The following is a 72089-nucleotide window of genomic DNA, read 5'->3' on the forward strand; positions in this document are numbered from 1 at the left end:
GTATAGCAGGATCTTCTGGAAGTGAGGTGCCCAGTTTGCAGAGGAACTGCCAGACTGTTTTCCAGAGTGGTTGTACTAATTTGCAACCCCACCAGCAGAGGAGGAGTGTTCCTCTTTCTCCACACCCTCTCCAAACTTGCTGTCTCCTGAATTTTTAATCTTAGCCATTCTGACTAGTGTAAGATGAAGTCTTAGGGTTGTTTTGATTTGCATTTCCCTAATGACTAATGAAGTTGAGCATTTTTTAAAATGCTTCTCCGCCATCCGAAGTTCTTCAGGTGAGAATTCTTTGTTTAACTCTGTACCCCATTTTTTAATAGGGTTGTTCGGTTTTCTAGAGTCTAACTTCTTGAGTTCTTTATATATATTGGATATTAGCCCTCTATCTGATGTAGGATTGGTGAAGAACTTTTCCCAATTTGTTGGTTGCTGATTTGTCCTCCTGATGGTGTCCTTTGCCTTACAGAAACTTTGTAATTTTATGAGGTCCCATTTGTCAATTCTTGCTCTTAGAGCATACACTATTGGTGTTTTGTTCAGAAACTTTCTCCCTGTACCGATGTCCTCAAGGGTCTTCCCCAGTTTCTTTTCCATTAGCTTCAGAGTGTCTGGCTTTATGTGGAGGTCCTTGATCCATTTGGATTTGAGCTTAGTACAAGGAGACAAGGATGGATCAATTCGCATTCTTCTGCATGCTGACTTCCAGTTGAACCAGCACCATTTGTTGAAAACGCTATCTTTTTTCCATTGGATGTTTTCAGCCTCTTTGTCGAGGATCAAGTGGCCATAGGTGTGTGGGCTCATTTCTGGATCTTCAATCCTGTTCCATTGATCCTCCTGCCTGTCACTGTACCAATACCATGCAGTTTTTAGCACTATTGCTCTGTAGTATTGCTTGGGGTCAGGTATACTGATTCCCCCAGATTTTCTTTTGTTGCTGAGAATAGTTTTAGCTATCCTGGGTTTTTTGTTGTTCAAGATGAATTTGGTAATTTCTCTTTCTAACTCTGTGAAGAATTGAGTTGGGATTTTGATGGGTATTGCATTGAATCTGTATAGTGCTTTAGGCAAAATGACCATTTTAACTATATTGATTCTACCGATCCATGAGCATGGGAGGTTTTCCCATTTTTTGAGGTCTTCTTCCATTTCCTTCTTCAGAGTCTTGAAGTTCTTGTCATACAGATCTTTCACATGTTTGGTAAGAGTCAACCCAAGATACTTTATACTGTTTGTGGCTATTGTGAAGGGGGTCATTTCCCTAATTTCTTTCTCAGCCTGCTTATCCTTTGAGTATAGGAAGGTCACTGATTTGCTTGAGTTGATTTTATAACCTCCCACTTTGCTGAAGTTGTTTCTCAGCTCTAGGAGCTCTCTAGTGGAGTTCTTTGGGTCACTTAGGTAGACGATCATGTAGTCTGCAAATAATGATAGTTTGACTTCTTCCTTTCCAATTTGTATCCCTTTGACCTCTTTATGTTGTCGAATTGCCCGAACTAGTACCTCAAATACAATATTGAAAAGATAAGGAGAAAGGGGGCAGCCTTGTCTGGTCCCTGATTTCAGTGGAATTGCTTCAAGTTTCTCTCCATTTAGTTTGATGCTGACTGCAGGTTTGCTTTATATTGCTTTTACTATGTTTAGGTATGGGCCTTGAATTCCTGTTCTCTCCAAGACTTTAAGCATGAAAGGATGCTGAATTTTGTCAAATGCTTTTTCAGCATCCAATGAAATGTCCATGTGGTATTGTTCTTTAGTTTGTTTATGTAGTGGATTATATTGATGGATTTCCGTATATTGAACCAACCCTGCATTCCCGGGATAAAGCCTACTTGATCATGGTGGATGATTGTTTTGATGTGTTCTTGGATTCGGTTGGCAAGAATTTTATTGAGTATTTTTGCATCGATGTTCATAAGGGAAATTGTTCTGAAGTTCTCTTTCTTTGTTGGATTTTTTTTGTGGCTTTGATATCAGCGTAATTGTGGCTTCGTAGAAGGAATTGGGTAGTGTTCCTTCTGTTTCTATTTTGTGGAATAGTTTGAAGAGTATTGGTATTAACTCTTCTTTGAAGGTCTGGTAGAATTCTGCACTGAAGCCATCTGGTCCTGTGCTTTTTTTGGCTGGAAGACTTTCTATGACTCCTTCTGTTTCTTTAGGCATTATGGGACTGTTTAGATGGTCTAGTTGGTCCTGATTTAATTTTGGTATTTGGTATCTGTCAAGGAAATTGTCCATTTCCTCCAGATTCTCCAGTTGTGTTGAGTACAGGCTCTTGTAGTAGGATCTGATGATTTTTTGGATTTCCTCAGTTTCCGTTGTTATATCTCCCTTTTCATTTCTAAATTTGCTAATTTGGATACTTTCTCTGTGTCCTTTGGTCGGTCTGGCTAAGGGTTTATCTATCTTGTTGATTTTCTCAAAGAACCAACTCCTGGTTTGGTTGATGTTTTGTATCGTTCTCTTTGTTTCTACTTGATTGATTTCGGCCCTGAGTTTGATGATTTCCTTCCTTCTACTCCTCCTGGGCGAAATACCTTCTTTTTTTTCTAGCGCTTTCAGGTGTATTATTAAGCTGGTAATGTATGCTCTCTCCATTTTCTTTTTGGAGGCACTCAGGGCTATGAGTTTTCCTCTTAGCACTGCTTTCATTGCGTCCCATAGATTTGGGTATGCTGTGTTTTCGTTTTCATTGTGTTCTAAAAAGTCTTTAATTTCTTTCTTTATTTTTTCCTTGACCAAGGTATCATTGAGTAGAGTATTGTTCAGTTTCCACGTGTATGTGGGTTTTCTGCTGTTTCTGTTGCTATTAGAGACCACTTTTACGCCATAGTGATCAGATAGGAGGCATGGGATTAGTTCTATCTTCTTATATTTGTTGAGGTCTGTCTTGTGACCAATTATATGGTCGATTTAAGAGAAGGAACCATGAGGTGCTGAGAAAAAGGTATATTCTTTTGTTTTAGGATAGAATGTTCTATATATATCTGTTAAATCTAATTGGTCCAAAGCTTCAATTAGTTTCATTGTGTCCCTGTTTAGTTTCTGTTTTCCTGATTGGTCCATTGAGGAAAGTGCAGTGTTGAAGTCATCCACAATTATTGTGTTAGGTGCAATGTGTGCTTTGAGTTTTAATAAAGTTTCTTTTACGAAAGAGAGTGCCCTTGCATTTGGGGCATAGATGTTCAGGATTGACAGTTCTTCTTTTTGTATTTTTCCTTTGACCAGCAAGAAGTGTCCCTCAGGGTCTCTTTTGATGACTTTGGGTTGAAAGTCAATTTTATCTGATATTAAAATGGCTACTCCAGATTTTTTCCTGAGACCATTTGCTTGTAAAATTGTCTTCCAGCCTTTTACTCTAAGGTAGTGTTTGTCTTTGACCCTGAGGTGTGTTTCCTGTAAGCAGCAGAATGTAGGGTCCTGTTTCTGTATCCATTCAGTTAGTCTGTGTCTTTTTATTGGGCCATTAAGTCCTTTGATGTTAAGAGATATTAAGGAATAGTGATTGTTACTTCCTATCATTTTTGCCGTTATTTTTTAAATTTGAATGCTTAACTTCTTTTGGGTATGATGAAAGGTTACTATCTTGCTTTTTCCAGGGTGAAGTTTCCCTCCTTGTATTGGTGTTTTCCTCCTATTATCCTTTTTAAGGCTGGGTATGTGGATAGATATTGGGTAAACTTGGTTTTGTCATGAAATATCTTAGTTTCTCCATCTATGGTGATTGAGAGTTTTGCTGGATATAGTAGTTTTGGTTGGCATTTGTGTTCTCTTAGAGTCTGCATGAGATCTGCAGAGGACCTTCTAGCCTTCATAGTCTCAGGTGAAAAGTCTGCTGTGATTCTGATGGGTTTTCCTTTATATGTTACTTGGCCTTTTTCTCTTACTGCCTTTAGTATTCTTTCTTTGTTTAGAACATTTGGTGTTTTGATTATTTATTATGTGACGGGAAGTATTTCTGTTCTGGTCCAGTCTGTTTGGAGTTCTGTAGGCTTCTTGTCTATTCATGGGCATCTCTCTCTTTAGGTTAGGGAAGTTTTCTTCCATAATTTTATTGAAGATATTTGCTGGCCCTTTAAGTTGTAAATCTTCACTCTCATCTATGGCTATAATCCTTAGGTTTGGTCTTCTCATTGTGTCCTGGATTTCCTGGATATTTTGGGTTACAAGCTTTTTGCATTTTGCATTTTCTTTAACTGTTGAGTCCATGGTTTCTATGGAATCTTCAGCATCTGAGATTCTTTCTTCTATCTCTTGTATTCTCTTGTTAATATTTGCATCTCTGTCCCCTGATTTCTTCCCAAGGCTTTCTATCTCCAAAGTTGTCTTCCTTTGAGTTTTCTTAGTTGTTTCTACTTCTGATTTTAGATCCTGGATGGTTTTGCTTAGCTCCTTCACTTGCTTTTTTGTGTTTTCCTGTATTTCTTTAAGAGATTTTTTGTGTTTCCTCTTTCATGACCTCAGCCTGTTGACCAAAGTTCTCCTGTATTTCTTTAAGTGTTTTTTGCATTTCCTCCCTGAAGGCTTTTGTATTCTCCTGGATTTCTTTCAGTGATTTTTGTGTTTCCCTTGCAATGGCTTCTAACTTTTGGTCCATTTTCTCCTGAATTTCTTTAAGTACGTCCGTCATGTGTTCCAGTACCAGCCTCATGACCAGTGATTTTAAATCCAAATCTTGTTTTACTGGTGTGATGGGGTATCCAGGACATGTTGGTAGAGGAGAATTGGGTTTAGATGTTGCCATATTGCCTTGATTTCTGTTAGTGACGTTCCTGCGTTTGCCTTTTGCCATCTAGATCTCACTGGTGTTAGTTTGTCTTGTCAGTGCTGGAATCACCATTGCAAGCTGCCCCTTCCCAGTTGGCCTCTGGTGCACAGCTTACCTCCTGCACTGCTTGTAGACAGGGTGCTGCTGCCCAGGCTGTTCAGATCCCAAAGCAGGCACCTGAAGGCTCCCGCTGGGGCCCGCTGGATTCACTGGAACACACTGACTTCTCCCAGCTGGCCGCCTGGAAGCCCAGCTAGCCTCTTGCAGGACCTGGAGATGTGGTGCGGCTGCCCAGGCTGATCTGGATCCGGAAGCAGAGAGAGTTGAGCTGAGGGCTTCCGCCTGAGGCCTTGCCCCAGATTGTGTCTGTGGACCAGATGAAGCCCGTGTGCACCCCCAGGGAGTGCTGACGGTGTATGCTGCTGTGACCTCCCCTGTGTTCCGCTCACTCCTCTGTGCAGCCGATCCTCCAACCGGGCTGGCGCACACAAGGTTAGCCTGGCTGCCCAGGCCCTGAGTCCAGGCAAATGCCTGGGAGGCCAAGGTCCAAGCAAAGTTCCTCTAGGGCTATGACTGTTAATTGGGTTTGCCAGGTCACTAGGATGGCGGGCGTGCATGCCCACGCTCCCTGAAAGTGCCGGGAGAGTCTGCTGTGCTAACCACCTCCTGGGCGGGTTGACTCACAGATGGCCCACCACGCTGCCCTGTTCTTGGGGTCAGTCCTGTGCCTTTTGGGGCCTAGATCCCCGCTTTGTTAGCCTCAGGCTATGCCTGTTACAGGTCTACCAGTCAGAGCTCTCTGTAGTCCTGCAGGCAAAATGTCGGCACGCACCCAGGCCTGGGCAAAGAACCTCCTGGCTCGGTTGGCACCCCGATGGCTCCCCGACCAGCCCAGGACCTGGGAGCAGGCCAACGCCCGCCGGGCTCAGACCACCGCGGTGTTGGCCTCGGATTATATTTGTGTACCTCAGTCTGTCCGATCCCTGGAGTCTGAAACCAAGATGTATGCACCTCTCCTGACTGGTGGGAGGCCGAGTTCTGAAGTGGCTTCCGTGCAGGAAAGGTGCTGTACAACCGCAGCTGCTTGCCACCCGGCTGGTCAGCGAAAATCAGTGGTCGTGGGCACAGGGCCTAACTGGACCCTGTGTTGCCTTGGTTCCACTGCTGATGGCCCTTCAGCTGGACAAGCCACTGCTGCACTGCCGCTGCTGCCACCGCCGCTGCCGCCGCCTGTTCTACCCAACTCATTTTATGAAGTTACATGTATGCTGTTCACAAAACCACATAAAGATCCAACAAAGAAGTAGAACACCTGGGCAATAGCCATTATGAATATCAATGCAAAAATACTCAATAAAAGTCTTGTCAACTGAATCCAAGAACACATCAAAACAATTATTCAACCTGATCAAGTAGGCTACATCCCAGGGATGCAGGGATGGTTCAATATACAGAAATCCATCAATACTGTCCATCACATAAACAAACTCAAAGAAAAATAAACATACACTATCATTTCATTAGATGCTGAAAATGATTTTGACAAAATTCAGCATCCTCTCATGCTAAAAATCTTGGAAAGAAAAGGAATTCAAGGCCCATACCTAAACATAGTCAAGGCAATATATAGCAAACTGGTTTCCAACATCAAACAAAATGGAGAGAATCTTGAAGAAATCCAACTAAAATCAGGGACTAGACAAGGCTGCCTCTCCATATCACTATTTGCAGATGATATAGTATACTTAAGCGACCCTAAATACTCAAGAGAAACTAAAGCTGATAAACAACTTAAACAAAGTGGCTGGTAATAAAATCAACTCAAGCTAATCAGTACCCTTCCTATACTCAAAGGAGAAGCAGGCTGAGAAAGAAATTAAAGAAATGACACCCATCACAATAGCCACAAACAATATAAAGTATCTTGGGTTGATTCTAACCAAAAAGGGAAAGATATGTATGAGAATAAGTTCAGGTATGGGAAGAAGGAAATGGAAGAAGACCTCAGAAAATCGAACAATCTTCCATGCTCATGGATTGGCAGGATTAATATAGTAAAAATGGCCATCTTGACAAAAGTAATATACATATTCAATGCATTCACCCTCAAAATACCAAATCAGATCTTCATAGAGATTGAAAGAGCAATTCACAAATTCATCTAGAATTAAAAAAAAAAAACAAAAGACAAACAAACAAACAAACAAACAAAAAAAACATGATAGCTAAAACTATTGTCAACAGTAAAAGACGTTTCAGGGGAATTAGTATACTGGACCTCAAGCAAGAGTACAGAGCAATAATGTAAAAAAAAAAAATGCATAGTATTTGTGCGATGACAGGCAGGTGGATCGATCGAATAAGATTGAAGAACCAGAAATGAACCCTCACACCTTTGGCCATTTGATCTTTCACAAAGGAGATTAAACCATCCAGTGGAAAGAAGATAGGCTTTTCAAAAAATGGTGCAGCCTCAACTGGAGGTCAGCTTTCAGAAGAATACAAATTGATCTATTCTTATCTCATTCTACTAAGCTCAAATCCAAGTGGATCAATAACCTCCACATAAAACCAGACACACTGAAAATAATAGAAAAGACATTGGGGAAGACCCTTGAGAGCATGGGCACAGGGGGAAAGTTCTGTGCTCTAAGCCTGTGCTCTAAGATAATAGCTTATGCTCTAAGATCAAGAATTGACAAAATGGACCTCATAAAATTACAAAGTTTCTGAAAGGCAAAGGACACTGTCAAGCAGAAAAAACAGCAACTAAGTGATTAGGAAAGGATTTGTTGAAAAGGATGTGTATTTTCAAGTGGATGTTTTCTGCTCCTTTGTCAAAGATTAGTGACTATGGGAGACCAAATTGTGGAAAATCAGACCTTCAACAGCTCTCACGTGGAGATTCCACTGACCTTTAGGTTTATGGTTGAACCACCCCCTTCTTCACACAAAGCTGATCAGCTAATTCTTATCCTGGTGGAACAACTTGGGTTGTCTAGGTCGAACCAGCATTATAGAAACACTGCTGGATGCCCCAGCTAATATCCATCCCAGATGACCTTTCTTCCTTCTGTGCTTTTAGCATCCCCCTCAGCCCCTCCCTACTTCCTCTTACATAGTGTTCAAAACTAGGCGTTTTTCTTTTCATTAAAGAGGTTTTGACAAGATACCCCTTTTTGCTTGGCCTCTCTCTGTCTTTCCAGGCCCTTTCTCTCTTTCAGGCTTGGGTTCCCCTCAGTTCCCTGAATAACTAGTTACTGTGGGTCAGAACAAGTGACCATAGGTGTGTGGGTTCATATCTGGATCTCTATACCATTAATCCACCTGCTTGTTACTCTATCGATACAATGCATTTTAATACTATTGCTCTGTAGTATTGCTTGAGATCTGGGATGCTAATTCCCCCAGAATTTCTTTGGCTGTTGAGAATAGATTTAGCTATCCTGGGTTTTTTTGTTATTCCAGATGAATTTGAGAATTGCTCTTTCTAACTCAATGAAGAACTGACTTGGGATTTTGATGGGTATTACATTCAATCTGTATATTGCTTTTGGCCAGATGGCCATTGTAACTATATTAATCCTGACAATCCACAAGCTTTGAAGACTTTTCCATTTTATGATGTCTTCTTCCAATTCCTTCTTGAGACTTGACATTATTGTCATACAGATTTTTCACTTGTATGGTCAGAGTCATACCAAAGTACTTTATATTGTTTGTGGCTACTGTGAAGGGTGTCATTTCCCTAATTTCTTTCTCAGCCTGTTTATCCTTTGACAATAGGAAGGCCACTGATTTGCTTTATTTGATTTTATAATCAGCCACTTTACTGAAGTTGTTTTTCAGCTGTAGGACTTATCTGGTGTAGTTTATTTTGGAGGGGTGTCACTTAAATATACTATCATATCATCTGCAAATAGTTATAGTTTGACTTCTTCCTTTTCAATTAATATCCCTTCGACCTCCTTATGTTGTCTAGTTGCCCTTGCTAGTACTTCAAGTACAATATGTAAAAGATATGGAGAGAGGGGACAGCCTTGTCTAGACCCAGATTTGAGTGGGATTGCTTCTAGTTTCTCTCCATTTATATTGATGGTGGTTACAAGTTTGCTGAATATTGTTTTTACTATGTTTAGATATGGGCCTTGATTTCCTCTTATTTCCAAGACTTTAGATTTCTATAAATTATTGTATGATCATTGTTATGTCATTCTTTAAATTAGGGAAGTTTATTTCTATAATTTTGTGGAAAATATTTACTTGCCCTTTAATTGGGAATCTTTACACTTTTCTATACCTGTTATCCTGAAGTTTGGTCTTCTCATTGTGTCCTGGACTTACAAGATGTTTTGGAATAGAAGCTTTTGGAGTTTTACCTTTCATTGTTTTCTATGGTATCTTCTCCACGTCAGGTTAAGCTTGCAAAATATATGGATGTATCATTGAGTCCCTCCCTGTGTACTCTTTGATTGGTAGCTTAGTCCCTGGGAGTGCTGGGGGTCCTGGATGGTACATTTTATTGCTCCTCCTATAGGGTTTCAAGCCTCTTCAGCTCCATGGGTCCTTTCTCAATATGCTACATTGTGTCCTCAGTGCTTGATCCAGAGGCTGGATTAGACCATCCCACTCTTTATTTATCAGGCATTGGCGGAACACCTCAGGTGACAGCTATATCAGGACACTGTAAGCAAGCATTTGTTGGAATCTGAAAAGGTGTCTGGGTTTGTTAAAAATTAACAATGATGTTTCCCCAAGTAGGGCAGTCTTTAGATGACATTTCCTTCAGTCTCTGTTGCAGACTTTGTCTCTCTATCTCCTCCCATGGGCATTTTGTTCCCCTTTTAATCCTATTGACTTCTGTAATTATCACATCTATTGACTTTTGTAATTATCACAATCAAGAATCAATTAGTAATCTAGAGAAATGTGCTCAGTGAATTCCATATTTGACACTTCACCCATACTGTATCTACAAATGGTTGTCAGTTTGCTGTCCCATAGCTTGACAATATCCCAGTATGTGCATATATCCGTTCAAGGTACTCTACCTCGTGGACCCAATGATTCCTTTTTCTATAGGTTTTAAGAGTTTGTTCATGAATAATGCATATTGTATATGTACAAATTACTAATTTTTAATATAAATTACCATGCTTCAAATTTTGAAAGTACTAAACAATACATGTTTTCAAGAAACTAATGCCTCTTTAATGGTAAAACTTAAAGGAAAATTACAGCAAAAACAAAAAAACCCCACAAAATCTGTATTTCAAAATTGAGAGGAGAGTATGCAATCTGAAAGATGCAATGTATGTATAAATTAGATGAAATTAAATGTTGATGAGCTATAACACTAGAATAGAAACTGCATTATTGAGGATATCTAGATTACTAACATATTTAGCAGAAATAATTCATTATCTGTTATGTTGCCTTTTCTCAATTTTATTAATTAGACACAAAATAGACTTATTTGGGAACAAAACCTTATTTGAAGAAACTACCCTTTTCAGATGATCTTATTGACAAGTTGTGAGGCATTTTCTTCATAGGTCATTGTTGTAGCAGTCCCATCCTACCATAGGTAGTGAAACTTCTGGCTTGTATGAGAAAATAGACAGAGGAAACTACGTAAAGCAAGTTTAGTCATGCTGTCCTGACTTCTTTGTGATAATCGACAAACTGAATGGTGATATAAGCGCTTCCTTCCCATCAGTTCATGACATTTTTATCACAACAATAGAATGAAAACATGTCATAAATATCATCTGCATATTTTGATAGATATGTCTTAATCTTTTTCATTAAAATCCCACGTTTCTGTCTCTCAAAGTGGTACACAATGTATTTTTTAAACAAATAAGCTTTTTAGAAAAAAGTGGAAAGAAAATGAGTATTCTTAGTGTAAATCTTCACAAAAGAAAACGTGTGATATAGAATTGAAACATTTTTTAAGTAGAAGCCTAAAAGCTCAGGTATTAAACAGGAATCTAGAGAGAGTCGGGAATGATAACTTCTATGATTATTTAAATGTGAAATGTTCTCTGCCATGATGGTTATGTGTTTTAACACTCTGAAACTGTTACTCCCAATTAATTACTTTTGTCAGAATCTATAATGTGGAGAGTTAATATACTAGCAAATGATCATCCTGAAATGCTTGCATTGGATTATTAAATGATCTGTGACAGGTGAACCCCCATTGAGCAAGGCTTTGGGGGATTTATTTTAGGAATAGGCTCCTGCTATTTAAATGCTTTTCTTGTTATGATTATACATTTATAATAATCAATATGTAATGGCACACCCATTTGGAGCAGATCTCTGTAGATCCATGTAGATGTACTGTCTTATAGTGATGCTATATAGACAAATAGATAACTTTACATTTAATGATGATCCAATAAGAATTTCTAAAATCACTGGGCGGTAGTGTCACTTGCCTGCCTGTAATCCCAGCAGACTGGGAGGCAGACAAAAGTGGATTTCTGAGCTTGAGGCCAGTCTGGTCTAGAGTTTGTTCCAGGACAGTCAGCGCTCTACAGAGAAACACTGTCTCAAAAAAACCAAAACAAAAAAAAAAAAAAAAAAAAAAGAAAAAATTCCCTAAAATTATATCTGGAATTATTTAAGCTCTTTTATAATGGTACTATTCCTAAGTCCTTTTCTATAATCAAACTGCAATGAAAACTTTGCCAGTCCAAAGTGTCAAAAGTTAATAGTAAGCCGACTTTCTCCTACTCAGACCACATGTTAAGATGTTATAAAACAATTAGCCAAAGGTCCTAAAAAGGGTACTAGGAGTTATTAGAGGTGCTAGAACAGAAGATAAAATATTGTTGGGTTTATTTATACAAAACTTCACTTATAACTTAGTTATGGTTTTAAACTTTCTATGAACTTTTAGAAAAGACAAATGATAGATGTTACTATCTAGATAATTACTACTAATGGATATGCACACAAACATTCTCTGTTGTAAACTTCTATTCCAATTTGTGATTTGATCTTTGAGTGAACTTGTGATGAACTTGTAATGTGATCTTTCATTTTGAAAGATGTTTAAATACTGAAGTCAAAAGAGATAGGACTCTACTACTACTACTACTACTACTACTACTACTACTACTACTACTACTACTACTACTACCACTACTACTATAACTACTACTATTACTACTGCTACTACTATTACTACTACATTTTTCTCACAATCTCCTGCTCTCTCTCACTATTTACCTTTCTACAATTAGAACGTTTCCCTTCCTCCTCACCTGCTTAAGATCTTTCTGCTTTTCCCTTTTTGATAGCTTTACATTAGAAACTTTTTACAACTTAGTAATAGACAAATTAACCACTTTTATAAGAGTCATATTTTTCTCCCTGCAAAGACTTCTGACTAGCAAGCTGAAAGTTAGAGGCCAGCAGTTGCTGTTGAGATAGAACTAAGGCCATACTGCTTAGTCCTCTGCTGTTAGCCTACAGGTGTTAGCCACCTAAGACTGCAGTCTTTGACCATCAGAAAGAGCCAGACAGTTTTTAGGATATTTTAGAAGTTATCATCAGCGTCTTAGTACAGTTAGAATGACAGAAGACCCTCAGCCTTCAAAGCTATCATCACAGTATCTTACTCTCTGCATACCCAACTACCTTTTCCTACAAACACTCATGTCTCCATACACTGAAATACAATGTTAATATTCTGCTGTTTACTTTGTTAACATATTTTCCCCTCTAATGTTCCCTGTAACCATTTCATGTCATATTTTATATGTGGTTATTCACTATGTTGTATTAGAGCTGCCCATGTGAATGTGTATATGAGTGTATCCAGTAGAAAAAAGAAAACCTGCTCATTAGTTAAAACAAACCTCCAAAAAGCTTCCAAAAAGCCTCCATCCTAAGAGATGGAGGATGTAGAAAATATCCACATATTTATGTACATAATTCTGACTGTCTTATCTTATGGGTATCTAGAGATACACAATTACTATGAGTTCAAAAAAGCAGTTCCGATATTCATGTCCAGAATCATCATTTCACAGCACTGATCATTCCCTGTCCCTTATAATCCTCACTCCTGATCATCAGTGCATTTTGCTGACATGTGGAGAGTATGAATGGTGGCCTGGTGGTTTCATTTAGGGTTTTCTTTCAATGTCACTTATTACCTGAACACTGGAATGCAGTTGGTCTTTCAAATGACTGTTGTCCAATTCAAAAGAAGTTTTTTGACTAAGATTGCTACCAGTCTATGTGTGTAAACATAAACATGGAAGGCAATTTTACAACATCACCATGAGCAAAATTATGATAGGTTCTATCCTATGACCTATGAGTCTTTAACTACAATTTCAGTATTAAGCACTGCAGTCCCTCATGTGGTTCATGTATCAAACCTGTAAACATACATGATTTCCTCATAATAGTTGTGCAACCATAGCAACGGTGTGATGAATTTAACAGTGTTATAGCATGCTGTTTCTAGCAGTAGGTAAGACCATGGCTAACTTTTATCTCCCCATGCACCCTGAATAGCATTCTCAGACAGTATAAAAGCTAACCAGAATGGAGATAGTTTTCTAGTCATTTTGAGTTGGAATTCAGTTAAAGGGTTTTTTGCTGATATCGTCTTTTTACTTTCACATCACATGAATTTCACTCTTCATTCAATTATATTTTAGATGGTTCATGGGATTAAAGGTAAAGGCTTTGATATCATTTTCAATGCTCCTTTTTCCAATTACCTTCCCCCAACTTCCAGTGTAGTTCACAAGTCCTTATTCCTAACTGCATAAGCCTTTTAAATTCCCAAACCTCTATATTCACATTTTTCCTAGAATTCACTATACCTATTGAGTTAAATGTATCAGTCTAAAAGCTCCTTCTTGGCTTCTACAGCGCAGAAACATAACTATGTATCTTTAAAGAATATATCAATGACAGAACACGATATATAATGAAAGATAATTATTTCAAAGGTAGAAAGAAACTGAGAAATGTGAGTGACAGTAATAAGAGTTATCAAAAGCTCATTACTAACAAAAGAAATTGGAATTTAGACTTTCAAATATAGTTTCACTTTCTCAAAATTGTAAATTTTCTAATATAGAAGCTATTCTAACACTAAGTACTGACAATTATGCTGGATAAAGGATATTATTTCATATTTTTATGAGTTTAATTATATCAATTAATTGAAAATCATTAGGATTTGCATCATGTGCTAAAATCTGAAATATCTTATGCCATGATCATTCATCTAGTTGTTTCCAGTTGAGGATCAAATCATGTTTGAATATTGATCATATGCAAGTAGAAAAATTGGAATCATCATCAATGAATTTATGACAAAATACTGTTTTTCAACAAGATGAAGGATAGCCTAAGTGTATAATGAAAAACATTAAAAACACTGAAAACAAAGGAAAAATATAAGCTAAATATGAATATATCTATAAATTAAAATTTGAGCAGGAAATGCTAATGATATTGAATGTGCATTCATATTATGTATCTTAAATCAGACAAAACTCTGGGGTAAAGCATTGTTTATATATATATATATATATACACACACACGTGTGTGTGTGTGTGTTTGTGTGTGTGTGTGTATGTTAATGCTTGGGTAACACATGGATAGATTGTGCTTGGTCTAGAGGTGTGCCCTTGTTTGAATATATATGGTCTTGATGGATGAAGTGTATTACTGTGTAAGTGGGTTTGATACATTCCTCCTAGCTTCCTGAAAATCAGTCTCCTATCTGCCATTCAGTAAATATATAGAATTCTCAGTTCGTCCTGAACTATTACTTCCTGAAAGGTGTCAAGTGCACAGGTTGATTATAAGGGACTGTACTTCTGACTCTGTAAACCAGGCCAGTTAACTGTCCTGTATTGGTGTTTACTTTGTAAAGATGTCTCTTCATAGCTCTAAAACCCAAGTGAAGACACTGTGGATGAAATTAACAAAAGATGTTAGAGAAAATGGGCACATTTAAGACAATGATATGCTAGATTGCTGTAGTCTGGTGGACTTTATCACTAAATACAAAAGGTGACTAAGGTGGGATTCATGAATAGAAAATACTTAAGGATATATACTTATTTGAAATTTGTAAAAGGAAAGAGGGATTCAGGAAAGGAAGGGAATGAAGGGATAAAAGATGAAGTCAACTTTCTTTTCTTTTTTTGATGAAATTTGCATTTTTATTTTTTTATTCGATATATTTTTTAGTTACATTTCAAATGATTTCTCCTTTTCTAGCCGCCAACTCCCCAAAAGTACCATAAGCCCCCTTCCTCTCCCCCTGTTCAACCACCCACCACTTCCCACTTCCCTGTTCTGGTTTTGCCCTATACTGCTACACTGAGTTTTAACAACCCCACCAGCAGTGGAGGAGTGTTCCTCTTTCTCCACAACCTCTCCAACACCTGCTGTCTCCTGAATTTTTAATCTTAGCCATTCTGACTGGTGTAAGGTGAAATCTCAGGGTTGTTTTGATTTGCATTTCCCTAATGACTAATGAAGTTGAGCATTTTTTAAGATGATTCTCCGCCATCCGAAGTTCTTCAGGTAAGAATTCTTTGTTTAACTCTGTACCCCATTTTTTAATAGGGTTGTTTGGTTTTCTGGAGTCTAACTTCTTGAGTTCTTTATGTATACTGGATATTAGCCCTCTATATGATGTAGGATTGGTGAAGATCTTTTCCCAATTTGTTGGTTGCTGATTTGTCTTGTTGATGGTGTCCTTTGCCTTACAGAAACTTTGTAATTTTATGAGGTCCCATTTGTCAATTCTTGATCTTAGAGCATATGCTATTGGTGTTCTATTCATAAACTTTCTCCTTGTACCGATGTCCTCAAGGGTCTTCCCCAGTTTCTTTTCTATTAGCTTCAGAGTGTCTGGGTTTATGTGGAGGTCCTTGATCCATTTGGATTTGAACTTAGTACAAGGAGACAAGGATGGAAAAATTCGCATTCTTCGGCATGCTGACCTCCAGTTGAACCAGCACCACTTGTTGAAAAGGCTATCTTTTTTTCATTGGATGTTTTCAGCCTCTTTGTTGAGGATCAAGTAGTCATACGTGTGTGGGTTCATTTCTGGATCTTCAATCCTGTTCTATTTATTCTCCTGCCTGTCACTGTACCAAATATCATGCAGTTTATAACACTATTGTTCTGTAGTATTCCTTGAGGTCAGGGATACTGATTCCCCCAGACTTTCTTTCGTTGCTGAGAATAGTTTTAGCTATCCTGGGTTTTTTGTTGTTCCAGATGAATTTGATAATTGCTCTTTTTAACTCTGTGAAGAATTGAGTTGTGATTTTGATGGGTATTTCATTGATTCTGTATATTGCTTTTGGCAAAATGGCTTCTCCGCCATCCGAAGTTCCTCAGGTGAAAATTCTTGGTTTAACTCTTTTCCTCAATTTTTTAATAGGGTTATTTGGTTTTCTGGGGTCTAACCTCTTGAGTTCTTTGTATATATTGGATATTATCCGTCTATCAGATGTAGGGTTGATGAAGATATTTTCCAAATTTGTTGGTTGCCAATTTCTTCTTTTGATGATGCCCTTTGCCTTACTGAAACTTTGTAATTTTATGAGGTCCCATTTGTCAATTCTTGAATTTAGAGTATACAATATTTGTGATCTGTTCAGAAACTTTCCCCCTATACCGATGTCCTTAAGGGTCTCCTCCAGTTTCTTTTCTATTAGCTTCAGAGTCTCTGGCATTATGTGGAAGTTCTTGACCCATTTGGAGTTGAGCTTAGTACAAGAAGACACAGATGGATCAATTGGGATTCTTCTGCATGCTCACCTCTAGTTGAATCAGCACAATTTGTTGAAAAAGGTATCTTTTTTCCATTAGATGTTTTCAGTCCCTTTGTCAAGGATCAAGTGGCCATAGGTGTGTGGGTTCATTTCTGGATTTTCAAGCCTGTTCCATTGATCTCCCTGCCTGTCTCTCTACCAATATCATGCAGTTTTTAACACTATTGCTCTGTAGTATTGCTTGAGGTTAGGGATACTTATTCCCCCAGAATTTCTTTTGATGTTGAGGATGGTTCTAGCTTTTCTGTTTTTTGGTTTTTTTTTTTTTCTTATTCTAGATGTTTTTGATAATTACTCTTTCTAACTCTATAAAGAATTGAATTGGGATTTTGAAGGGTATTACATTGAATCTGTATATTGCTTTTGGCAAACTGAACATTTTAACTATATTAATCCTGCTGATCCATGAGCGTGGGAGGTTTTTCCATTTTTTGAAGACTTCTTCCATTTCCTTCTTCAGAGTCTTGAAGTTATGTCATACAGATCTTTCACATGTTTGTTAAGAGTCACCCAAAGGTACCTTAGACAGTTGGTGGCTATTGTGAAGGATGTCATTTCACTAATTTCTTTCTCAGTATGCTTATCCTTTGAGTATAGCAAGGCTACTGATTTGCTTGAGTTGATTTTATAAACTGCCACTTTGCCAAAGATGTTTATCAGGTGTAGGAGTTCTCTCGTGGAGTTTTTGGGTCACTTAGGTAGACTATCATATCATCTGCAAATAATGATAGTTTGCCTTCTTCCTCTCCAATTTTTATCACTTTGACCTCCTTATGTTTTCTAATTGCCTAAAATAGTAACTCAAGTACAATATTGAAAAGATAAGGAGAAAGAGTACAGCCCTTTTACAGGGAGTGTCTAGTCTATGATTTTAGTGGGATTGCTTCAAGTTTCTATTCACTTAGTTTGATGGGGGCTACCGGTTTGCTGTATATTGCTTTTACTATGGCAAGGTATGGGCCTTGATTTTCTGTTCTTTCCAAGACTTTAAGTATGAAAGGATGATGAATACTGTCAAATGCTTTTTTTCTGCATGCAATGAAATGACCATGTGTTTTTTTTTTCATTGAGCTTGTTTATGCAGTGGATTGCATTGTTTGATTTTCATATATTTAATCATCCCTGCAACCCTGGAATAAAGCCTACTTGATCATGGTGGATGACCGTTTTTATGTATTCTTGGATTCATTTGGCAAGAATTTTATTGAGTATTTTTGCATCAATGTTCATAAGGGAAATTGGTCTGAAGTTTTCTTTATTTGTTGGATCATTGTGTGGTTTTGGTTACAGCATAATTGTGGTTTCATAGAAGGCTACTGTTTCTATTTTGTGGCATAGTTTAAAGAGTATTGGTGTTAGGTCTTCTTTGAAGGTCTGTTAGAATTCTGCACTGAAACCATCTGGTCCTGTGCTTTTTTTGTTGTTGTTGTTGTTGTTGTTGTTGTTGTTGTTGTTGTTGGAAGGCTTTCTATGACCCTTTCCATTTCTTTAGGGGTTATGGAACTTTTTAGATGATCTATTTGGTCTTGATTCAATTTTGGTATTTGGGATATGTCTAGGAAATTGTGCATTTCCTCCAGATTCTTCAGTTGTGTTGAGTTTAGACCCTTGATGTAGGATATGATGATTATTTGGATTTCCTCAGTTTCTGTTGTTATATCCCCATTTTTATTTCTAATTTTGTTAATTTGGATACTTTCTCTGTGCCCTTTCATCAGTCTGGGTAAGGGTTTATCTATCTTGTTGATTTTCTCAAAGAATCTGCTCCTGGACTCGTTTATTCTTTGTATGGTTCTCTTTGTTTCAATTTGATTGGTTTCAGTCCTTAATTTGATGATTTCCTGTCTTGTATTCCTCCTGGGTGAATTGGCTTCTTTTTGATCCAGCACTTTCAAGTTGTCCTTAAGGTGCTAATGTACCCTCTCTCATTTTAATTTTGGAGGAACTCAGGGCTATGAGTTTCCCTCTTAGCACTGCTTTCATTGTGTCCCAAAGATTGGTTATGTTATGCCTTCATTTTCATTAAATTCTAAAATGTCTCTGATTTCTTTCTTTATTTCTTTGTTGACCAAGGTGTCAATGAGTTGAGCATTGCTCAGCCTCCATGTGTATGTGGGCTTTCTGCTGTTTTTGTTGCTATTGAAAACCATGCTTTCTCCATAGTGATCTGATAGGTGAAGTCAACTTTCAAGTGAAAACCACAGTGTGGTAGTTTGAAGAGGCATAATTATCAGGATTTATTAGAAATTTGAAAAATTAAGGTTACGAGATGAAATATATCATGGTGAATCACAGTAAATGTTAGGCTTTGAGATTTCTTGAAATTCTCAATCTAGGCAGGGTGATACTGATGATATTTCCAGTGGCTGGTGTAAGGTGAAATCTCAGGGTTGTTTTGATTTGCATTTCCCTTATGACTAATGATGTTGAGCACTTCTTAAGGTGTCTCTCGGCCATCCGAATTTCTTCAGGTGAAAATTCTTTCTTTAGATCTGTACCCATTTTTTAATAGGGTTATTTGTTTCCCCGGGGTCTAATTTCTTGAATTCTTTGTATATATTGTATATTAGCCCTCCACCAGATGTAGGGTTCGTGAATATCCTTTTCCAATTTGATGGCTGCCATTTTGTCCTTTTAACAGTGTCCTTTGCCTTACAGAAACTTTGTAATTTTATGACGTCCCATTGTCTATTCTTGATCTTAGAGCATACGCTATTGGTGATCTGTTAAGGAACTTTTCCCCTGTGCCCATGTCCTCTAGGGTCTTGCACAGTTTCTTTTCTATTAGTTTCAATATGTCTGGTTTTACATAGAGGTTCCTGATTCACTTGGAGTGAAGTTTATTACATGGACATAAGAATGGGTCAATTCGCATTCTTCTGCATGCTGACTTCCAATTGAACCAGCACTATTTGGTAAAAAGGCTATCTTTTTTCCAATGGATGTTTTTGGCTTCTTTGTGGAAGATCAAGTGACCATATGTGTGGGGGTTCATTTTTGGATCTTCAATTCTATTCCATTGGTCCACTTGTCTGTCACTGGGCTATACCATGAAGATTTTAACACTATTGCTCTGCAGTATTGCTTGAAGTCAGGGAAACTGATTCCCCCAGAATTTCTTCTGTTGTTGAGAATACTTTTAGCTATCCTGGGTTTTTTGTTATTCCAGATGAATTTGAGAATAGCTTTTTTTTTTAACTCTGTGAATAACTGACTTGGGATTTTGATGGGGATTGCAATGAATCTGTAGATTTCTTTTGGAAAGAAGGCCATTTTAACTATATTAATCCTGCCGAACCATGAGGATGGTAGATTTTTTTCATTTTTGTAGGTCTTTTTCGATTTTCTTCTTCAGATACCTGAAGTTCTTATCATATAGATCTTTCACTGATTTGGTTAGAGTCACATCAAGATACTTTATATTGTTTGTGGCTATTGTGAAGGGTGTCATTCCCCTAACTTTTTTCTCAGCCTGCTTATCTTTTGAGTATAGGAAGGCAACTGATTTGCTTGAGTTGATTTCATAACCAGCCACTTTGTTGAAGTTGTTTATCAGCAGTAGGAGTTCTCTGGTGGATGTTTTCAGGTCACTTAAGTAGACTATCATGTCATCTGCAAATAGTGTTAATTTGAGTTCTTCCTTTCAAATTTGTATCCCCTTGACCTCATTATGTTGTCTAATTGCTCTATGTAGAACTGCAAGTACTATATTGAAAAGATATATCTAGAGAGGGCAGCCTTGTCTAGTCCCTGATTTTAGTGGGATTGCATCAAGTTTCTCTCTGTTTAGTTTGATGTTGGCTAATGGTTTGCTGTATATTGCTTTAACGATGTTTAGGTATGGGCCTTGAATTCCTGTTGTTTCCAAGACTTTTAGCATGAAAGGATGCTGAATTTTGTCAAATGCTTTTTCTGCATCTAATGAGATGATCATATGGTCTTTTTCTTTTAGTTTGTTTATGTAGTGGATAGCATTGTTGGATTTCCTTATATTAAACCATCCCTGCATCCCTGGGATGAAGCCCACTTGATCATGGTGGACGATCGTTTTGATGTGTTCTTGGATTCGGTTGGCAAGACTTTTATTAAGTATTTTTCGATCAATATTCATAAGAAAAATTGGCCTGAAGTTCTCTTTCTTTGTTGGATCTTTGTGTGGTTTTGGTATCAGCGTAATTGTGGCTTCATAAAACGAGTTGTTTAGATTTCCTTCTGTTTATATTTTGTGGAATAGTTTGAAGAGTATTTGTGTTAGGTCTTCTATGAAGGTACGATAGAATTCTGCACTGAAGCCATCTGGTCCCGTGATGTTTTTGTTTGGGAGACTTTCTATGATCCTTTTTATTTCTTCAGGTGTTATTGGACTGTTTATTTGATATATTTGATCCTGATTTAGTTTTGGTTTCAGATATCTGTCTAGGAAACTGTCCATTTCCTCCAGATTCTCCAGTTGTGTTGAGTACAGGCTTTTGTAGTAGGATCTAATAATTTTTTGAATTTCCTCAGTTTCTATTGTTATATATCTCTTTTCATTTCTAAGTTTGTTAATCTGGATACTGTCTTTGCCCTTTGGTTAGTCTGGCTAAGGGTTTATCTATCTTGTTGATTTTTTCAAAGAACCAGCTCCTTGTTTTGTCGATTATTTCTGTGGTTCTCTTTGTTTCTACTTGATTGATTTCGGTCCAGAATTCGATGATTTCCTGCCTTCTACTCATCCTGGGTGAATTAGCTTCATTTTGTTCCAGGACTTGCAGGTATGTTATTAAGCTTTCAGTGTATGTTCTCTCCATTTTCTTTTTGAAGGCACTCAGGGCTATGAATTTTTCTCTTAGTACTGCTTTCATTGTTTCCCTTAGATTTGGGTATGTTGTGTCTTCATTTCATTAAGTTCTAAAAAGTTTTTTATTTCTTTCTTTTTTTCTTCCTTAACCAAGTTATCATTGAGTAGAATATTGTTCAGTTTCCACATATATGTGGATTTTCTGTTGTTTTTGTTTCTATTGAAGACCACTTTTATTCAATAGTGATCTAATGACACACACGATTTTGATCCAAATCCTGGCCTCGAAAATATAAGAATTATTTCACATTTAGAAGCATATTCACCATGAAAATCTTAGATTCAGGCATGGTGGTATTTATCTTTAATCACAGGAGTCAAAAGCAAATTTATTATTGAGTTCTATACCATCTCGGCATAGAGCATGTTCCAGGTAAAGAAAAGCTTAGGTCTAAGCCTGTTGGCATACAACTTTATTTTCAGCACCCAGGTATGAAGACCATCCAGATTTCTGAGTTCAAGTCAGTTTACTGAGCTAGTTACTTGGCAGCCAAATACAGATAATGGGGACATAGGAAAGTTGTGTAAATGCAATTAAATTGGGGGATGGTAGGAGGAAATGTTCCTACCACAGCAACCAATAGCACTTGGCAGCTTCAGGCAGCTCAATATGCCTTTACAATCAAGAGCAGAACAGGTTATGAGGACAACTGATACTGGTGAGGTAGAGATAAGAAATTGACAGGAATTTAGAAGAGACTAGTGCCTCTAAGGCGAAATATTTCATAAGTGTTACCTGAGAAACCAAAGAAGTTGTATTCCAGAGAAAGGTCTCCTGCTGGCATGCAGGTGATGTTTAAGAAATTGCCTGGTCATGGAGAACTATTGAGACTTGTCAGTGTGAGTGGTCAGAAAATATCATTGGAGATTTTTCAATCCCAGTGGCAGCTGAAATCCCAGTCTTAATTGATTTTGTGATGAATTTGAGGATTGCCTCCTTAAAGACAGCATATCAGAAGGAATAGGTGGATGTGCTGCCTCTTTGCAGAAGAAAACCCCAGTTTATTGGCTATGGCAGTACCATAGGATGACCATGAATAGCAGCAGCAGTTGAGTAGAATAAGCTAGGGCTTAGAGTGATACAGAGGGCCAAATTGTAATTGTTAGACTCCATATAGTAGCTTCTGGCTATTATAAATAAGGCTGCTCTGTCTGGTTTTACATGGAGGTCCTAGATCAACCTGGAGTTGAGCTTGCTGATACAGAGAAAGATTAACACTCCTTTACTTTTGATGGGATTGCAAGATGGTACAACCACTCTGATACACTATGATGGTTTCTCAGAAAACTGGCCATGATACTTCCATGTGACCCTGCTATACCTCTCCTTGGTATATACCCCGAGGATTCCCTAGCATGCAATAAGGACACATGCTCCATTATGCTCATTTCAGCCTTATTTATAATAGCCAAAGCTGAAAATAACCCAGATGTCATTCAATGGAAGAACAGATATAGAAAATGTCATATATTTACACAATGGAATACTACTCAGCAATTAAAAACAATGAATTCATGAAATTCTTAGGCAATTGATTGGAAATGGAAAATATCATCCCACATAAGGTAACCCAATCACAAAAGAATACACATGGAATGCAATCTCTGACAAGTGAATATTAATTAGCCCAAAAGCTCTGAATACACAAAAAAAATTAGAATAACAAATGATTCGCATGAAGAAGTAAGGAGAGGGCTCTGATCTTGGAAAGGGTTGATCTAGCATTGTAGGGGAGCACCAGGGCAGATCAAAAGAAGGGTGGTGATTGGAGAATCTGTGGAGAGAAGAAGGCTTATGGGACATATGAAGAAGGGAGAACCAGGAAAGGGGAAATAATTTAGAATGTAAATAAAGAATATAGAAAATAAAAAAAAGAAAAAAGAGCAAGAATAGAAAAAAGAAATAGAAAGAAAGAAAGAAAGAAAGAAAGAAAGAAAGAAAGAAAGAAAGAAAGAAAGAAAGAAAGATAAAGAAAGTAGGAAGGAAGGAAGAAAGAAAAAAAAGAAAGAAGGAAATAAAAAGAAGAAAGAAAGAAAGAAAGAAAGAAAGAAAGAAAGAAAGAAAGAAAGAAAGAAAGAAAGAAAGAAAGAAAGAAAGAAAGAAAGAAAGGAAGGAAGGAAGGAAGGAAGGAACAAAGAAAGAAAAAAAGAAAGAAAGAAAGAAACCTGTTTTGAATATAGTGGAGCAGGTGTCTTTATTGAATGTTGGGGAATCCTCTGGACATATTCCCAGGAGAGGTATAGCAGGGTCTTCCGGAAGTGCCATGTCCAGTTTTCTGAGGAACTGGAAGACTGATTTCAGAGTGGTTGTACCAGCCAGCAATCCCACCAGAACACCTGAGGTCTCCTAGTTATTAACCTTAGCCATTCTGACTTGTGTGAGGTGAAATCTCAGGGTTGTTTTCATTTGCAATTCAATAATGACTAATGAAGTTCAACATATTTTAAGGTGCTTCTTGTCCATCTGAATTTCTTCAGGTGAAAATTCTTTGTTTAGCTCTGTACACTATTTTGTAATAGGAATATTTGCATCCCTGGGGTCTAACTTCTTGAGTTCTTTGTATATATTGGAATTTAGCCTTCTGTCAAATGTAGGGTTGGTGAAGATTTTATCAATCTTGTTGCTAATTTGTACTTTGATGGTATCATTTGCCTTACAGAAGCTTTTTATTTCATGAGGTCCCATTTGTCATTTCTTTATCTAAGAGCATGAGTTACTGGAGTTTTCTTCAGGAACTGTTCCCCTGTGCCCATGTCCTCCAGGGTGTTCCCCACTTTCTTTTGTATTAGTTTCAGTTCGTCTGGTTTAATATGGAGGTTCGTGATCCACTTCGACTTGGGCTTAGTACAAGGAGATAATAATGAATCAATTTGCATTCTTCTGCGTGCTGACCTCCAGTTGAACCAGCACCAATGTTTGAAAAGGTTATCTTTTTTCTACTGGATCTTTTCAGCTCCTTTGTTGAAGATCAAGTCACCATAGTTGTTTGGATTCATTTCTGGGTCTTCAATTCCATTTCATAGTTCCACTTGACTGTCACTGTACCATTACCATGTAGTTTTTAATATTATTCCTCTGCAGTATTGCTTGAGGTCTGGGAAGTTGATTCCTCCACAAGTTCTTATACTGTTGAGAATAGTTTTAGCTATCCTGGGTTTTCTGTTTTTCCAGATGAATTTGAAGATTACTTTTTCTACCTTTATGAAGAACTGAGTTTGGATTTTGATGGGGATTGTGTTGAATTTGTAGATTGCTATTGTCAGGATGGCCATTTTAGCTATATTAATCCTGCCAATCTATGAGGATGGAAGATTTTTTTCCATTTTCTGAGGTCTTCTTTAATTTCCTTCTTTAGAGACCTGAAGTTCTTCTCATGCAGATCTTTTATTTGTTTAGTTAGAGTCTTACCAAGATGCTTTAGCTTGTTTGTTTTTTGGTTTTCTATTGTAGCCTTACTTTTTAGCACATGATGGTTGTGCTTCACAGTGGTGAAACAGTTGTAATTATGAATTATTCACCCAACCACACTCTTGTTAATATAAAAACACATTGAATAATGTTGTATATATAACTGTGTGTATGTATGTATATATACATATGTGTGTGTGCATCTATACATACAATATATATCCCTAATGTGTGTATCATAATTTTAAGGCCATCCTATAGGTATGTAGCTTGTTTGTATACAATTCATATTACTAATCCAGTCTTTAAATTATTAAAAGCTCTACAAAAATAAAGCATTTTAACACCTTCAGAATGATTTACAACCATCATCAATAATTTCAGAGAACATTCATCACCCTCAAAATAATTCTTCATTATATTAATAATCATTCTCCCAAAGTTATCAGCCTTCCTTATACACAGGCTGACCACAGAATCCTTCTGCATTCCCTGTGCTCAAAGTCCCCAAACACTATAGTTCTAGATGCACAGTAATATTGATGTGGCTGCTTCCAGATTTTTTGGAAAGTCTCCTATGTCAAATGATGTTTTGTGTGGGCAGAGGTGACAGGATGTTTTGCTAAAGCAGACATAAAAAAGAATGCTTTGTTAAAGAAGACACAGGTGACTGGATGTTTTGCTATAGCAGACTCATGAAAGGATATGTGGTGTTGAGAAGGAATATGAATATAACCCTAGATACAGTGGGAGCTTGATCACTGATTTGCTTTCTTTCACCTCAATAGTCTTCCCTGAGAATTCACACATATTGGTTCATATCAAATTGCTTTGCTGAGTTTCACTTGTGGTGACTTGATAGAGAGATATTGACCAAAGGGCTTCTTGTGAGGTTCCTGCAGATTCTTGCCTCTCTCACAGACTCAGGCTGGTTTGTGAGACTCTCGGTTGCTTATGGATTGAAATGAAGTTGCTGGTTCATGTGAGGTGCTTGTCAAGAGCACTGAACTGCAGATCCTTATAGACAGCCTGGACATTCACCTATTTTGAACCTACATCAGTCAGACACTAACAAACCTTTTCTATGTTGGGACCTAACAGTGACTGATCATAGTTGAAAGCCAAATTTACCCAATTATTCACTTCTGAACTTTTCATTTTGTCACAATTTTTGCAATGAATCTTCAGTAATATTATATAAAGATGCCCAGAAATTTTATCTCCCAAACAGAATGAAGTATATTATTGATGTCTATTCTCCAGACCTTTTAAGAATTGTCTTAAATTATTTAGTGAGAACATATTTTAAAGTATTTTCAGTATCAACTTCATACCTTCTAGAATAATATGAAGGCTATGATCATGGGAAATAGAAAATATTCTTTGTCTATGCTGTCAAGGAAAACAAATAACAGAGGAAACCACAATACCAAGCAACATATCATTCATATTAACAAAAGAGGAGAAACATTACACAGATAATCAGCCATTAAGCCATTTCTCTTCAGCAATCTAGTGCTACACAGGGAATAGTCTAAAGATAAAGTATATATTCAAAATGATAGGAATGATAACTAACGATGTACTCATTCATCATACGTGTAGGACAAGTAATTGGTCACAAGCAAATAACAGAAACTCATGATACTACTCTATATAATGCTAATACAGATAGCAGGTGTTGGCGAGGATGTGGAGAAAGAAGAACACTCCTCCACTGCGGGTGGGGTTGCAAATTAGTGCAACCACTCTGGAAATCAGTCTGGTGGTTCCTCAGAAAACGGGGCAAGTCACTTCTAAAAGATCCTGCTGTACCACTGCTGCATATATACCCAGATGATTCCCCAGCATGTATTAAGGACATATGCTCCACTATGTTCATAGCAGCCCTATTTATAATAGCCAGAAGCTGGAAAGAAACCAGGAATCCCTCAACAGAAGAATGGATATAAAAAACGTAATATATATACAAAATGGAGTACTATTCAGCCTTTAGAACCAATGAATTCATGAAATTCTTAGGAAAATGGATGAAGCTAGAGAACATCATACAAAGTGAGGTAACCCATTCTCAAAAGAACAATCACGGTATGTACTCACTAATAAGTGGATACTAACCTGGAAAACTGGAATATCCAAACCTAATCCACACATCAAATGAGGTACAAGAAGAACGGAGGAGTGGCCCCTTGTTCTGGAAAGCCTCAGAGTAGGAGTATAAGGCAAAACCAGAACATGGGAGTGGGAAGGGGTGGGTGGGAGAACAGGGTGAGTGGGGGGCCAGAGAAGGGAAAATCATTTGAGATGTAAATAAAAAATATATCAAATAAAAAAATAAAAAGATGCAATCCTGCTATTTGAATAAAGTAAATAAAAACAAAACTCTTGAAAAGCAGGGAGATGTGCAAGTACGTGACAGGATTAGTAGCATCATTAAAGCTGTGTTATGACTATTGAAAATGTGAGGGATATGTGGAACATACAGTGAGAACTGTTCTCAAAATAAAATACTTAAAATAAGAGAAGCAAGGAGTACTCTTGCTTTGCTTTATATACAGTCTGTAAAAAACAGAGAGGGGAATCCCTGATTATGATCCTTGTACACAAACGGCAACCCATGTAAACCTCTTCATCTCATAGTTTCAAAATTCGTATGAAGAATCAAGAAGCAGCTACTATTAGCAGGTACTATTAGGGAAACCTGCTGATCCTGATTACTTCCTAGTTGGTGATTCGGCACATACTAGAGAAACATGCTGTGATTGAATGAAGCAGAATACAAGCTTGCACTCTATCTTATGACCACGGAGGTGTTTTATGGGACTACAACATATATAACTTCCATTGCTCATCATCATAGCCTTCAAATTATTCTAGAAGGTATGAAGTTGATACTGATATTATCCTGTTAATAATTTAAGATATGTTCTCGTTAGTTCATAAGAGGTCTGGAGAACAGACATCAATAACATACCTTATTCATCTTGGGAGTTAAACTTTCTGGCCATCAATTAAATGTCAGGTGTTTCTTAATTATTTCAGGACAAGAATAAAAGAAGGACTCACACCTATGGAGAAATGAAGTCTGAGTATTCTGTAGCAGTCAGGAAAAAGGATAAAGATACACTCTGAAGTCATTATTATAAAGATAATGACAACTGACTAAAAGACAAGCATTTATTTCCCTTACACTTTGTGGCTTCATTTATTTTCTAACAGTTGCTGAACCATTAGCCTTTGTTAGAAATCACATATTTTCACAACCATATATATAAATGTAATATAGGTGAGAGATAGAATGTAGGGCAAGATGGATAATAGATCATTACATATTGATAGCTACCCTTTCAGTGGTTCTTTACACTGCTCATTCATTTAAATACAAAAGCATATATTACGTGAATATGTGAATATCATACTGTCAAACACATATGATATAAATGTCAAAGAGTATGTAGATAGACAACAGCTTTTATTTAGAAAGCATTTAAGAGCCAGGAGATTAGATGTGTCAGGATCACAGCAGCCTCGATTATCATGACACATATCAAACAGTAATATAAACAATTTTACAAATATACCAATTAAATTTCATGATAATAAATATTAAAAGCAAATGAACATATATGGAAAATGATTCCTTTCTTTTTGAATGAACACTAAACTTTTTAAACTTTTTAAACACAACATATCTAGGAAAAATAACAGTTTTCTGAAATCACAAGCATTTGTAGGTTTATGGCTGAAAATTAATCAGTTGACAAAAACGTCTGTTATTCATAGTGGGTAATACAATTAGATTGTCTAGAATATACTCCTCTCTCATGTTTGGGATAGGTATGTTAGGAAGATTTATAGAAAGCATTCTCTTGGAAGCTCAAAGCATAGCTCTCCTTACTTAACTTTTTTTGTTTAGGGAATTGGTACTGAATATTGGTACTGAGTAACTTTCCGTGAAGCCACTGCCAAGGTAAAATCTAGTTTTCTAGATCTGGAGAGTCAAGATAGAACATTTCCTGATTCTATTAGTCTATCATAAGAATCAAATTAGTTATTACATACATATCTTTATAGTGGAGCCTGGAATCGAGAACCAATCAACGGATGAGAAATGATCACTTTCCTTCTAGGCACCAAACTGAAGACACCAAACTGAAGTTGTTAAGTCAACCACTTAAGACTAAGGATTCTTTTTTTTTTAATTGATATATTTTTTATTTACATTTCAAATGATTTCCCCTTTTCTGGCTCCCCAATACCCACAAGTCCCATAAGCCCTCTTCCGTCCCCCTGTTCCTCCATCTACCCCTTGCTGCTTCTCTGTTCTGGAATTCCCCTATACTCTTGCACTGAGTCTTTCCAGAACCAGGGGCCACTCCTCCATTATTTTGTACATCATTTAATATGTGGATTATGTCTTGGGTATTCAAAGATTCTAGGCTAATATCCACTAATCAGTGAGTACATACGATGATTAATCTTTTGACATTGAGTTACCTCACTTAGTATGATGATCTCCAGCTCCATCCATTTGTGTAAGAATTTCATGAATTCATAGTTTCTAATGGCTGAATAGTACTCCATTGTGTAAATGCAAATTTTTAAAACAACCCTGAGACTTCACCTCACACCAGTCAGAATGTCTAAGGTCAAAAACTCAGGAGACAGCAGGTGTTGGTGAGGATGTGGAGAGAGAGGAACACTCCGCCACTGCTAGTGGGATTGCAAGATGGTGAAACCACTTTGGAAATCAGTCTGGTGGTTCCTCAGAAAACTGGGCATGACACTTCCTGAGGACCCAGTTATACCACTCCTGGGCATATATCCAGATGATTCTTCAGCATGCAATAAGGACACATGCTCCACTATGTTCATAGCAGCCCTATTTGTAGTAGCCAGAAGCTGGAAAGAACCCAGGAGGAATGGATACAAAAATTTTGGTTTATTTACACAATAGAGTACTATTCAGCCATTAGAAAAAATGAATTCAAGACTAAGGATTCTTTAGTAGTCATGGTGACAGGTCACTGTGATGTCAAAATTCAAAGGCTTATGCCCTAACTGACAAATGACAAGTGAATTTCTTTTCCTTCTGTCTTTTGGCTTTAAAATTGTAATCTTTTAACAACTGTTGAACAATAAGAATTTTTCTCCATAGGTCTTTTTGAGTCCTTAATTTATTCTTGTCCTGAGATCTTTTCGAAATGCCTGACTTTTAAATGAATACTCTGTCTGTTGTCCCAGGAAACAGATTCCATAGTAGACTACAATACCAAGGAAACACTTCAATAATATCAACAATAGAGGAGAAACATTGCACAGTATAGTTACCCATTAAGCCATTTTTCTTCAGCAATCTTGTTCTACACAACGAAACAACAGTCTGAAGATAAGGTATATATTCAAGATGATAGAAATGATAAATAACCCTGTACAAGTCAGGATAGAAATGGGACAAGTGTAGGGCAACAACGAAATAACAGAAACCCATAGCTGTACATTAACTATTTCACTTACACAAAAAATATCCAGAGAAGCAGTTTATAAGAAAACGGATGCCATAATTCTCCTGCATCCAATGAACACACTTGTTTTACATACACTTGCATACATTTCTTTAGCATGCTGGTGCAAATATTTCTTTGTGTAAGGTTCAGGCTTCAACTAGTTTTTCATGTGCATTCGTGTTCTCTTGTTTGCCTGAGACTTTGGTGGTCACATCAGTGACTTCTGTAATTAATTTTTTTTTTTTTTGCTAGTAACCTCAAAAGTGTTTTTTAAATTTGATCAGGGTGAAAATGATAAAATTAAAATAATATTTTAGGACAACCTTTTTCCTTTATTGATCTTACAGATTTATGGGCATGTGGGTATATTTTCATTTTCCAATACTGACATTAATTACCTTAAATACTTCTTATTCATGTAGGTTATTCACCACTTGGTTAGAGTTAGGACAAAGATACTTTATAATATTTAAGGTTATTGTGAATTGATGTTTTCCTCTGATTTACTTCTCATTAAGTAATCAATGGGATTTAATTGAAATAAGTGAAATTACACACAGAAGGAATATTCATTTTGTGTGTTATTACTGTATGCTGGTATGTGTTGAACTTGTAAGCTATATGTATTTCTCCTGGAACTTTTTGGCTCATTTATGTTTACCAATCTTCAGTAAAAGAAATAAAGGAAATCCTGGGTAGTACAAAGAAAGCCATTCTTGTAGAAACAGAACAGTGAATTTGTGAAAAAGAAAATGTGTGAGTGGATCAAGTCAAGGGACTTGCATGGGATAATCATAGAGACAAATAAAGAGGAATAAATGGTTGAACTTTAGAAGGCTCTACAGAACATTTTTTTCAGAGAAACCAAATGATAGACCCAAAACTATGTTCAATTGTGAAGTTTGGAAAATAAAATTAAGTCTAATCAAAGTCTTCTTAGATACTACTGACATTTAAGTACCACTTATGGCTCCTATTGTGATACCTTGCTGTAGTGGTTATTGTCATACTTCATAGGTGTTGCAAATATATACAACTGTCAATTGCTTCACTGACATGTTGACTTAACTACTGTTTTATGTACCATAGAAACCCATCTTCAAAGTAAAGACTTCTAATTCATTTTTGAAATGAATCTGTTGAATTCTGAGGCATACCTGTAAGATCTCTTTTCAAAGATACTCAACTCCTCAACACTCAAAGAAAACAAAGATTTACCTCAAACGTTGCTATTTTATTTACAGAAAGTCATATGATATACTTTAACAATAGGAAGGAATTCTCTCAACAGGTTTAACATCTTGGCTGGGGATCAAAATTTAGTCAGATTTATAGAATTAGTGAGTCCATAGACTTGAAAATTTATCACACTAATTTACAAGATCAGCTCAATTCCTTTCTGTAGCATTCTAAGTATTTTTTTTTAATTTATTTTTTTAATTTTTACACACCATATTATAACCCCACAACCCATCAACTATCAGACTTTTCTACCACTGATACCTCCTTCCCTCCCTGAAGCTTCCACATGGATGTCCATATCTGCCACTCCACAAGAAATCTAAACTCCCTGAAGCCTGCCTTTTGACCGTTATTTGCATCATCTCTGAATGAGCACACACATAGAAGTCCTCTACTGTATGTGTGTTGGGAGACTCATATCAGCTGATATATGAAGACATTTTGGTGGTTCAGTGTTTGAGAGATCTCAGAGGGCCAGATTAATTGAGAATGCTGGTCCTCCTACAGGTTCTCCCTCCTTAGTTTCTTTCACCCTTCCCTAATTCAGGAACAGGGCTCAGCTATTTCTATACATTATTTGGGTTTAAATGTCTGTATCTGACCCTTTTTGCTGCTTGTTGGATCCTTCAGAGGGCATTCATGCTAAGTCCTTTATAGTGAAATCTCCATAGCCTCAGTAATAGTGTCAGACCTTAGGGCCTCCCCTTGAGCTAAATTCCACTGTGGGCCTGTTCCTGGACTTTCTTTTCCTCAAGCTCAGCTGCATTTCCATCCCTGCAGTCCTTTCAGACAGGAATAATTACAGGTCAGAATTGTGGCTATGGGATGTCCCCTCCCCCATCCCTCATTTTATGCTCTCTCTTTCTTTGCTGGAAAAGGATTTTATATGTTCACTCTCCCTATTTTCAGGCATTTCATTAAAGGTCCCTACCTTTGAGTTCTGTTTGTCTCTTAACTTCCAGGTTCCTGGTATATTCTGGAGAGTCTCCTCAACCTTCTGTCTTCCAAGGATGCCTGTTTCCATTCTTTCTGCTGACCCTCAGTCCTGCAGTGCTTTTCCTTTTCCCAATACCATGACAGGTTCTGCTCTCCCCTCACTCCCCTCAACACTGTCCACATTCCCTTATGTGTCCCATCCCTACTCCCCACTTGTGATTCATTTCTTCTCCCTCCCAATTGTTACTGATGTGCCTTCACCTGTGCACTTTTGCTTGTTTAACATTTTTGACTTCTGTGGACTATATCTTGGGTATTATGGACTTTTTCCTGAATACCCACACATTAGTGAGTACATTCCATGTATGTCCTTTTGTGTCTGAATTACTACACTCAGGATATGTTAATTATCTTCCCATAGAACAATTTTCTTAGTGATGGAGTCTCTACACTGCAATGAGTTAAATCAGCAGAGCGTAGAGTGACACAGAGAACTGAGTTAGAGGAGTGACCCAAGCCTTCTTATATTATAGTCCTAAAGGTCATTTGTCAACCTAATGGGATATCTGGTGAGTAAAGCTGTTACCAGGAAATGGAACCATTCCCAGTAAATTAAATACATTTTAATTTATAAATCTGAGTAGAATTGGATATCAGATATGTAGATAGTATTGTCTTCCTCCAACTAGTTTTTGGTCTTGATTAGATCCAGTAGTTCCTCACTATGACGTTTTGAATTGCTATGGTATATCCTGAGATTTTGGGAGTATGTGACATATTATTCAAGTTTTAATTTATAATGTATTTTAGATAAGAGAATACATGAATTTCAGAAGAGACTTGTCATATTTAAATGTTATTCAGTCTGTGTTAGACTATGGGTACTATTGGAAGTGAATGTAATATATTTTGTATAAGGGTTTGCCTAAGTATAGAGCCAATGTACACATGTGTTTAAATAAACTTATGGTTTCCAGTGAATGGAATGAGGTTGATTAAATCTGCTTACCCCATGAGAATTGTGGAATAATCAGACATATGCCCATATTGGGAATGAGTAGCTTTCATACAGGAAGTATGTTACTTCTTGCGACAATGGAGGTGAGTCTTGAATGTTTTTTGAAATCCTCAAATATTGGCAGTGGGGTCTAGATGATCCCCCTGGCTGGCTGCGGGAGAGTCTTCTGCCTGGCTTTGGGTCAAAATGTAGGACACTTGGTTCCTATATCAACATATCCACCTGCTAATACTGTACTTTGTGCCATGAAGAAACCAGAAGAAATCTCTAAAACTGGAAGCCAGTCTTACTCTATAAGAGTTATTTTAGTAATAGTGACTCTATATGGCAAAGAAACCTTTTCTAAAACAGAAAAGGTGCCAAAGACTTGGCACATTATTGGCATACGTGTGAGCATGATTTGATTTGAGAAATGTAGATTTTGTGACTATGACAAGCAGTGGGATGGATTAAGTGGGGCTCAATTGTCCAAAGTAGTTCAGCATGGAAGACAGTGGTTCTGAGAGTGATTTCAACTGTAGATACCTGTTTCAAGGAACTTCAGAGGAATACATTTTTAGTACGTGGCTTAGAAAAAATTTCATGTTTTTTTGTTGAAGGGCTTGTTGCCCTTGTCTGAAGAGTCTGTCTGAGCATAAGGTAAAGATATTTAGAATAGTTAATTTAAGTAGTTCTCAAAGCCAGCTCAATTCAACTTTCTCCAGTGGTTCAATCTTATATGGTAGGTATTAACCAAGTGCACCAAACTGAGAAAAACAATACAAAATATATGGTTCAGAGATAAGTGGAGAACCTGAAAGAGGAATGGAGCTAAATGCTGTGTTGATGCATATTTAATAGCAGTAAGGGTGTGGAAATATTGGGTAAGATTTCAACTTGCTTACTGTTATATTTTTGCAATTCACCAAGAATAAGTTAAATCATTTTAGGTATTATTATGACCTTGATATTATTCCCATTTCAAAATAAGAATATATGACCATGTTTCAAATTGACAGGGGCTGGATTGTGATGACAATTCTCAGTGGTCAACTCTGTTGATAATGAACTATATCCAAAAATGGAGTACATGACTCTGATTTTGATCTTGAGGCTTGAAAACACATGATTTTGGTCCAAATCATGATCTGGAAAGACATAAGATTTATTTCACATCTAGAAGCATATTCACCATGAAAATCTTAGATTCAGGCATGGTGTAATTTATCTTTAATCCCATTAAACAAAAGTAAATTTATTTCTGACTTTTTTTTACCAGTTCTGTGCAGAGCATTTTACAATTAAGGAAAAGCTTAGATTGCATGTTGACATGCAAGGTTAATCCAAGCACCCAGGTATGAAGGCGTTACATATGCCTGAGTTCAAGTCAGTTTACTGAGCTTGTTCCATCAGAACCAATCATAGATAGTGAGGACTCTCCTTGAAATCAGGAAAATTGTTTAAAAGTAATTTCACTGGGTTTAGGGGCATGTTCCAGCCCCTGCAATAAATAAAACATGGAAGCTTCTGGCATGAAACTATACCTTTACAATCAAGAATCGAACAGCTTACTAGAACAACTGATTCTAGTTAGCTTGAGATAAGAAATTGGCAGTGATTTAGAAGAGACTAGTGTGTATGAGATGAAATCTTCTGGTAAATGTTACCTGAGAGCAGAAAGAAACTTTATTCCAGAAAAAGACCACCTGCTGAGATGCAGGTAATGTTTAAGAAACTGCCAGCTCATAAAGGTTTTGGTGGAATGAACAGGTCATGGAGAACAGTTGAGTCTTATCAGTGTGGGTGGTCAGAAAATAACACTGGGGATCTTTCCACCCAAATAGCAGTTGAAGTGCCAATCTTAATTGATTTTGTTTTGAAATTGAGGCTTGTTACCTTAAAGATAGCATATGAGAAGGAATAGGTAAATGTGCTGCCTCTTTACAGATGAAGATCCCCGTTTATTGGATATGACAGTTCCATAGGCTGACCAAGAATAGCAGCAGCAGTGGATTGGAGCAAGCTAGAACATTGAGTGATAGAGGGCAGAATTTGAGATGTGTAACACATGCCCTTTGTCAGAGTCCAGAAGATCATGTGTGAATGAATCCCCATGTTATTCCTCTGAATAAAGCTGCTAACAAAGAGTAATACCAGCCCCAGGAAAATAGGATTGGTATAGTTTACAAAGCTGACATGAGGTGGACACTTTAAATATAAATGCAGAGTTTGGAGTTTGTTCATCATTTATTTACTCTTGAGTTCATCCTTTTTATGTTCTTTTGTAATGTTACAGTCTAACTTGTGATGGTGGAAGTATGTGATCTACTATTAACTTTGATTTAATAATGGATTAGAGTTGAGAAAATGCCTGATTCTTAGAAGAGACATAGAACATTTTTACATTGTGCAGTCTGGGCTCTATTCTGAAAACTTTTAGAGTTGTATAAAATATATTATTCATTATGCTATGTATTGCATGCTTTTAGTTCATATATACTAACATCTGTGTATAAGTCTATGGGTACCAGGGTATGGCATGAAATTGTTTGAATATGTTTGGACCATATGAAGTTGGAAATAATCAGACATGTGTTATTATTGGTTAACAGATGTTTTTCACTGTGTTTTACAATGGAGAAAGGACTTTGTGGTCTCATGAAATTGCCACACCAGGCCTGCAGAATTCAGAGCATACTTCTGTCTCCTAGGAGTGCTTATTCTCCTGTCTGCATTTTCATTAAGGTGTATAGACCTATTATCCTTTAGCACATTGTCTTTCTTCATGCTGCCATTCTTTCTGCCATGCTGAAAATAGAAGTATAAAACTGCATGTCACCTGCAATGTAATGTCTTCCCTTATAAGAATTGCCTTTCTCTTGAAGTTTCTTCATAGAACTATGCAACGCATATATTCTTCTCAGAATTGACCTGCTATAAGAGAGCACTTGTTTAGTAATGTTTTGAAATGTACTCACAGACACAACAAGGGGCAAAGTTTCAGACCACTTGAAATATTAACAAATTCACAATAATTCCCCAGTATATGTGAATGCCCTTTTATGCATGTGTATATATATCTTTTTGATTTTCTCAAAGAAATATCTCCTGGTTTTGTTGATTCTTTTTATGGTTCTCTTTGTTTCCACTTGATTGATTTCAGCCCTGAGTTTGATGATTTCCTATCTTCTATTCCTCCTGGGTGAATTAGCTGCATTTTGTTCCAGAGCTTTCATGCGTGGCATTAAGGTGCTAGCGTGAGCTCTCTCCAGTTTCTGTTTGGAGGCACTCATCACTATTAATATCAGATAAATCCAATTGGTCCAAAGCTCCAATCAGTTTTCTGTGTGCCTTTTGATTTCTGTTTTTCTGATTGGTCTATTGAGGAGAGTGGAGTGTTGATGTTACCCACAATTATTGTTTTAGGTGCAATGCGTGCTTTGTGCTTTAGTAAAGTTTTTTATACAAATAAGGGTGCCCTTTCACTTGGCACATAGATGTTCAGAATTGAGAGTTCTTCCTGGTGGATTTTTCCTTTGATCCCCTATCCTGTCAATACAGGTCCAAAGTATAGGTCTTATCAAAAGATGGTCAAAAATTTTCCAGTGGTCCAAAAAACAGACAAATGTCTTACAAGTATAGATTTGGATTATCAGGACCAGGTTGACTATATAGACATCATCCATATCACACAGGTCATTCAGTGGGATGATATGTTTTATTTAAAACGTTTTTATATTCCTAGAACAAGAATCAAGTATCACTGTTAGTTTGATTTGCACTGTACTGTGAATTTTTTTTAGAAATACTGAGTTATTCTTGCTCATACCCAAAGTAGGACTAATCTGTTTCTTCACTCAAACACAGTTCAAGCCAATGTAGATGGAACTCAACAAGTCTGCGTTGAAATAAATAATTGGATACAAGCTTCTCAGTACTCAAATATAGACATAGCCTGATCATTTTTTGATTGGAGATTGTTTAAATTAACTATACTATGAACATGTGTGTGTGTGTGTGTGTGTGTGTGTGTGTCTAAATCATGTACATTATATATACAGCCTTTTAGAAAGCCACATGTTTCATGATTTCTTCCCATGATTTTGTTTATAAGTAACCATATTTCTATATTTCTATAATGGCCATACCAAAAATTATTAGTTAAAATTTTGTTTTACTTATTTATATATAATTATCTTTCAAAAATGAGTAATATAGAAATACTATGTGACTGAATATGATTTATTTTACATTTTTCTACTTTGTGTACTAGGACATCACTTCAGCACAATTCATTGGCTTCTATTGTAAACATCAAAAGCATATCTCGTACAAGTATTATACAAAAAGATGATTATACAAATAATTTAAACAAATAGTTGGAGATGACTTCCTATCAAACATTCTGATCTTATCAGTAGGGTTATTAAGAAACAGTAATATTGGATGCAAAATCTTACTTCTTTCATCATTCTTTTTCTATGGAGCTGTCCTTTGGTAAATTCACATGCATATACAATGTGTTCTGTTTCCTTTTTTCTTTTTCTTTTTTTTCCTTTTTTCTTTTTTTTTTCTTTTTTCTTTTTTTCTTTTTCTTTTCTTTCTTTCTTTCTTTTTTTTAATCTTGTTCTATTTGTTCCTTGTCTGTTTTGACAGAATACTCCACAGAATACATATTGGATGTTCATGATAGACAGAATATTACCCCGTCTGCTTATGTGTGTGTATTATTCGCAGAGAGAAAGAGACAGAGAGAGATAGGTAGAGAGAGGGAGGAAGAGAGAGTGAGAGGAAAAGAGTGTGAAAGAACTTGAGAATGTAACGCAGCTTTGGTTATTCTTTTTTTTTTTTTCTTTTTTTTTTTTTACATTTTCTTTTTTTTATTTTTTATTCGATATAATTTATTTACATTTCAAATGATTTCCCCTTTCTAGCCCCCCCACTCCCCGAAAGTCCTGTAAGCCCCCTTCTCTTCCCCTGTCCTCCCACCCACCCCTTCCCACTTTCCCGTTCTGGTTTTGCCGAATACTGTTTCACTGAGTCCATCCAGAACCAGGGGCCACTCCTCCTTTCTTCTTGTACCTCATTTGATGTGTGGATTATGTTTTGGGTATTCCAGGTTTCTAGGTTAATATCCACTTGTTAGTGAGTGCATACCATGATTCACCTTTTGAGTCTGGGTTACCTCACTTAGTATGATATTCTCTAGCTCCATCCATTTGCCTAAGAATTTCATGAATTCATTGTTTATAATGGTTGAATAGTACTCCATTGTGTAGATAGACCACATTTTTTTGCATCCACTATTTTGTTGAGGGATACCTGGGTTCTTTCCAGCATCTGGCAATTATAAATAGGGCTGCTATGAACATAGTAGAGCATGTATCCTTATTACATGGTGGGGAGTCTTCTGGGTATATGCCCAGGAGTGGTATAGCAGGATCTTCTGGAAGTGAGGTGCCCAGTTTTAGGAGGAACCGCCAGACTGCTTTCCAGAGTGGTTGTACCAATTTGCAACCCCACCAGCAGTGGAGGAGTGTTCCTCTTTCTCCACACCCTCTCCAACACCTGCAGTCTCCTGAATTTTTAATCATAGCCATTCTGACTTGTGTAAGATGAAATCTTAGGGTTGTTTTGATTTGCATTTCTCTAATGACTAATGAAGTTGAGCATTTTTTAAGATGCTTCTCCACCATCCGAAGTTCTTCAGGTGAGAATTCTTTAACTCTGTACCACATTTTTTAATAGGGTTGTTTGGTTTTCTGGAGTCTAACTTCTTGAGTTCTTTATATATATTGGATATGAGCCCTCTATCTGATGTAGGATTGGTGAAGATCTTTTCCCAATTTGTTGGTTGCCGATTTTTCCTCTTGATGGTGTCCTTTGCCTTACAGAAACTTTGTAATTTTATGAGGTCCCATTTGTCAATTCTTGATCTTAGAGCATACGCTATTGGTGTTCTGTTCAGAAACTTTCTCCCTGTACCAAAAGAACTCCACTAGAGACCTCCTACAGCTGATAAACAACTTCAGCAAAGTGGCAGATTATAAAATCAACTCAAGCAAATCAGTGGCCTTCCTATACTCAAAGGATAAGCAGGCTGAGAAAGAAATTAGGGAAATGACCCCCTTCACAATAGCCAAAAACAGTATAAAGTGTCTTGGGGTGACTCTTACCAAACATGAGAAAGATCTGTATGACAAGAACTTCAAGACTCTGAAGAAGGAAATGGAAGAAGACCTCAAAAAATGGGAAAACCTCCCATGCTCATGGATCGGTAGAATCAATATAGTTAAAATGGCCATTTTGCCTAAAGCACTATACAGATTCAATGCAATACCCATCAAAATCCCAACTCAATTCTTCACAGAGTTAGAAAGAGCAATTATCAAATTCATCTGGAACAACAAAAAACCCAGGATAGCTAAAACTATTCTCAGCAACAAAAGAAAATCTGGGGGAATCAGTATCCCTGACCTCAAGCAATACTACAGAGCAATAGTGTTAAAAAATGCATGGTATTGGTACAGTGACAGGCAGGAGGATCAATGGAACAGGATTGAAGATCCAGAAATGAACCCACACACCTATGGCCACTTGATCCTCGACAAAGAGGCTGAAAACATCCAATGGAAAAAAAGATAGCCTTTTCAACAAATGGTGCTAGTTCAACTGGAGGTCAGCATGCAGAAGAATGCGAATTGATCCATCTTTATCGCCTTGTACTAAGATCAAATCCAAATGGATCAAGGACCTACACATAAAGCCAAACACTCTGAAGCTAATAGAAAAGAAACTGGGGAAGACCCTTGAGCTTTGGCTAAAGTTAAAGATAGTGACTCTGCCTCTCTCAGATTCTGGAGCCAATAGGACACAAGTATAAGCCGTGACTAAAAAATCCTATATCATATAACTCTTTCTAAACTTCAAATGTGTGATGTTTTTGAAAAATGATTATTCAGAGAAAGATTTTCCACACTATCTAATGTACCATGTAACAGTCAATATAAGAGAGTATCATATAATATTTACTAAAGGATACACATGAACCCCCACATGTCAATATAGAGACAGGTCTCAATCACATGATACATTTGTATTTATATTTTCTTTTTATCTGGAACCATCTAATCATATATATATTTATAATTTTTATTCATATATAACAAACAAAATTCATTTGTCAGTTGAGAGGGTAACATGAACTCAGGCTTTCAGAATATGTACCCAAAAGACACTTGATTGTACCACAAGGATACAGCTTAAATATGTTCTTTGTGAATTAATTCATAATACACAGGAACTCCAAATACCATATATATCACTCACCTGATTTCTGGAAAAAATGTGGTACATTTACTCAGTTGTTAAAAATTATAACAAGTAATTCGAGGGCAATGATTATAATTTGAAAAGCTTGTTGAGTCATTTACCCAGAACTTGAAAGGTATACATTTTATCCTTACCTAACTAACTTCTCTGGATCTATGGATTTTAGCTTGATTACCATTTACTTAAAACCTAACATCTACTTAGATGTGAATACATAGTATGTTTACTTTTCTAGGTCTGGGTTTCCTACTCAGAATAATCTTTTCTAATTCTAATCATTTGCCTATAAATTACTTGTTATCAATTTTAACCACTGAATAGTTCTTCATGGTATAAATGTACCATTTTTTTGGTCCATTAATGAGTTGAATGATATATGTGGTATTTGCAGTTTCCACCTATTATGAATAAATTCCCAATGAACATAGTAAATCTGTGTCCTTGTGGTACCATCAAATGTCCTTTGTACACATGCTCAAGAGCAGTATATCTTGATCCTGAAATAGATCAACTTTCAATTTTCTGAGGAGCTTGCAAAATGATTTCTATAGGGGGTGTAAAAACTATTCACTCCCACCAGCTCTACACTCTCAACAGCATGAGTTGTCACTTGTGTTATTGATCTTCTCCATTCTTCCACATGTAAGAGGGAATATTAGTTTTGATTTGTATTTCCCTCATGGCTAAGGATTGATAATATTTTTGGGTTCCTATCCTGAAAATAATGTATTTACAATTGTTACCCCATTTATAACTTTAGTATTTGTTGTTTCAATATGTACTTTTTTGCGATCCATTTTTGTTGGATATTATATTTTTATGGGAAGTGGAGTTGATAAAATCTTTTCCCATTTAGTAGGCTGCATTTATGGCCTATTGATGATGATGCTCTTTGTGGTTTTAAATTAGCAGCCGAATGATTGAATGTTATATATAATTTTTGAGTTACGTAAAGTATATGTTACAAAATATTAAAGTTACTACAAAAACCAGTAACATTGTTAAGATAAATATTACTTAAATGCCTATCTTAATTATGTCATATAGATAATGTTTTTATTTATTTACACTTGATATCATTATTTCATTCTTTATAAAATGTAGAAATTATATTCTATTCTATAATATAAATCATCACATGAATATTTTCTTTATTTTATACATATTTAAATTAATTATTGTTATACACTTCATATTTTATTTAACACCCCGCCAAACACTGTCCATTCTCTGACTGCTCCACATCCAATATCTGCTTCCCTTGCACTGTCCGCACATAGATGTCTCTGTATACCCACCCTGCCTGACTTCTAAACTCCCTGGGGTCTCCATTTAATTGAGGGTTAGATACATTATCTCTGAATGAATACTGGCCACAAATTCCGATATTCTTTGTGTGCTAGTGGCCCCATATTAGCTAATGTGTATTGCCTGTTTGGTAGTCCAAAGTTTGAGAGATACTCTGGGTTCAGAATAATTGAGATTGCTGGATCTCCTCCAGGGTCAGCAAAGCTTGATTTAGCCTTCCATAATTCAACAGTAGGGGTACCTGCTTCTGTAAATTGATTTGTTTCGAATATCTAATTCTGACACCTTCAGTTGTTTGTTGGGTTTTCTTGAATTCTGTCATGCTAGGTCCATTTTGGGAGCATTCAGTTACAGTGTCATTCCTTGAGACATCCTTTTGTACTGAATCCCACTTTGAATTTGCCATTGGAACTTCTATTTCTCTGACCCTTCTACACTTTCTTCCCTGTAATTCTTTGAGAAAGAAACAATTTTGGATAAAGGTGTGAATGGGGGATGGCCCCCACACTCCCTCATATGAAATCCTGTCTTCTTCCTGGAGATAAGTTCTATAAGTTCCCTCTTCATACTGTCAAGCTTATCATCTAAGTTTCCTATCTTATTTCTGTGAGTCTCTCACCTCCCATATCTCTTGTAGATTCTGGAGGATTACCACAACCTCATACCTCCCTAAGTTGCCTGTTTCCATTCTTTTTGCTGGACCTCAGTGCTTCAGTCATTTTACCTTCCTCAGTGTCAGATCAGGTTCTACTTCCCGCATATGACCCTCTCTCCTCAACCCAGTCTACTTTCCCTCCCAGGTTTCTCGCTTTCTCCTAACTTGGAATTGCTTTCTTCTCCCTCTCAATTGAGAATGAGGTATCCTCTCATCATTTAATTGACTCTTTTTCATAGCCATATTTGATTCTTCACTATGTTTCTGTGCTAAATGCCCCTGGATCATGGCCATTTAAACAGTCTCAGATATGGTTTTCCTCTTGTGAATGGACCTTAAATTGTACTAGATCCAAATGTCTGGGCCCCCATTACCTGAGCACATTTTGTAGGCAGGAAAAATTATAGGACAAAGACTTTGTGACTGGGAGTCTATTCCATAAATAAATTGCTAGGAGCCTTGCCTGGTTACAGAAGACGTGCAGTTCAGGAAACATATCTGCAATTACTAAAAGATGCTGCTAGTGTCATTTTTATGGATTCCAGAGAGTTTTTCATAGGGTTGCTGGATCTGAGATCTGAAGCATGAGTGCCCTTTTCTTAACAGCTACTGTGCACTTATATGAGAGCACATACCATGTTCGTCTTTCTGTATCTGTACTAAGTCACTCAGTATAATCTTGAGTTCCATTCATTTGCATACAAATTTAAGTATGTTATTGTTTTTAAACACTGATAAATTATTTCATTGGGTAATTGTACCACATTTCTAAATCCATTTTTCAGTTGAGGAACATCTATGCTGCTTACATTTTCTGACTATTACCAATAAAGATGCAATAAAGATTGTTGATCAAGTTACTCTGTGGTAGCAAAGTAGAAACTTAAGGGAATATGCTCAAAATTGATAAAGCTGTGTCTTATCACTTTCTGAGGAACCATGATATTGATATTCATCCTCGCTGTACTGGTGTGCAATTCTACCAACAAAAGGTGAAATGTGTTCCCCATGTTTCACGTCCTTATAAAGGATTTAATTTTTCACTGTACCATGTAAATTTTCTTGAGATTTGATAATAGTCATTCTAACAGGTAAAAAGTTATTATCATAATGCAGTTCCAAATAGTGTCTCCCTGATGGTTAATGATAAAGATCATTTTTTAAGTGTCTCTAAATATTTGAAATCCTCTGTTGAGGACTGTATCTTCAACCTTGACTCATCAGTTCTTCAATACAGAGTTTATTTATGTTTTTGTGAGTCCATAGACTTTCAGGTATTTCTTTTGTTTAAATTAACTTTTAGTTTTTGGTGGTCTGATAGGACATGATATTATTTAACTTTTCTTTCACTGTTAAGATTTAATTTGTTAGCAAACTTTAAATTTTAAAGAATGTTTTATGAGGTGCTGAGAAGAAATTGTATTCTTTTGTTTTGCGTGGAATGTTCAGTAGACGTATGTAAGAACTATTTGGTTCATTAATGTCTATTGTCTACAGTATTTCCTTGTTTAGATTTTGTCTACATGATCTCTCCATTGTTGCAATTGGGGTATTGAAGTCAACCACTATCAATTCCTAAGGCTAATGGAAACTAAAACTTTGGTACAATTTGTTTCCTTTATAATTATCAAAGATAGTACATGACTTTAGAGAAAGTCTGCTTTAGAGACATGAAAATTCAATTTTACATGCAATTTGATAATGGCTATAACTCTATGCACGATAAAAGCTCAAGAGAATTTAAGACAAATCTCAGGATGCAGGAAGGAGATCTCTAGACAATCCTAGTGTGAGCTAAGAACTTTATCCGCTTCTTTCTGGTCACTATTGGGAAAAGGAAATTTATATTTTTAGGAATATGGACTATGCACACACTGATATCAGTAACTGCATATAATTGTTTAAGTGAGAAATGTCTCCTTTAGAATTAGGCATTAAAATACATTAATCTCTTTAAGTCTGGAATTTGAGAAGATATAGTAGGTTATGTAGATGGTGGAAGAAGTATGTTATAGGGGCAGGCTTTGAGACGTTGCACACCACTTGGCTTCCACTTTATTTCCCGTTTTTGTACTTGTAACAGAGGAGAATTCTCAGCTTCCTTTTAGGTTTACTATTTCTAACACTTGACATACAACCTTTAATGAAAGAGCCTTTCATATCTGAAAACATATGCCAAAGTAAACTGTACCTATTGTGATAAGCCCTGGTCATGGTTTAATCATAGCAACTGTAAATGAATAAAATGGACTTTGTGCATTTATGAAAAAGAACACAGATTATATGGGATAGTTAGTGGTTATGGGATAAATGTAATGAAAGAATTATAAAATATAAAAAGCAGAATGGATTTTTCTTTTTTAACCTAAACATGCATCAGCCTAATATGAAAAAACTAGGTAAATTTATACTTTATTTATCATATATGTGCTCAATACATTGAATCCTAAATGATAATTAAATAATTAGTTAATACAGCTTACTATATTAGCTATTATAAAACATCTTATAAATAAAGGTTTATATGACAGTTAATTATCAGAACAAATCTGAATGGGTTGTATAATGCTTCTATTATAGAAAATATGAGGATAATAAATATTCATGGTTTATAAAGAAGTAATCAAAGAACTAAAAATGTAAAGATAGGAGAACAATTAGCAATATGAGAAAATTACCTTCTAGCAATTCTCATATTTTTAACAGTCATTTTGTTTAAAATTGTTAATTATCAAAAAATGTGAATGATATTTAATATTAGTCATAATACCCAAAATGAAAATAAATAATAATAGATATAAAGATTGAACTATAAAGAAAGCAGCATGCTTTCATAGAAATATTCTTGCAAATATTACTAAGGTAAGAATGGCAGGTATTTTACTTATGACATATTTCAGATATTAAACATAAAGAACCCTTTAGTTATATTTCTCAAATTGCTGTAAATATTTGGAGATGTTGTATTTAAACTAACACATTTTATAGGTAAAACTATAGTTGTGCTGGCCAGAGTTCCAAGAATTATTCTTCCAATCTGTACAGAAATTTACAAATAAAGAGAAAGATTTTGTAAGAGAAAATATAATTTCTCATTGTAACTCATTGTTCAGACTCTCTGAATTGTTTGTCCTTTCTCTACAACAACTCTCATTTATCTTCTTTCCTAAAGTTTTCTCAATTTAAACTCAAATTGATGAATAAAGGCAAAGATTTTGATCCAGTGTAGTGTACCATTTGAGATCTAATAAATAGAGAAAATCTAGAAACCTGCCGGAAATGAACTTAAAAGACTTTAAGATAATATGAAACAAAAGGGAAAGGAAATTATGAGGAATGGTTATATGTGAGTGAGGGAACAGCTAAGAAATAGAAGTGGACATATGATGAAATATTTAATAGGTTACCTAAATAAGAGAAAATTTAGCACCTGTAGCCAGACAACGATAGAGATTTTAACTGAATTTCAACTTCATAAAATTAATAAAACTAAATACTAAATAAGTGATATTAAAATTTAATATTTTATTTCTATTCACTTTAGCACTTGGAAATATTTTTTTTCTAAATTCTAAGTATATAAAACTTTGAAAATCTAAAAAATAACTTTTATGTATTTTTACATATTATGTATTTTATTAATTTTAATTTTTAAAAAGAGAAAGAGGCAAAACAGAATGAAAAAAGCCAATATAGTTCCATGTAGCCTTTTGGGATTTATTGGTTTACAGAGCTATGTAGACTATGCATATTTTACCTCTATAAACAATAATTAACATTAGTGGATAATGAATTGTCTTCCTAAAGGCTTCCATATCCTTACACACATTCTGTTTAAAATTTTATTTTGCACTGTCTGCACTTTGTCATGATGTAGGACACTTTTCCGGAACCATGTCTTCCTGCATGGTGCTATAGACTTCCTGACAAGGTGATAATAAAAGGAAATCAAATAGATAAAAAAATAGGGGGGTAAGATTCCACCAAGGTAAGCTTGCTATTTATGTTTTTGCAGTAAACCATGAGATATAGCATATTAGGCATTATTATGACTGGCTTACTTTTTTCATGTAAACATAAGAGTCATGATTGTGTGTGTCAAATTGTCAAGCTATGGATTGGCATGGTTACTCTCTGTGTTCAACTCTATTACATCACAAATGAACTGCAATCCAGAAATGGAGGGCACACCTGTAATCCAGTTCTTGAAGCTGGAAGACAAAGGATTTTTATACAAAATCACGAAGTGGGAGGACACAGGTTTTGATCCATACCTAGAGGCATATAAGCCTTGCAAAGCTTAGATACAGGCATGGTGGTGCATATCTTTACTCACAGGAAAAAGTATAATGCAGATTTCTGATTCCATTCCATCCTGTTACAAAATAATTTCCAAGTAAATTAAAGTTTACATCCAGGAATAGTGATAAAAGAATTTCATCCCAGTACACATGTGAGAGCCATACAGATCTGAGTTCAAGATCTATCAAGTTCAAGAACTAAAGAGCTTGTTCCATGACAGTCAACCTTAGATAGTGAGGAAACCACTGAAAACAGGAACCTGTTTGTGTAAATGTAACTGAACAAGCGGGGTAAGTTCCAGCTCCAGCATCCAATAGAACTTGTTAGCTTTTGGAATGCCCATATGGGTTTAAAATGAAGTAAAGAACAGAGTACAGGTACAACATATGCTGCTTAGCTAGAGGTCAGAAAATGTCAGTGATTAGGACCAGAATCAATGAGGTGAAATCTTCTGGGAAGTGTTACCAGAGATCACAACGAAGCTGTAATTCAGAAAAAGACATGCTGACAGGCAAGGAATATGCAAGAATCTGCCATGTGTTAATGGTTTTGAAAGAATGAAAATGTAATGAAGAGCAGTTGAGTCTTGCCAGTGAGAGAGACTAGAAAGGATCAGTGGCGAGGCGAAAACCTCATGGGAAGTTGAAGATTCAATATTGAAGGGTTTATGAAATGAAGCTGATGCTTGTGACTTTGATGATAGCTTAGGAGAGGCAATTGGTGGAAGTGCTGAATATTTAGAGCAAAAGAAGTCACTGTATTGGAGATGCTAGTTCTGTGGGACAACCACCAAGAATAGCAGCAACTGTGGAGTTAATTTATCCAGAGCCTAGTGTGATGCAGAGAGAAGAGTTGGAGGAGTGGCTCAAGCCCATTGTAAGAACCAGAAAATCATGCCTAAACTCCATTAGCTACCTGCTAAGTAAAGCTGCAATGTGGAAATGAGGTCATTGGAAATGTTAGGGTGTGGGTTATCTTTACATTTTCACAACATCAAAAGAATCTAGCGACTCAGAAATACATAATCTTATAGTGAAGATTGTATTAAGATCTGTACTCTTTTGAGAGGACTATTATGCTAAACTCAGATAGTATTGCCTTGCATCTAGTTGCTTATTTGCATATTTTATAGGAGTGTTTCTCACTCTTTTTAATACTGCAACTCTGTAATACATTTCCTTATGCCATGGTCAACCCTACTCATAAGCATGTATTTTTGTTACTTTTTCATAATTGCAATGTTAACACTTGAAATCACTCTATCTTGGTAAAATGTTTGATCCAGTATGAGTAAAACTATGTAAAATACTTGATGGTCAATTTGTAGTAACTCTTAAAATGAATCCCTATGCTAATATCTCAGTTTTGGACACTATCATTCTATATCTTATGATCTTGAAGAAAGAATTTTGTGGAAGTGGGAGAATGTATTTTTGTAACACAAAAAAGAAAAAAAGAAAAAAGAGAAATGACTGTGTGCTTATTTTTCAAAGGTGACTAAGTGTTTATAAAGGTGGCTATGAAAGGAATATATTTCGATTATTTATAGATTCTATAGCTTAGCAAGAAAATAGTTTCTTTCCATTCATTTGTGTCTATTTATTGTTGTATAATTAAAAAAAAAACACTATATCCTGGTCTGACAGCAATAATTGAACTTTAAAAAGAAGCTATGTGGAATAACATTATATATATATATATATATATATTTTTTTTTTTTGTTGTTGTTTTTGTTGTTGTTGACCAGACTGTAATTTTCATCACCCTAGTTGTATGAGCTTCAAATTATAGAGGATATTACTATGAGAAATAATTCTGGACCACTAAAGATGAACCTCTTAATTAAGTTTCATAATATCCTCAAACATACAATACTAAAAACTAAACCCAACAAAGAAAAGCAATGAAGCTAAATGTTTGCCCCCAGAACAAAGTAGTAAACATAGAAGACATCCATAATCATACTAGATTGTAAATTTGTTCCCAATATATAATTGTATAATTAGTTCAAATATAAAACTATACAATTGTATATTTAGGAAAAAATTATAGTATATTTTATACGTATTGCAATCCATGCATTTTAAATTCTTTTATTTTCTGTGTACAGGTAGTAAAATAAAAGTGATATTTACCAATTTATTTTTGAATTTTTTTAATAAAAACCTTTTTTGCTGTTTATTTTTGTCTTTTATAATGAAAAATAGTTTTTTTTTTTCTCTTATATGGTACATTGTAACCACGGTTTCTACTCCTGGCTCTTCTCCACCTTCCCTCACCCCCTGATATATTCACCCATTTCCTCTTTAGAAAAACAAAGGCCTCCTAGTTATGAGAACCATACAGGACAAAAGAAGACACAATAAGACAAAAAAACTGAAAGCCCTCATTTTATCATGGTTTCAGGAGACAACTCAATAGGAGGCTATTTGTCAAGAGCACAAAAAAAAAAAAAAAAAAAAAAAAGAATTGAGGATACACGTCCTCCCATCCTTAGGAGTTTCACAAAACACTAAGAAAAATGCCTCAACATAACAGTTAGAGGACCTGAGACATACCTATGCGGGGCCTGTTCTTGCTGTTTCAGTCTCTGAGAGCCCATGTGAGCCTTTATTAGTTGGTTTGCTGGGTCATATTCTGCAGGTATTCCCCCTTCCCTTTGCCATCTCCATCTTCTGAGCAATTCCCTGATCTCCAAGGTTTGGAGGCTGATAGAGTCCTCCAACATAGACGCTGCATATTGACTGCTGGAATAAGCCTCTTCAATGATATCTGGGCAATGCAACTATTCATCAACATAGCTCAGTATGTTTTATAACATTTTTTGACGAATTATTCTCTCTATGTAGCTTTGGCTGTCCTAGAAACTCCTCTGTAAGCCACATTGACCTTTAACACAGAAGTCTGCAGGCCTCTGCCTGATTTCTTTGGCATCCCTTCTCAGTTCCCTTCCCTTCCCTTCCCTTCCCTTCCCTTGCCTTCCCTTCCCTTCCCTTCCCTTCCCTTCCCTTCCCCTCCCCTCCCCTCCCTTCCCTTCCCCTCCCCTCCCCTCCCCTCCCCTCCCTTCCCTTCCCTTCCCTTCCCTTCCCTTCCCTTCCCTTCCCTTCCCTTCCCTTCCATTCCCCTTCTTTTCCCTCCACTCCCCTTCTTTTCCCTCCCTTCCCCTTCCATTACAGTCCCTCCCCTTCCATTCCCTTCCATTCACTTACTTTAAGTACAATAACCTTCCTATTCTGTCCCTTCTCTTCTTTTCGACTGCTGTTGTCATGTTCATTTTCATTTCTCCTTCTTTCTCTTTTTTTTACTTTCTTTTTCTTTCTGTCTCTACCCTTTCTCACTCTTTTTTCTTCTTTATGTGCTTCCTTGCTTCCTTTCTTTCTTTTGCTTTCTTTCTTTGTTTCTCCTCTCCTCCCACTGTACCTATATGGATGTCTTTACCCCACACCTGATTTCTAAATATCTCCCATATTAGCTAGTGTATATTGCCTGTTTGGTATTCCAGAGCATTAGAGATATTGGGAGTTCAGATTCATTGAGACTTCTGGTTCTCCTAGAGTGTTACCTAAGGTTAATTTGACCTTCCCTAACTCAACAGTAGGGGTCAGCTGCTTCTGTTCATTGTTTATGTTCAAATATCTGCATCTGACTCCTTCAGTTGTTTGTTGGGTTGTCCAGATTGCTGTCTTGCTAATTTCCATTTTGGAAATATTCAGTAACAGTGTCATCCTTGGCACTACCTCTTGCACTGGATCCAACATTGAACCTATCATTGGGACTTCTATTACTCTAGCTCCTGAACATTTCCATCCCTGTAATTCTTTCAGACAGGAATAATTTTGGATCAGAGGTATGAATGTGGGATGGCCCCCTACTCCCTCATTTGAAACCCTGTCTTCCATCTGGAGGTAAGCTCTATAAGATCCCTCTCCATACTGTCAAGCATATCACCTAAGGTTCCTCCCTTTCATTTCTGTGAGTCTCTTACCTACCCGGTATCTGGTGCATTTTAGAGGATCCCCCCAACCTCCTATCTCGTAAGTTGCTTGCTTCCATTCTTCCTGCTGGACCTCAGAGCTTCAGACCATTTTCCTCCCTCAGTGTGAGATCAGGTTCCTGTCCCCACTTCTAAACCCATCTCCTCTGCCCTGTCTATTTACCCTCCCAGGTTTCTTCCTCCCTCCTTACTTGTGATTGATTTCTTCTCCCTCCCTTGTGTGAAGGAGATATCCTCACATCATTTAATTGACTCTTTTTCATAGCCATATTTAATTTTATACTAGGTTTCTCAGTTAATCTGATCCTGGATCCTGGCCATCTAAACAGTGTCTGACATGGTTTTCCTCTTGTGTCATGGACCTTAAGTTGGACTACATTCAAATGTGTGGGCCTCCATTAACTGACCACTTTTTGACATTTTGTAGGTAGGACAAAATTTAGGACAAAGTTTTGTGACTGGGACTGAATCCCATCAATAAGCTTCTAGAAAAATTTCCTGATTACAGAAGGTGGGAAGTTCAGGATCCATATCTGCAATTACAAAAAGACAATGCTAGTTTCATTTTCACAGTTTCTAGAGAGTTTTATTTAAGATCCCTGGGTTTGAGGACTGAAGCACAATTGTCCTTTACTTAACAACTAATGACCATTTCTATGTGAATAAATTCTATGTTTGTCTTTCAATATCTGTGTTATGTCACTCAATATACTCTTCGTAAGTTCCATCCAAACGCCTACAATTTAGGATAGCATTGGTTTTACCAACTGAGCACATATTTCATTGGGTAATTGTACCACATTTTCTTAATATATTTTTCTGCTGAGGGACATCTATGCTGTTTACATTTTCTGATTTTTATGAATAAAGATGCAATAAAGATCACTGAACAAGTGTCTCTGTGGTAACAGAATAGAAACTTTGGAGCATAATCTCAAAAGTGATATAGCTTCTGAGCTAATATCCACTTATCAGTGAATGCAAGCCTCGTGTGTTCTTTTGTAATTGGGTCACTTCACTCAAGATGACTTTCTTCAGTTCAAAAAGAATACTGTAAAGTTGAAAAGGTCCTTATTACCTAGTGTCTTTTTTTTGTGGTCTATTGCAGCTGTAATTTTAAGCACATGAGGGATACCCTTTGTGGTGGAGAGACAATATAATTAAGAATTATTAGCCTGAATTGAACTGTACTGCTGTTCTTATAAAAGCATGTTGCATGTAATTATGTACATATAAATATATTTGTATATCACATACATATACATATATATATAAAACATCATAATAAAATGAATAATGATATAAATGAAGTATATGTTATATAACATACCTATTGTTATGCTAGAATTACCTCCTAATTATATGAAAATATTAGTGTATGTATGCCTTACTTCAGGTACATTGTCATGAATTCAATCCTTTGTTTTCAATGGCTCTTAATTTAAAAAAAAACTATATGTATTAATATTTGTCATCACTTTAATAATTATTTCCTTTATATCTTTTTTGTAGTACCCTACTGTAATTCCCACCCTAACAACTCTTCCTTCATTCAGTTTAATTTTAATTTATAACTTTATTTAATTATTAATTATTTTAAATTTTGGAGCATTTTACAGAGAAACAGGTAGATATGGATGAACAAGAAAATGAGTGCTATTAGGTGGCATGATGAGAAACTCACAGAGAATCAATAAAGAACATACCATTTGAAAAAGAAAACATACAGAAAGCAAACAATGACAAAAAAAAAGAAAAGAAAGCAATAGTAATTTTTAACAAGTTCTTTCCAGAAATAGGTCCACAGGATGGAAGTCACTGTGGTGTAACTCACAATAGAGTGGGATGTCCCAAAGTATGGCCTGTTCAATTTAGAAAGTGTCTTGATTTGCTATTGTTGCTATGATAAAACACTGCTGATAAGTAACTCATGGAGGACAGGTTACACTTTGTGATACACTTCTAGTTACCAGTTAACTACTGAAATGTCAGGGCCCAAAAGCAAGCAGGTCAGGATCCTGGAGTCAAGAACTGAAGCAGAGGCTGTGTAGGAGTGCTCCCTCCTGCCTTGTATCTCATACCTCTCTATGCTTCACTAATAGGTCATGGATGAAATCATCCTAGAGGTCTGGGTCCTACAAATTCCACTGTTAATCAAAACAACATCCCATAAACTTCCCTACACATGGTCAATTTGGTGTTGCCGTTTCGCAACTAAGATCCTTTTTCTCACCAACTTCTTCTATTAGTATCTATTTATTTATTTATTTATTTATTCATGTATTTATTTATTCCTTTACTTTTTTTTTAGGTATAATTTTTTTATTCGATATAATTTATTTACATTTCAAATGATTTCCCCTTTTCTAGCCCCCCCCCACTCCCCGAAAGTCCCGTAAGCCCCCTTCTCTTCCCCTGTCCTCCCTCCCACCCCTTCCCAGTTCCCCGTTCTGGTTTTGCTAAATACTGTTTCACTGAGTCTTTCCAGAACCAGGGACCACTCCTGCTTTCTTCTTGTATCCCATTTGGTGTGTGGATTATGTTTTGGGTATTCCAGTTTTCTAGGTTAATAACCACTTATTAGTGAGTACTCAACACAACTGGAGAATCTGGAGGAAATGGACAATTTCCTTGACAGATACCAAATACCAAAATTAAATCAGGACCAACTAGACCATCTGAACAGTCCCATAAAGCCTAAAGAAATAGAAGGAGTCATAGAAAGTCTTCCAACCAAAAAAAGCACAGGACCAGATGGTTTCAGTGCAGAATTCTACCAGACCTTCAAAGAAGAGTTAACACCAATACTCTTCAAACTATTCCACAAAATAGAAACAGAAGGAACACTACCCAATTCCTTCTACGAAGCCACAATTACGCTGATACCAAAGCCACACAAAGATCCAACAAAGAAAGAGAACTTCAGACCAATTTCCCTTATGAACATCGATGCAAAAATACTCAATAAAATTCTTGCCAACCGAATCCAAGAACACATCAAAACGATCATCCACCATGATCAAGTAGGCTTTATTCCTTTACTTTTATTTATGAAACAGCAGGACTAAAGCAAGTGATGAAAATTAATGTTTAACTGGTACTTAGATATGTAGAGAGATACTATCTTCTTCAGAGTCCAGAAAGAGGAACATTGCTGCAGGAAGATAGGTCAACCAAACATGAAACAGAATAAGCCTTAGAAGCCTCTACCTTTAAATTGAGATTCTATGGTACATGAAAACAGTAGGTAAGTCAACATGTTAATTAAGCAATTGAGAATTGTACTTACTAGCAACACCTTATGAAGTATGAAAATAACCAATATATCAAGGTATCAGAATAGCTGCAATATATATTACTTATTTGTCAGTAGTATCCAAGAAGTGTTTGATTAGCCTTATTTTTATTTTCTTTACCTCACTATTGAACAAAATTTTGGGTCGTTCATTTGGTTTCTCAGAAATAAAATGATGTTCTATAGAGCCTTCTAAATTTCAGACATTTATGCCTTGTTATTTGTCTCTAAGATTATCCCATGCTGCTCCCTTGACTTGACCGATTCACATATTTTAACTGTGACAAATAAATTTTCCTAATATAATACCAAACAAATGTAATATAAATATAATGAAAACACCCTTCCTTTTGAATACTTTCATTATTACATTTCATGTTTTCAATTAGTTTTAATCAACTTTAGTATGTAAGGTGAAGAGCTGATATTCCTATAAATAAAACTTGTTTTCATATTAAATGGCATATCACACCAAGTTAAAAATTTGTTTACCGGTTCCTGCAATTTTCTACAATGATCATTGTCATTGCAACACCCAGTTTTTATTTATTTATATATTTTAATATTTGAAAACATAAGTAAGCATAAAAAATGGAAATCTCATATAGCTTGTAAAGACAATTAACAGCATATAGAATTACCAATAAAATGAATTTTCCTTATGTGTAAAAATTACAAAATTACTGAGAAGTAAATCATGAAATATCCATCATTCACAATAAACTTAAAATTTAAAAAATATCTTTGTCCTAAATCTAGCAAAGTAAAGAAAGACAAATATAATTTAAAATTATATTAAAGAAATTGATGTGAATATTAGATAACTATAAGAAACTCACATCTATTAATCGGTAACATCAATATAGGAAAAGATATTTCCTAAAATATTATTTTGATTTTATCCTTTTTCTTTTTTTTCATTTTTTTAATTTTTTTAGTCGATATAATCTATTTACATTTCAAATGATTTCCCCTTTTCTAGCCCCCCCACTCCCCAAAAGTCCCATATGCCCCCTTCTCTTCCCCTGTCCTCCCACCCACCCCTTCCCACTTCCCCATTCTGTTTTTGCTGAATACTGTTTCACTGAGTCTTTCCAGAACCAGGGGCCACTCCTCCTTTCTTCTTGTACCTCATTTGATGTGTGGATTATGTTTTGGGTATTCCAGTTTTCTAGGTTAATAACCACTTATTAGTGAGTGCATACCATGATTCACCTTTTGAGTCTGGGTTACCTCACTTAGTATGATGTTCTCTAGCTCCATCCATTTGCCTAAGAATTTCATGAATTCATTGTTTCTAATGGCTGAATAGTACTCCATTGTGTAGATATACCACATTTTTTTTTGCATCCACTCTTCTGTTGAGGGATACCTGGGTTCTTTACAGCATCTGGCAATTATAAATAGGGCTGCTATGAGCATAGTAGAGCATGTATCCTTATTACATGGTGGGGAGTCTTCTGGGTATATGCCCAGGAGTGGTATAACAGGATCTTCTGGAAGTGAGGTGCCCTGTTTTCATGAGGAACCGCCAGACTGATTTCCAGAATGGTTGTACCAATTTGCAACCCCACCAGCAGTGGAGGAGTGTTCCTCTTTCTCCACAACCTCTCCAACATCTGCTGTCTCCTGAATTTTTAATCTTAGCCATTCTGACTGGTGTATGATGAAATCTTGGGGTTGTTTTGATTTGCATTTCCCTAATTATTAATGAAGTTGAGCATTTTTTAAGATGCTTCTCCGCCATCCGAATTTCTTCCGGTGAGAATTCCTTGTTTAACTCTGTACCCCATTTTTAATAGGGTTGTTCGGTTTTCTGGATTCTAATTTCTTGATTTCTTTACATATATTGGATATTAGCCCTCCATCTGATGTAGGATCGTTGAAGATCTTTTCCCATTTTGTTGGTTGCCGATTTGTCCTTTTGATGGTGTCCTTTGCCTTACAGAAACTTTGTAATTTTATGAGGTCCCATTTGTCAATTCTTGCTCTTAGAGCATACGCTATTGGTGTTCTGTTCAGAAACTTTCTCCCTGTACCGATGTCCTCAAGGGTCTTCCCCAGTTTCTTTTCTATTAGCTTCAGAGTGTCTGGCTTTATGTGGAGATCCTTGATCCATTTGGATTTGAGCTTAGTACAACGAGACAAGGATGGATCAATTCGCATTCTTCTGCATGCTGACCTCCATTTGTTGAAAAGGATGGATCAATTCGAATTCTTCTGCATGTTGAACCAGCTCCATTTGTTGAAAAGGCTATCTTTTTTCCATTGGATGTTTTCAGCCTCTTTGTCTAGGATCAAGTGGCCATAGGTGTGTGGGTTCAATTCTGGATCTTCAATCCTGTTCCTTTGATCCTCCTGCCTGTTACTGTACCAATACCATGCAGTTTTTAACACTATTGCTCTGTAGTATTGCTTGAGGTCAGGGATACTGATTCCCCCAGATTTTTGTTGTTGTTGTTGTTGCTGAGAATAGTTTTAGCTATCCTGGGTTTTTTGTTATTCCGGATGAATTTGATAATTGCTCTTTCTAACTTTGTGAAGAATTGAGTTGGGATTTTGATGGGTATTGCACTGAATCTGTATATTGCTTAAAGGCACACAAAGATCCAACAAAGAAAGAGAACTTCAGACCAATTTCCCTTATGAACATCAATGCAAAAATACTCAATAAAATTCTTGCCAACCGAATCCAAGAACACATCAAAACGATCATCCACCATGATCAAGTAGGTTTTATCCCAGGAATGCAGGGTTGGTTCAATATACGGAAATCCATCAATGCAATCCACTACGTAAACAAACTCAAAGAACAATACCACATAGTCATTTCATTGGATGCTGAAAAAGCATTTGACAAAATTCAGCATCTTTTCATGCTTAAAGTTTTGGAGACAACAGGAATTCAAGGCCCATACCTAAACATAGTAAAAGCAATATATAGCCAACCGGTAGCCAGCATCAAACTAAATGGAGAGAAACTTGAAGCAATCCCACTGAAATCAGGGACCAGACAAGGCTGCCCCCTTTCTCCTTATCTTTTCAATATTGTACTTGAGGTACTAGCTTGGGCAATTCGACAACATAAGGAGGTCAAATGGATACAAATTGGAAAGGAAGAAGTCAAACTATCATTATTTGCAGACGACATGATAGTCTACCTAAGTGACCCAAAAAACTCCACTAAAGAGCTCCTAAAGCTGATAAACAACTTCAGCAAAGTGGCAGATTATAAAATCAACTCAAGCAAATCAGTGGCCTTCCTATACTCAAAGGATAAGCAGGCTGAGAAAGAAATTAGGGAAATGACCCCCTTCACAATAGCCACAAACAGTATAAAGTATCTTGGGGTGACTCTTACCAAACATGTGAATGATCTTTATGACAAAAACTTCAAGACTCTGAAGAAGGAAATGGAAGAAAACCTCAAAAAATGGGAAAACCTTCTATTCTCATGGATCGGTAAAATCAATATAGTTAAAATGGGCATTGTGCCAAAAGCGATTTTATCCTTTTTCAACCGTATTAAATTTGAAAACTCTTTTGATGCTACTTGCAGTAATGATATTACTGAAGAGAATTTTTATACCTCAGGCCTCCCTTTCTTCTGCCATGTTCCCTTAGATTCTCCCTTAAAACATCACTGATATGACAACCAAAACATTTGTCAAACAATACAACTCCAATGGACTTGAAAAATTATTAGGGTCCTGAACCCTACAGAAATATATATTGGCTACTGCATCCTTACGAATTTTATACAAGTGTATATAAAACAAGTGTGTTCCTTATATTCAGGAGAAAGATGGAGTATATTCTCTTATAAATTATTAATCTGTGTAATTTTATTTCTGTAAGTGAGACAGTTAATGTATAGTATTATATACAATAGCATGCATGGGTATCTGTTATTTGGTTGTTGCCATTTATTTGTCCCACTCCTATGATGAATCTCTATAGGGTTATTTATCATTTCTATCATCTTGAATATCTTTATTTTTAGACTACGGTTCCCTGTATAGAACTAGATTGCTGAAGAGAAATGGGTTAATGGCTGATTATACTGTGTAATGTTTCTCCTCTTTGGTTCATATGAATGATACATTTGCTTGATATTGTAGCCTACTCTGCTATCGGTTTTCTTTGACAACATAGACATTTAATATTCATTCAAAAGTCTCACACCTATGGAGAAATGAACAATTACTAGAACTTAAAATTAAAGCATGCAAGACTTGTTCTGAAATAATTTATAAAATTTTACCTGCAGTCATTTATGATACTTGTCCAAATCCCTCATACAAAATCTTAAATCTAAGGCTCAAATCAAGTATAACCACTTATTCACCATAAAAATCCTCATCAATTCATTCTGCATAAATAGGTTATATTTAAATGTTGTTTAGAGGACTTACAATAGGATAATCCCCAGCTCTTCCAGGCACCAAGATAACAACAGGGACTTAAACAGCACAACACTTCTTCAGGCTGAGCCATCACATGCTATTTGTCTTCTAACTTGCCTCTGGGTCCAAGACCAGGGCTTGGGCAGAGAATAAGGAACAAAGAAATGCTTGACATTGTCATATGAGAAACCTCAGAGGGAAAACCCAGCTGTTGTTTCCTCCTCTAAAGAAAAAAAGGTTTAAACACTAAACAGAAAATAAGAGTTCAGTTTTAATAGAATCATCTTCCTGCCTCCCCAGTGTCCAGGGATAGACAGTATAGAGATGATCCTGGCTTTTCTATTGCTTACTTGCTTGTTCAACATAAGAAATGGGATGAAGCAAGAAGGGACCAGCTTCCTTTCCTTATAGTTCTAGGGCAGTACTTTCAGTCATTCATTTCTACAGCTGCCAGAACCACTAGAACTTATTCAGTAAATGTCATGTGCATTGTTTACTCTTAAGCCTTACTTAAGGCCATGAAATACCATCTAACTGTGGATTATGGGGCATATATATATTATTTATATAAATATTCCTCTATGTTAAAAAAAAGGCAGGCATTGTTCTATTCAGACAGCCTTTAGTTGTGACATTGTCATTTCTCTTCATAGCTTTGGAATTTTGATATCAATGAATATGTAATATTTGAGTATTATGTGTGTACTTAATGCTCTCTTTTTAGTACATTCACACATATCTCTTATTTTGGGGAATATCTTTTCAGACAAATCATAAACAAACAGTTATTTCATTGTGTCCAATAGACTCAGTAGACCCTAAAACTAATCTAATGTCTCTCCATTTTATTCCTGAGATTCTCTCCTCTCAGGTCTCTGGTACATTCTAGAGATTCCACTCAACTTCCAACCTCCCTGGTTTGCTTGTTTCTATTCTTTTTGCTGGCCCTCAGCATCTCCGACCGGTTTCCAAAACTGAACACTTGATTACGTAGGGAAGAAACTGAAGAGGATAATAAACCTATAAGAAGATCTATAATCTCAACTATCATGGACACCAGAGATCTCTGAGAAACTAAGTCACCAGACATTCAGCATATACCAGGTGATATGAGGCCCCTAGTATCTATACAGAGGAGTATTACCAAGTTTGTACTCAATAGTAAAAGATGCACATAAACATTAAAAGACATGAGGCCCAAGGGTTTTGGAGGTCTTGTGAGGTGGGTACTGGGGGCATATCACACTAGGAGATAAGGTGCAAGGAGGAGGTATTGGATGTAGAACTTTCACAATATTGACCAGGAGGGGAACACCTATAGCATATGCTCTAAGATCAAGAATTAATAAATCGAACTACATAAAAGTGCAAAATGTATGTAAGGCAAAGGACACTGTCAATAGGACAAAATGGCAACCAAATATATGGGAAAAGATCTTCACCAACCTTGCATCCTGGAGAGGACTAATATCCAATATATACAAAAACTCAAGAAGTTAGACTCTGGAGAGCCAAATATCCCTACTACAAACAGGGTACTAAGATAAAAAATGAATTCTCATTGTGAGGAATATCAAGTGTCTGTGAAGCAATTATAGAAATGTTCAACATCCTTAGTCATCAGGGAATGAAAATCAAAACAACATTGAGATTTCACCTCATATCAATAAGAATGTATAAGATAAAAACTCAGGAAACAGCAGATGCTGGCAATGATGTTGAGAAAATGGAACACACCTCCACACTGCTGGTAGAACTGAAAGCTTGTACAACTAATCTGGAACTCTGACTGGTGGGTCCTCAAAACTCTGAGCACCATCCTTCCTCTTCTTGAACAGGTATTATTACTGGACGAAAGGCAATTATTTGGGTTTTATCTTTGATTTTTGTGAAAGACTTCTGTTTTACCTTTGGCTACACAGTGTATAATCATCATTCAGAAGCATAGGGGCACTTTTCTATCATCTAATTATTTTCCTGTTCTTTTGCCTTAGTGCTTTGGGACATGTTCTTATTACTTGGAGTTCCCAAATGTTCATACCCCAATTTATTTGTGTAACTACAATTTATCTCAGTAATTTCACTTTTCTAACAGCCTACTTCAGTGAAAAACATTCCTTTCATGTGATGTAAGTTAAATTATAATCTTGGTTAATTCTGTATTCACTATGCTTATCCCTATACTAGTTAATACATATCATAAATTTTCCCTCAATTATGTGAATTTCTTGTCTTTTGAGATCTTTGAAAATATTGAATTTTATTACCAGAATTATCCCACTAGGCATGAATATCATGCTCCAGGATTAAATGGATAAGAATCATGGCTATCAGTTCAGATAATATAGACCTTTGAGAATTACCTTGACAAGTGTAATACCACCACAAAATAGTGTTCTCATTTTTAGTTACAATGAAAAATTATGTTCTCAGTTTTAGTTACAATGACTATGTTTATTTCAGTTAATGTATCCAGGTAAACTTAGTAGTTTTTTATAAATTCACAAATGACTGCTTTGTGAAATAGCTGAAGATGATTACTTGGTTTATGATTGGCTAAGATTACTGTGAATCACTCTACATACTTGGGAATTTTTCCTAAATAACATCATTATTAAAAATGACATTATGAAATTGTTCAAATTACATAACTTGTATTAATATTACATTTAATAAGGAACATAACTGAATAGTATATTTTGTATCATTTAACTCATTAATTAATATTCTTTTCCCATCCTTTTGAATTTTATTTCTTCATTTTTTTGTTAGATTACAAAGAAATATGTTTCATTAGAGCACTTCCATACATATGCTTTTATTGATTTATCCTTCTTCATGTGTGTAGTGGAAATGTACATTGTTGTCTAGTTGATTATCAATTTTATTCACTTCCATAAACAAAGAGAAGACTAGAAAATTCAGAAGATCAAGCCTTGTTGAAAAGCAAATTAGTAGCTTTATAATTTGGTATGTGAAAAGCTTGAGACTGGAAATCATTTAAACAAATGCTGATTGTGATAGATAATAGGGCCTTGGATTTCTCTCCTTCCAGTATTGGATCTATCTAGATGATCACCAAGTAATTTTCTACTCTTTCTCTTGACAGCTTTCTGAGAATAAGAAGGCACTCTCTCAGGGAGCCTGCTTTAGTTTTTCCTTCCTACTAATCTTCTAAAAAGTCCTCCTCCTCCTCATCTCTCTCTCTCCCTCTCTTCCTCTCTCTCTCTCTCTCTCTCTCTCTCTCTCTCTCTCTCTCTCTCTCTCTCTCTCTCTCTGTTTCTCTCTATCTTTTCTCCTCTGTCTCTGTGTCTGCCTCTGTCTGTCTCTGTCTCTCTCTTTCTCTGTGTGTGTGTTTGTATGGGTAGGTAGGTGAAGATGAGCTTGAGTTTTGATAATGCGATGTATGTATAATGAGTTTTCATATATGTAGGTGATCATATGTATAGGTATATTAGCATGTGTGTGCATGTACACACCACATGTTAATGTTGGGTGTCATTGATAAATGTATGCTTTATTTACTGAAGCACAGTTTGGCTTTTCTAGCTACTCACCTTGTCCCTGGGATTACCAGTCTCCAAATTTCTAGAGTATAGATATGCAAGCACACTCTGTTACATCTGGATCCCCGGGCACCTGAGATAGGAACTCTTGTCCTCCCCTTTGTGTATCAAGTGCTGTATCTACTCAACTATTTCCCAGCCTCTATAATTTTAGAAAAGGTTATTAGGAATTGGCTTTTATTTTCTTTATTTCTTTCTCAACAAGCACATTGTTGGCATATGTAAAAGGTGTTGATAATTTTCAAATTTTACTTGTTTTTAATTTTATTTAAATTTTCAAGTTTTTTTCCCTTTACCCGGTTTCCTCCCTCCCAGATACACACTCCCTTCTATATTTCTCTGCTTCTATGAGTGTTTTCCTCCATCTACCACATGCTGAGCCTCCCCATCCTTGACTCCCCTACTCTGTGACATTTATCAAACCTTCATAGGACAAGGGACTTTTCCTCTCTTTGATTCCTGATAAGGACATCCTCAGCTACATATACAGCCAAAGCAATGAGAACTCCTTGGTTGGTGGCTTAGCGTCTGGGGGGAAGGTGATTTGGTTGATATTGTTGTTCCTCCTTTGGGATTGCAAACCCCTTCTAACCCTACAGTCCTTTCTCTAACTTCTCCTTTGAGGACCCCCATCCTCAATGCAATGATTGGCTGTGAGAATCTGCCTCTGTATTTTAAGGCTCTGGCAGGACCTCTCAGGACACAGCTATATCAGGCTCCTTTCAGCAAGCAATTCTTAGCATCCACAATAAGGTCAGGATTTGCTGAATCTATCAAGAATGAATCCCAGAGTGAGTCAGTCTCTGGATGGCATTTTTTTCAGTCTCTGTCATGCACTGTGTCTCCATATTTGCTCCAGTAAGTATTTTCTTCTCCTTTCTAAGAAGGACTGAAGCACCCACACTTTGGTCTTCTTTCTTTAGCTACATGTGACCTGTAAATTGTATCGAGGGTATTAGAGCTTTTGAGCTTTTATCCACTTATTGGTGAGTTCATATAATATCTGTTCTGCTGTGCTTTGGTTACCTCATTCAGTGTATTTTCTAGTTTCATCCATTTGGCTAAGAATTCATGAATTCGTTGTTTTTAATAGCTGAGTGATATTCCATTGAGTAATGTGTAAATGTGTAAATGCACCACATTTTTTGAATTAATTTCATTGTTTAAAGACAACTGGTTTCTTTCCTTCCTCTGCCTATTTTAAATAAGGCTGCTTTGAACATGGTAGCACCATGTGTCCTTATCACATGTTGGAACATCTTCTGCGTATATGCCAAGCAGTGGTATAACTGGGTCCTTAGGTAATATTATTTCCAATCTTCATAGAACCAAAAGAACAGATTGGATTGATCCAAAAGCTGTTGATTTTTAAATGTTTATTTTCTGTCAGTCAACTTTGCTGAAAGTGTTTCTATATGAGGTTTCTGCTGCAGATTTTGAGCACAGCCTTATATTTTCGGAAAATATGGATCATTTAAGTTCTACCTATTCTATTGTTATTCCAAGTGATATGAAAACTGTTGCAGTACTCTGTATATCAGTACATATGTTTTGAAAATCTAGGATTATTATATGGCCTAGCTGTATTACTCCTGGACAAATACTGAAGTGACCTTAAGTCCTACTACTAAAACACTGCATTTTTTCGAATTCATGTTTTTGCCTGCAATATTCACAAGTGCTAAGAAAAGTAGCCATTTCTTTCCCTTATGAACTTAGTAGATAAAAGGTATTGTGTGTGTATATGGACCTTTAGTCAACTAAAAAGTTAAAATCATGGCAAATTTAGAAAAAAATGGATGGAAGGAGAGATTGTTATGCTGGCGAAGTAACAAAGATTTGAAAAGAAGGAATTCACATAGGTTATCTCTCATGTGGACTTTGATGGAGCTGTTATATATTTTCATTAATGTCTGTGATATTATGGTTGTAGTTCATTCATTAACTAGAGATTTATTTTATTCTCTAGCAGAAAAATAGAAAACCATTAACAGAATACACATAACATAGGAATGCATAGTAATTACTATAATTTTGCTGTGATAAGCCACCATTAACAAAGCAAATGGAAGAAGGGTAGATTTCTTTGGCTAACAATTCCAAAAGTAAAAAATTTAATCTCAGTGCTACATCTTGGCTCCTAGTCACTTGGAGCACACCTAGAACTCCAGAACTACTCCCTCATTCAGACACATCTTGACTCCCAATAGGTCTGTCATTTCCAGGCTCACAGATGATATACCTTCTGCCCCAATACCTGGCCTATCTGGGACCCCGAGGGACCCAGTGGTGGTAGACCCTATCAGCCATGCCCTTGTAGAGACACATTTACTTTAGATGCAGAAGATACTATAGGAAATATTGACAAAAGAGTCAAAGAAAATACAAAGTGCAAAATGATGCTAACCTAAAACATCCTGCAATTTCAAGACACAATGAAATGACCAAATATAAGAATAATTGGAAGAGAAGGGAGAGAAGATTCCCAATGCAAACGACCAGGATATATTTTTAAGAAAATCATTGAAGAAAGCTTCCCTAATCTAAAGTGATGGCCATATATGCAAGAAAGATGCAGAACATAAATTAATTTGATGAGGAAACAATAGTCCTCCTGAATATATTAGTCAAAATATTAAATGCACAGGATACAGAAAGAATGTGAATGTTGTAAGGGAAAAAGAACAATTCACATTATGAAGGAAGACATTTCAGAATTATACTAGATTTCTCCACATAGAATGTGTCATGAAGACGCTAATAGAACATGAATGTCTGCCCAGGTTAATATATTGAACAAAACTCTGAATCACCATACATGTTGAAAACAAGATATTCTGTAATAAAACCAAATTTAAAAAATACATTTTCAATAATCCAGCTCCTATGGAGGAAAAGAGAAGGAAAGCTCCAAAATTAAAAGTGAAAGTACACACATGAAAAATCAAGAATTTACATCAAACTCATGTATTCTTTATTGGGTTACTCTGAACTATTTGGTCTCTGTGCAGTTGCTTACAGTTTAGGCTGACCATATTATTAGTAAAAACTCTGAGATGCCAGGCAGCAAGGCATCAATTGAATTATTTGTGTACAGATTGGATAGCTCTGCTCATCTAGACTACCACTTCAATTCTGGTTTCAGCAACCCGATTGCATATGAAACCACACCATATTAGATAAGTAGACTAAAGTCTATATCTGACTTCTGAACAAGCTTGTCCTCTTGTACTTGTAACCAGAGTGGACAACCTTGTTGAAATGGGGAAACTTGCAAGGACACATCCAATTAGATAGAATATCTTGGGTTCCATGGAATAAAACGGAAGCCTTTTTGGCCTTAAGAACAGAGTCTCTTGTATCAGGAGTGGGAGGGGTAGTGTCAGGAAGAGTAGGGCAAAAGGGAAAGAAAAAAGCCTGTTTAACAAAATGAAAATTTTTCAGATTAATTTATTCAATTTTGAACTTTTAGGCAATTCCTTGTGACCAGAAACATCCCCAAACCAATAAAAATTCCATTCATTCTCAGAATAGCCATATGTTTGGAAACGTCTTTGAGGACAGGCTGTAATATTATAATATATCTATTAGTCTGTTAGGCACTCCTTCTGTAATCTCAATTTTATTATCAGCTACATAAGAATTGGAATGAAAGGTGGATATTTCACTATGTTTGACTTCAAGCATAAAGACACCTTACATGAGTTTATCACTCTGGGGCCATGTATAAATTCAGAAGGAGATCGGTTGTGACATAAGAATGTTTTTCTAGTCACCCAGATTAAAGGTGGAAAGTTTAAACCTCTCTTAGTTATCCTAAAATCCATCTGATGTGCCCAAATGCATAAAGGGATGAATTGAGGATGCATGAAATAATGCTGCACAGATTGAGGCATTATTAGATATATTATTCAAAATATGTCTAATGTCACTTTTTGAGGAAAAAAATGTGTGCTTCATTTGGTCAATGGCAGTGGTAAATTTACCCTTGTACAGGTGGGTAACCTCTAAGGCTGCATTAGGTTTTTGTTGTTGTGGTTGTTGTTGATGTTTGGTTTTATGTTTTTTTGTTTTTTCATGATCCTCTCATGAAATGAATGATAACAGGAGAATCCCCAACATTCTTTTCCCAGTCATTCCCTCACCTCCCTTCTCCACATCATCAACAATTACTCTCCTGCCCTTGGTGTCAAGAGAACATGACATAATAAGACACAAGGAGACTAGACATAAACCATTTATCAAGGATAGATTAGGAAAATGGTCCCACAAACCAGCAAAAGAGTTAAAGACATTGCCACTTCCAACAAATCCCTCAAGAGAAACAGCCACAGCATGTATGCAGAGGGCCAACTACAGACACACAGGGGACCCAATGCTCCATCTTGAACATTTATTTTTCTTTATTCGATATATTTTTATTTACATTTCAAATGATTTTCCCTTTCCTGGCTCCCTATTCTCCGAAATTCCTATAAGCCTTCTTCATTTTCCCACTTTGCCCAAACACCCCTTCCCACTTCTCTATGGCCCCACACTGCTGTGCTGAGTATTTCCAGAACCAGGGGCTACTCCTCCATTGCTCATGGACATCATTTGATATGTGGATTATGTCTTGGGTATTCAAAAGTACAAGGATAATATTCACTAATCAGTCAGTGCATACCATGATTGATCTTTTGAGACTTGGTTACCTCCCTTAGTATGATGTTCTCCATCTCAATACATTTGTCTAAGAATTTCATGAATTCATTGTTTCTAATGGCTGAATACTAATATTTTATTGTGTAAATATGTCACATTTTTTGTATCCATTCATCCATTGAGGGACTTCTGGGTTCTTTCCAACTTCTGGCTATTTTAAAGAGGTCTGCTATGAACATAGTGGAGCATGTATCCTTATTACATGCTGGGGTATATGGCATGAGTGGTATAGCAGGGTCCTCCAGAAGTGTCATGCCCAGTTTTCAGAGGAACTGCCAGACTTATTTCCAGAGTGGTTGTAACAGCTAGCAACGCCTCTAGCAGTGGAGGAGCATTCCTCTTTCTCCACATTCTCACCAAAACTTGCTGTCTCCTGAGATTTTAATCTTAGCCATTCTTACTGGTGTGAGTTGAAATCTCAGGGTTGTTTTGATTTGCATTGCCTTAATGACTAACAATGTTGAACATTTTTTAGGAGTCTTCCCAGTCATTCTCAGTTCTTGAGGTTAAAATTGTTTGTTTAGCTCTGTACCCCATTTTTAATAGGGTGATTTGGATTTCTGGGGTCTACCTCATGAGTTCTTTGTATATATTGGATATTTGCCCTATGTTAGATGTGGGGTTGGTGAAGATCTCTTCCCAATTTCTAGGTGGCCGATTTATCCTCTTGATGGTGTCCTTTGCCTTGATGGTGACAGAAATTATTTTGAAATTTATGAGGTCCCATTTGTCAATTCCTGATCTTAGAGCATAAACTATTGGTGTTCTGTTCAGGAACCTTTCCCCTGTACTGATGTCCTCAAGGGTATTCCTAAGGTTTTTTTTTTTCTATTAATTTCTGTGTGAGTGGCTTTACCTGGAGGTCCTTGATCCACTTGGAGTTGAGCTTAGTACAAGGAGATATGGATGGATCTATTCACATTCTTCTCCATGCTGACCTCCAATTTATTCAGCACCATTTGTTGAAAAGACTATCTTTTTTCCACTGGATGTTTTCAGCTCATTTGTCGAAGGTCAAGTCACCATAGGTATGTGGGTTCACGTCTGGCCCTTTAATTCTATTCTACTGATCCACTTGCCCTGCCACTGTGCCAATACAATGCATTTTCTTAACACTATTGCTCTGTAGAATTGCTTGAGGTCATGGACACTGATTCCCCAAGAATTTCGTTTGTTGTTGAGAATAGTTTTAGCTATCCTGGGTTCTTTGTTATTCCAGATGAATTTGAGAATCACTCTTTCTAACTCTATGAAGAACAGAGTTGGGATTTGGGTGTGAATTGCATTGAATCTGTAGATTGCTTTGACAAGATGGCTATTTTAACTATACTAATCCTGCCAATCCATGAGCATAGATTTTTATTTTCCATTTTCTGAGGTCTTCTTCAATTTCCTTCTTCAGAGACTTGACTTCTTGTCATACAAATCTTTAACTTGTTTGGTCAGAGTCAGACCAAGGTACTTTATATAGTTTGTGGCTATTGTGAAGAGTGTCATTTCCCTAATTTCTTTCTTTTTTTTTTTTTTTAATTTCACACTTTTAATCCTTTGAGTATAGGAAGGTTACTGATTTGCTTGAGATCATTTTAAAACCTGCAACCTTGCTGAAGTTGTTTATCAGCTCTAGGAGTTCTCTGGTGGAGTTTTTTGGGTCACTTAAGTATACTATCATATCATGTGCAAATACCGATTGTTTGACTTCTTCCTTTCAAATTTTTATCCCTTTGACTTCCTTATGTTGTCTTATTGCTCTAGCTAGTACCTCAAGTACAATATGGAAAACAATATGGTGAGAGAGGGTAGACTTGTTTAGTCCCTGATTTTAGTGGGATTGCTTCCAGTTTATCTCCATTTAGTTTGATGTTGGCTAAAGGTTTGCTGTATATTGCTTTTATTATGTTTAGGTATGTGCCTTGAATTCCTGTTCTTTCCAACACTTTTAGTATGAAAGGATACTGAATTTTTCAAATGCTCTTTCAGCATCTAATGAAATGACCACGTAATTTTTTTCTTTGTGTATGTTTATGTAGTGGATTACATTAATGGATTGATGGATTTCCATATATTGAAACATCCCCGAATCCCTGGGATGAAGTCTACTTGATCATAGTGAATGATTGTTTTGATGTGTTCTTGCAATCAGTTGGCAAAAATTGTATTGAGGAGTTTTACATCAATATTCATAAGGGAAATTGGTCTAAGGATTTTTGTTGTTGTTGTTGGATCTTTGTGTGGTTTTGGTATCAGCGAAATTGTGGCTTCATAGAACCAGTTTCGGCAATGCTACTTCCGTTTCTACTTTGTAGAGTAGTTTGAAGAGTATTGGCATTAGATCTCCTTTGAATATCTGATAGAATTGTGCACTAAAGCTATCTGGTCCTGTTTTTTTTTTTTTTTTTTTTTTTTTGGTTGGGAAATTGTCAAATGACCACTTCTTTTTCTTTAGGGATGATGGGCCATTTTAGATGGTCTTTCAGATTTTGTTTATATTTTGGTAATTTGTATCTGTCTAGGAAATTTCCCATTTCATCCAGATTTTCCAGTTTCCTTGAGAATATGATTTTGTAGTAGGATATACTTTTTTTGGATTTCCTCATTTTCTGTTGTTATATCACACTTTTCATTTCTGATTTTGTTAATGTGGGCTGTCTCTGTGCCCTTTGGGTAGTCTGGCTGCAGGTTTATCTATGTTGTTGATTTTCTCAAAGAACCAGCTCCTAACATTGGTGATTATTTGTATAGTTCTTTTTCTTGAAGCTTGTTTGATTTGAGCCCTGAATTTCATGATTTCCTGCCTTCTACTCCATTTTGGTTAATTTGCTTCTATTTGTTCCAGGGCTTTCAGGTATTCTGTTAATCTGCTAGCGTATGTTCTCTCCAACTTATTTTTTAGGCACTCAGTGATATGACTTTTCCTCTTAGCACTGCTTTCATTGTGTCCCATAAATATGGGTATGCTGTGCCTTCATCTTAATTAAGTTCTAAAAATTTTTGATATTTTTTCCTTATTTCTTCCTTGACTAAGGTATCATTGAGTAGAAAATTGCTAATTTTCCTTGTGTATGTGAGCTTTTTGCTGTTTTTGTTGCTATTGAAGATGACCCTTATTCCATAGTGATCTGAGATGAGGCATGGATTAGTTGGATAGACTTATATCTGTTGAAGTGTGTTTTGTGACGAATTAAATGGTCAATTTTAAAAAGGTACCATGCAGTGCTGAGACGAAGGCATATCCTCTTGATATAGGATGAAATGCTCTATAGATATCTAATCAGTTCGTTTGGTGCAAAACTTCTGTTATTTTCACTGTGACTCTGTTTAGTTTTAGTTGCCCTGATCTGTCCATTGAAGAGAGTTGGGTGTTTAAGTCCTCACAATTATGTGGGGTGCAATGCATGCTTTAAGATTTAGTAAGGTTTCTGTTATGAACGTAGTTTCCCTTGTATTTGGGGAATGAATGTTCAAAATTGAGAGTTCTTCCTGGTAGATTTTTTCTTTGATGAGTATAAAGTGGCTTTATATATCTTTTCTGGTAAGTTTTGATTGAAAGTCTCTTTTATGTGATATTAGAATGGCTACTCCAGCTTGTTTCCTGGGACCATTTGCTTGGAAAACTCTTTTCCAGTCATTTACTCTTAGGTAATGTTTTTCTTTGATACTGAGATGAATATCATGTATGCAGCAAATTTTGGGTCGTGTTTACCAATCCAGTTTGTTAGTCTATGTCTTTTTATTGGGGAACTGAGTCCATTGATGTTAAGAGATATCAAGTAATAGTGAGTGTTTTTTTCCTGCTGTTTTTGATGTAACTTTTATGTTTTTATGGTTATCTTCTTTTGCATTTGGTGAAAGGTGGTTTCCCTTGTGTGTTTTTTCCCTCCCTTTGTTGGTGTTTTCCACTCATTATCCTCTGAAGGGTTGGTTTTGTGGAAAGATTCTGTGTAAATGTGTTTTTGTCATGAAAATTCTTGTTTTCTTCATTTATAGTAATTAAAAGATTTGCTGTATAGCAATTTGGGTTTACATTTGTGTTCCCTTAGGGTCTGCATGACATCTGCCTAGGATTGTCTGGCTTTCATAGTCTCTGTTGAGAAATCCGGTGTAATTCTGATAGGTCTACCTTTATATGTTACTTGAATTTTCCCTTATTACTTTTAATATCCTTTCTTTTTTTAATACATTTGGTGTTTTAATTATTATATGACAAGTTGAATTTCTTTTATAGTCGAATCTATTTGGAGTTTTGTTGGTTCCTTGTATGTTCATGGTTATCCTTTTCTTAGGTTAGGAGTTTTCTTCTACAATTTTGTTGAAGATATTTACTGGCCCTTTCTGTTGTAAATCTTCACTCTCTTCTATGCCTATAATTCTTCGATTTGGTCTTTTCACTTTTTCCTGGATGTCCTGGATATTATGGGTCAGTAGCCTTTTGCATTTTTCATTTTCTTTGACTCTTGTATTAATTCTTTCTATGGTATCTTCTATATCTTAGATTCTCTCTATCTTCCATCTCTTGTATTCTGTGGTTGATGCTTGTATCCATGATTCCTGACTTCTTTCCTAAGTTTTCTATGTCCCACGATGTCTCCCTTTGTAATTTTCAATATTGTTCCTATCTCCTTCTTTAGATCCTGATGACTTTGTTTATATCCTTCACTTGTTTTGTAGTATTATCCATTAGTTCTTCAAGAGCATCTTGCTGATTATGTGTGTTCTCTTGTATTTCTTTAAGGTAATTATTTATGTCCTTCTTGAAGCCCTCAATGATACCCTCAAATAGTATCATGACCTGTGATGTTAAATCCAAATCTTGCTTCCTGGTGATGTTGGGTGGGATGAGTCCTATTTTCTGCCCACTAATGACCAATTAATGGGGCAGTCTTAAGCTTTCTCATAAGCTATCACAACAACCTCAGAAAGGTATTATAGAGCCGTGCTTCAGTGCCTGAAATACTCCTATCTCCTGCTTTACTGAGATTCTTGTAAA

The sequence above is a fragment of the Apodemus sylvaticus genome (assembly GCF_947179515.1).
Source record: "Apodemus sylvaticus chromosome Y unlocalized genomic scaffold, mApoSyl1.1 SUPER_Y_unloc_5, whole genome shotgun sequence".
Classification (NCBI taxonomy): Eukaryota; Metazoa; Chordata; class Mammalia; order Rodentia; family Muridae; genus Apodemus; species Apodemus sylvaticus.